Source organism: Crinia signifera, unplaced genomic scaffold (genome assembly GCF_055691185.1).
Source record: "Crinia signifera unplaced genomic scaffold, ASM5569118v1 HAP2_SCAFFOLD_406, whole genome shotgun sequence".
NCBI lineage: Eukaryota > Metazoa > Chordata > Amphibia > Anura > Myobatrachidae > Crinia > Crinia signifera.
In genome coordinates this window covers 22,733-94,821 of record NW_028142299.1, presented here as the reverse complement: position 1 = coordinate 94,821, position 72,089 = coordinate 22,733, and the positions used below count along the sequence as shown (strand labels likewise).

Here is a 72,089-nt window from a genome sequence, read left to right as displayed (position 1 = left end):
ATAATATACTCCTATCATAGTTGTCTTCGTGAAGTCAAGTGTGGATACTGCTGTTCTCAGCTTTCACTGGTTTCATGTCCTGATGCTGTCACTGAACAGTACAGAATTATTATGCAGGTAACAATCTAGTTATTGTGTTTCAAGTCAACCGTGTAATATTCATTGTATATAAATTGCAGATAATGCATCCATCTTTACAGCATAATGTACAGGGACTAATACACAGGGTAAATCTGTTCTCATATTGGGCAAAATAATGCTGCACTGCAAGTGGGGCAGATGTAATATGGGCATAGAGTTACCGTAGATTTGGGTGGGGTGTGTTCAACCTGAAATCTGAATTGCAGTGTAAAAATAAAGCAGCCAGTATTTACCCTTTACAGAAATAAAATAACTCCCCCAAATCTTACACTCTATGAACCACCTGCAGCGCAGCATGGTTTTGTCTATTTTGAGAACAAATTTGTCCTGCGAACAGGTCTAAATTAGGTCAATTGTATCTAGACATGGCCATCACCCAGTGCCATAGCTGCCTGCCCTCCTGCATTCTGCAGGAGACTCCCTGAAATAGTAGCAATCTCCCTCTCTCCCTCACTAGTCTAGCAATCTCCCACATGTCACCTAGCCCACATTACACTGTTACATTTTTGTCGAAAAAATGAGTGAGAGACGGATACATTTACATTGAATCATCAGCACCATTTCCCAGCACATTACCAAGTATAGTAGCTCTTACTAACTGCTCTGGGGCTCATCTACATTTGTATATCAATCATTTAAAAAGATTCAGTGCACACCCACGCTTCTAGGTGCCACGTTCACAATCTCTCCATTTATGAACTAGACACACCCTTTGGGTGGAGCATGACATGCCCTCTCAATGGGGAGCTGTGCAAAATTGTACTACCAACTATAATCTCCCTGAAACTAGTTTTCAAAAGTAGGCAAGTATGCCAAGTGCTCTGGTAAGACCCTTGAAAAGGGGTCATGATCTCGTGGGAAGGGGACATAGCCTCATGGGCCGAATTTATTTTCATCACTACAGGGGCTGCCCCCGCATGTGTCCTGCACCCCAGTAGTGATGCTACTGTCTCTAGAAAATTACTTAATATTGCAACATTGTTCATTAGTTGTTTTTATATGTGAATGTCGATACAGTCGACATGGACACGGTTTCCAGTGCACCGCATCCCCTCGCTTCGCTCACCACGCTTCGGGCACGGTGCCTCGCTGTGCTTGGCACGCTATTTTATTCTCCCACCACACCCTAGTGGATGGTAGGGCATGAAATATCGCCTGTCGGCTCAAAAAACAGTGAAAAACCCCATGTCGACCTTTTGACTGTTGACCTAAAGCTTGTGCCCACCTAATGACATGTTGACCTAAACCCATGTCGACCTAACGGTGTTGACAAACTTGCTGTAGACCCAATGACTGTATTATTGCCACACTTTGCAGTGTTAATATATGAGTATCAGGCCAATTGATCATTAAAGACATGTCAGGAGAATGCGTCGAATAAGCAGCTGTCCAAGTGCCAATATTTTTACAACTTTTCACAGAAATAAATCCATTTCTGATTGTGACAATTCTCGGCCGTTATCAACAAATTGGGCCCGACAGCTTTTAAAGTCGGGCCCGACAGCTTTAAAAGTCGGGCCCGTTCTGTTGATCTGCATCTTCAAGGCTTTCTACATTTTAGCCCCACATAGATGAATTGCACCATCTACTGCAATGGGGCGGGGCTTGATGACCAGCCCTGCTCCCCAAAGTGCAGCCGAGAGTCTCCTCTCTGGGCTTCTCCCGGATAGGAGGGAATAGAAGTAGGTAATTATGCGATAACTGCAGCACATAACAGTCACAATTACCAAAAGACCCTGTAACATTGCTTCTAATACCTCCCCCACTTCCTGGAAACTGATTGGTTCATACTTTATCACTATTCAAACTTTGAAAAATATTAATATTTAAAGAAAAAAAAAAAAAAATCTGTGATAGCAGGCTGTATAATAGCATACCTCCCAACTGTCCCGATTACAGCGGGACAGTCCCGATTTTCGGGTCCTGTCCCGCTGTCCCACCCGCAGGGGGTGGCAGTTGGGAGACCCCCCAATCTAATAGAATAGACGATGTGCGCAAGCGTCTATTCTCGTATTAAAATGAGGTTGCGGCTAATTAGCATAAGCCACACCCTCATTTGCATACACCCCGCCCCCTTTTCAGGCGCTCGTGCGGCCCTTTTTCCCCAACACAGAAGTTGGGCGGTATGTGATAGTGATAAGCAGGCTGTATAATAGTGATAAGCAGGCTGTATAATAGTGATGGCAGGCTGTATAATAGTGATAGCAGGCTGTATAATAGTGATAGCAGGCTGTATAATAGTGATAGCAGGCTGTATAATAATGATAGCAGGCTGTATAATAGTGATAGCAGGCTGTATAATAGTGATAGCAGGCTGTATAATAGTGATAGCAGGCTGTATAATAGTGATAGCAGGCTGTATAATAGTGATAGCAGGCTGTATAATAGTGATAGCAGGCTGTATAATAGTGATAGCAGGCTGCATAATAGTGATAGCAGGCTGCATAATTGTGATAGCAGGCTGTATAATAGTGATAGCAGGCTGCATAATTTTGATAGCAGGCTGTATAATTGTTTCAAATACTTCATCAATGTCCCTTTGAATCATCGCTGCCTCATTCAGTGGCCATACAAGTATTTGCTATGTGGCTTGCTGCATCTTCCCAGCACGGTACAAACAGCAGAGAGATTTGGAGACTCATTCAGTGGGAGGTAGATTGCAATGAGCAGACACAGCAGGGGACAGTGGTTAGTTAAGTGAGACATAAATAATCACAAAGCCTCTCCAGCTACATATCAGTTGAAAAGCTATTTCTTTTAATGGTTGTATTCCACTGTAGAGGAAAAAAATCTGATTCTGAGTAACAAGCAGATCCAAATGCACCTAGGGTTCCCACCCGTCCGGGATTACTCCGGAGAGTCCGGTAATTAAGCCGGGTGTCCGGAGTCCGGACGGGTGGCGTTCCCGGACTATTAAATGTCCGGGAACCGGGCAGGCCAGAGTGAGTGAGGATGCTGCAGGCGGCTTGGCTTGGGGACAGTCTGTGAGAGAGCCGAGCCGAGGGCAGCAACATCCGGTCTGGGAGTGCTGTACCTGTACGCGCCGCGTAATGTAACTGTATCCACAGCAGGAGCGACCTGGCTCTTTCCAGCACATGCAAACAAGCTCCTCAAAGATACTAGGGGCGGGCTGCATCCAGCAACATTTTAATTATAAGGTTGGTTGACATCAGGGTGGATGCTGCATGTCCAGCCATTCTAGTGTGCCTCCGCTGCCTACCATCAGTAACAGTAAGTGAAGTCCCTCCCCCCATGGCTCTTGCTGTGTGGCAACTGGCAATGGCTATCTGAGGAGCCCTAAGTTGCCCCCCTGCTGATTTACTGCTTGGCCTGTTGTCCAGACTGAGTGACACTGACACCACACCAGCTGTCCCAGAGACCCAAGTCCCAGTCAGTGTCTGTCTGACAGACTACTGAGTGTATAACAGGCCAGTGCTGTCTCCAGCCCTGTGTGGGCTGCCTGTTGCTGCCCCCTGCCCTAGCAGGCCCTAGGGCCCCCTCCTGCCCTCAACAGGGACCCTCTCTTCTGCTCCTGCTGCCCTGACTGATAGAGCATGCAACCCCTGGCATAGAGCATGAAACCCATGGCATAGTGCATGAAACCCGTAGCAGCAAGCATGTAGGTAAGCAGCACTTATGTGGCATAATATGTAATAGGCATTACAGCATGTGGTATTATATGTAATGGGCATTACAGTGTGTGAAATAATGTGTAATGCAAATTACAGTGTTGGGTATAACGTGTAATGGGCATTATAGCGTGTTGCATAATATGAATTGGGCATTATGGTGTGTCGCATAACATCTAATGGGTATAATAGCATCTGGTATGTAATGGGTGTGTGACGTGTAACAGGCATTACGGTGTAAATTTTTGGAGCACCCCTTTGGGGCGCACTGTTCCTGTTGTCCTTAGTTTAAAAAAATTGTTGAGCCCTGGCATAAGTCGTAATGGGCATTATGGCCTCTGGTGTGCACTGTGACTGTTGTCCTTCTTTTAATAATTTTTTTTGCGCCCTGGCTTAACATGTAATAGGCACTATGGCATGCGGTATAATATGGATGTGTGACGTGTAATAGGCATATGGTGTATATTTTTGTCCATTTTGTCCCTATTTTTTTTTATTGTCCACTCATGGCATAACGTGTAATGGGCATCATGGTATGTGCCATAATGTATAATGGGCATCAGTGTGTGGCATAACGTGTAATGGGCATTACAGTGTGTGACGTAAGGTGTATGTGGCATTTTTTCAACTTATTTTCTAACTATTATTGTATGCGCATCCAAACCTGAGGTCTATTTATCAAAGGTAGCAGAGTTCTTAATCGAGTGAAACTGGATGTTTTCTCCTTACTGAGGAAGCTAACTCTGCTTACTTAAATGATTCCATAATTCTTACCAGCCTGTCAATATGTTCACGCCCAAATGGAGCAACACTTCCGTCAGTTGCATCTACTTGCCGCCAGCATGTAAAACAATTGTTTTTCTCCTATGGAAGTGAGGAGCAGGGTTAACCTTTAATTATTTAATTTTAGTAGTATTATTAGATTTGATTTATAAGGCTACAAGTATAGACACCAATAGGTCGGCCGGGCCCAGGTTAAATAGAGGGGGGCATGGCCTCTGGGAGGGGCATCTCCCCTGTGAAAAAAAATGAAAGTGGAGAGATGACAGGCTTCTGCCTCTCTCCCCAGTTCAGCAAACGGCACTGAGCAGTATGTGATGAGCTGGGGAGAGAGACGGCAGCCTGTCATCTCTCTCCCCACTGCTTGGTGACCCTGCAACGGGGGATTGGTGAGCGAATCCCGGGCCCCCTCCAACAGAGTGGATAGGGTTTTTTGGGGGGGAATTCTGCACACAAAAGATATATATTGATGCCCTATATTTAGTGGGCAGGATTCCACTGTGCGTTTGTTCACAACAGTGGGGAATCTACCCCTGAAATTACAGATAATAACTACGTGTATGCTCAGACTGAACATTATAAACCTCAGAGGAATTTACCCTCAATTATTCGGATTACCTGCATATGAATGTTATAAACCTAGTGGGGAATTTACCCCTAACTAACTGTATTACCTGTATATGTAAATACACACTGAACTCCCTAGGTGACGGTGTCTGAGATAACTTTGTGGGGAATTTACCCCTAAATCTTACAGACTGCACCTATGGGAATCCTATAGGGAATTTACCCTTAAGCATAGCAATTCCATATCTCTGTGAATACATAACAGGTATCCCTATAGAAGACACTTAGGAGACCTCTGTGGGGAACCTATCCCTAATAAGTACAGACTGTCTCTAAGGGGACTCTTAGTGAGGAATTCATCCCCAATTACACACTGTGCCTATATATTTAAGGCACCCCTAAAAAACGGTATTCAGGAAACTCCTGTGGGGAATCTACCCCTAAGCGTTACAATCTGTGTCTGGGCCACCCTTTGGGGAATTCACCCCCAATCACCTATACTACCTATTTATGCCTATAGATATAAATACACATTAGGCATCCCTGTAGACCGTTCTATTGGGAGACTCATTGTGGGGAATCTACCCCCAATCTCCACAAACTACATCCAGGAGATAGAGGTGGGGAATTTACCCCCGATGACATGTATTAAAATTGTGTCTCGAAAATCTAGACAACATATTAATGCAGTGTATCAAGCCTAAGTGAGGCATAAATTGATAAATATTAGCGGTGGACAAATAAAGGTCTTCTGACTGGTACAGACTAAGCTTTGCATACAAGGACCCGAGCGGGGAATGTACCCCCATTAATACTATAGCACCAACACTGACAGTCGTATCTGCCTACACTTTTAAAAATTCTTTAAATCACCATTTTTTCTTCTCTTTACAACACACCATGTATGTTGATTAATGTGAAAAAATCCTTTTAACCTCTTATTTCGCTACTAGTGGTGGTCTCCTTATCCATTTAGTTCTAATAAAGATAAAAGGAGCCCCCACGTTTTTAAGAAAATTAAAAAGGAATACCCTCCACAATTTCTTAGATTGTCCACAAGGAGTGCATCCATACAAACCCTTCTCTTTCTCTTGTCGTTTTTTGTCCCCCTCCAACAGACCAGGGTAAAAAGTACCTGCTCCCCCCCCCCCCCTCTCAACGGCACTGGCCATAAGTACCCCCGCAGCACCATACATAGGGCATATATTAGAACAATACAGGTTGTACCGTACTAAACGTAACTGAAAAACTAAAGACTAGAGGTAACAATTCTCAGCTGAGTTGTAGGGAAGTGGTGGAGTTGTCAGCATGTAATAAGGGGCAAGTTTTTGTTGGTAAAGATGAATAAACACAACTGAGAATAGATACGGGTATAGATGATAGTAAGAGCTGTAATTGAAATGCAAGAAGAGGGCTGTGAGAACAGGAGGGACGAGGGCCCTGCTCCAAGGAGCTTACAGTCTAATCTAGGGAGTATATAAATCCAAAAGAAAATCAGTATCAATACACCAAATGAATACCACTAATATATATTCCAGTGTGACATATAAACCAGATTTCATCTTTACTTGTTAGGGAGCCAATGATGTTTGAAAAACACTTCTTTAGAAGAAAAGAGAAAAGGATTAAAATGTAGCGGAGACCATCAGGGCTATAAATAGCCTGGTTTGTGTAAAATAACTTATTCTTAAAAGCTCCATAATGCGTGGCGTTCCGCAACATTTATCCAGAAGGGATACTTCATTGAACCCCCATATGTTGTGTCATTAGTAACAAATTGTCTCCTATGGCACAGACCATCAGTCATGTCCTCAAACCCATGCTGTTTACCATCCCCATATATCAGCCATTGACGTAATTATGTTTATTAGATAAATGTGTGCTGTGCACACAAATATCAAACGCTTCATCTTGTGTTTGGGAATCCGATTCATTTAAGGGGCGAGCAACCAAAACGAAACAAATAAAGGACCTTTTGTATTAAACAGCCAAGTACAACGTGTTGAGGGGCAGCGAGGCTTGGCGGAACACCTACACATCACTCATGCAGACAAGCTTATCTTCCGCTGCACAAGTTGCTCAAACAACTTCCGAAATCTATGAAGAATAATGATCCACGCTTGTTTGCTCCTTACTGATCCAGGTTACCGGCTCGTCATTATCGAATCTTCTAACACGTAAACGGTTATTTACATTTTGTCTAAGGTATGAGCCCAACAATGAATTGGTCTCCTAAAAATACAATAAGTGCTAACCTTTGGTTCTCTGCTACATTGCATGATTCAGCTGTTTTACAGTACGATCAGATTATATAAATCACTAGAAGATTTTAAAATTTCTAGTTTTCAACATAAGAGTTGGAAAGAGTAAGGAAATTGCACAGATTGTATTTAAAAAAAAAAAAAAGAAAAAAAAAAAAAGAGCTCCGTTTATCAAACCGTATTACCGGCTATATATATTATATATTTTTTGGAATAAAAGTGACTAACAAATTTGCATCGGTTTGTAACATTATTTACCCTTCCGAGAGGTCTCATGGATTCCCTGGCCCCAGTAAGGTCCCTCTCTACTTTGCAGGCAGCCTCTGTCATTGGCAGGCTAATGAGTAAGGTTGGGTACACACTTACCGATAGGCCAATTGTTGTGTTGGTCAATACACCCAGCTGTGATGTTAGCCCCTGCAGAAAGTGTAGGGCCGCCTTTGAAAGCCTCCTCCAATCCCAGTCTAGCCCAAGGTATAACAGAGGCTTATGGTTGGATGCAATTACAGGGAGCCATTCTTCCAGCTGGGTATCTTTTCCTATTGCCATTTCACTGTCCAACATGTCTGCAGAAGATTATTCTCCATATCTTTTAAATTTAACAAATCTCAAATTGTTCTCATCTGAGAAATGGAAAATGGAACTGAAATTTTAACCTGAAATTAATCTCTAAATTCCTGTGGAAATGTGGGGTATAGGGGTGAAATGCTCTTGTACCAGTTACTGTTTTTCACTGGGAGAATTGGTTTTACAGCTGGTTGCGTGTTGCTGAAAGTGGTTCCTTTGATATTAGCATAAATTTTGTATTTGCAACTCTTGACTTGCAGGAATGTAAAGCCGGCCATACACTAGTGCAATTTTGGCCACTTTTCACCCGATCCCAACGGATCGGGCAGATAAATCAGATGAAAAGTGACCAAATTTCATGTGTTTGACATCAGATCCAATCCATTGCGCAATCCCGTGCGCATCAGATCAGAGTTGCAGATCGAATGTGCCAACCTCTGACCCGGACAACCTCCCAGCAGTGGGAGAGTGGAATGCATACGATATATCATATGTTAATCTGTTGCCTTGGAAGCTTCCAAGCGATTCAAGGGCATCGCATGCGACTTCTCCCTTAGGAGAAGTGCCATAGTGTATGGGGCGGGGCGGGGGGCTTTAGACTTTTTCAGCTGAGTCCAACAGATTTCCTGGTATTCTATGTAGGCTTTTTTTTGGCAACTAGATGCTTAATTGTTCAGCCAATGTCATTGAACCTATACAATTTCAGAATTGCAAAACCAGGATTTGTTCCAAAATTCTTGCCGTGAAAAGTGTAGGCGAAAATCGGAAAATCAGCCTTTACCCCCAAACAATGGTGAATTAATATAGGATAACAGTATAGATGTAAATAATAGGTCATATTAAATATATTTGGTGTACTTAAATTGATTAAATTGCTGTTCTATTTCCCCCCTTTTTTTTTAAAAAGGAAAAAATTTAGAAAAGCTATTTGTTTCCCCAGCAAAATAAGTGCTCTCCTTAAATTTGGGGTACAAATAAATGGGTAGAAGTATATATTTGGGTGATTTTAGGGGACTAAAAATAACCAAGTACTACCACCTGCAAGCCTAAAAACATTTGTTCCACTCATAAAGCACTCCAATAAACCAGTGTGCACTCATTCATGTCATTATTGTACAATCAATCAAAAACTGTAAAGTGCCAGATTAGTCATTGGGAGTTCTTAACCAAATGCAAGCATTTTTATCTTAAAATAGGGATTTTCCCCAACTTTGTACCTGCTCAGAGTAGGTAAAGTGAAATTTGCGGTAAAACGATAAACTATTGATTCTAATTGAAAAGTTTTTTTGTTTTTTTTTTCAATTTGTGGCAAAAATCTCAGTTTTGTGCATGTAAACAGTTATCACGGCTAATTGAATACCCCCATGTGTGTTAAAAGACACACTCAAAATATTAAGAGGCAAAATTGTACCTTATGGTAATTTTCATTTCAAGAGAGAATTATAATTTGACATTAAAAACTCATATAAGCAATTAAAATCCCATTATTCTTTTTTCATAGCCTTTTAAAGTATACTTTAGAGTTCAATACAGTACAGTATCTGCCTTTGGCTGTTAAAACTTATTGAACCCATTTTTTTTGCACCCAAAAAAATGAAGTATGACGTAAAGGAATGTACAGTATAATGACTCTCTGAGACAGGCAAGATTGATAATGAAAGTCTTTCTGCATGATTTGACATGGAATGACCTGACTGGCGGCTCTAGTTTTAATTAGACATCATTTACAAGCTTAGGTAATAATTAAAATCAACAATTTTGAGATCATTTTTGAAAATTATGTTAATCGGGTAAGTGGTTAGTTCTGGTTCTATGGTTCTTGAAGACCTACGAGCAATAAGTCCCTTACCAATGTCTAAAGCCCCATACACAGGGGCAGATTGGCCAGAGACCCTTCAGGAAAGATCACCGGTACGCCGTTGCACCTGTGATGCCACCTTCTGAGCCAGTGAAGAAACAAAGGGGTACACTGCGCTAGATAATTGAAAAGTTCAGTAGGACAATTAATCAATTAAAAAAGTGATGTGCCCATTGGGAATAAACTACAGTGACATGTATTAAAACATATATTACAATTCAATATGACATATCATAATTAAAAGAAATATGCACTATGGCAGAGGGAATAATAGATTGAGTCCAGTCAATACGGTACCGTATTTTTAGGGGGTCCACTGGTCACTGGGTACATTCCTATCTTGCCTCTTTATTGTGGAAAGGCCAAAATGACTCAGTTCAATCCAGCAGTTAATGTCAATTTTTATTTGTATCCAATGCGTCTAAGGAGCCCGCGGTGGGTTTCTTTTTGGGGAGTGGTATTCTCCAACTTGTATCGAACCTCCATCCGGGTTGGGGCGTACGGTTGCCCTGATGAATGGAACCAATAGGTGATTGCTTGCCAAAAAGTTCACTGGAAGAGGATGCTGATGAATGGAACCAATAGGTGATTGCTTGCCAAAAAATTCACTGGAAGAGGATGCTGATAAGGCCTTATCAGCATCCTCTTCCATTGAACTTTTTGGCAAGCAATCACCTATTGGTTCCATTCATCAGCATGAATTGTTATATATGTTTTAATAAATGTCACTGTATTTTATTCCCAATTGGCACCATCACTTTTTTAATTGATTAATTGTCCTACTGAACTTTTCAATTATCTAGCGCAGTGTACCCCTTTGTTTCTTCTCTGTACCCAAAAGGGGCTAACTACCCCTTACCCACACTGCAGCTTGGCAGAGCACCTCATATTTTCTGCGCCCCCTATACCTGTTGATAACTAGTTATCAACTACTCTCCATTTCTTACACCTGTCAGCCAGTAACTTTTTATAAATATGTGGCCCAATCCCCCTCCCGTCTCCCACAAAAACAAACTTTGCTGGTTCATAGAGCAGACTACCCGACATTGCAAATATTTATTTAAGGCGGGCGCACAACTCTTAATGGGTTTGGGATCTGTGCACGGTTTCAGGGGGGAGGGGGGCTATTATTTGCAATGTGTAGTTTTGTGGTTTGTCATAGTAGCTTAAAGGTTTGGGGGCCACTAGACTACCAACAGTGTCCGCCCAGATATAGTGATGTATTATTTCTGCCTATTTTGTGTTGGTTTCACCTTCATTTGATTTGGTGCCATCCACAAGAGGCCTAGAAATGTTTAGTTCCCATTCTGCCCCAGGCCATACAGTGGCAAATGCAGGATTGTTAGAGGGGGGGGGGGGGTCCAAATGTAATCCAAAATCTCCCACTCTGCAGGGCATTGGAGTAATTACTGGGGGAGCGGTAACAGCCCCAAAAATTGGTCTTTTTATACACTGGATACTGTATGGAATATAAAATTTAACAATACAGATGTTCTATAGTTTCAAACATTTAAATAATAGAAGTGGTCAGGAAAAGGTTAAACATATAATAAATAAACACACAAATGTAAAAGAAAAAGTACTGCACTAAGCTCACAATCTCCCACTTCATGGTAATGCTCCTGTCTCTTCCTCCTGGCAGCTACTCTCTGGTCCATTGTGATTTTGAGGGATCACATCCACACATACAGTAATGAGGTAGAAGAAGCTGGTACACTGGGCATGTGCAGCAGCTCTGCTCTGTCCCTTACACTGCATGATGTGGGGGCAGCTCTATTGATCATATTATATACCAGCTATTGGGGGAAATTTACTAAGATGTGTATTCTACTTCACATGTGATGTTGCTATGGGCAACCAATCAGATCCTGTCTACTTTCTTCTAGAGGGTGCTAAATAATTAAGAAGTAGATTCTGATTGGTTGCCCATAGCAATATCACATGTGTAGTAGAATACACATCTTAGTAAATTTCCCCCATTGTCACAATTTAAGGCACTTGCCTAGAGAAGGGGAGTTTCCGGGCAACCAGAACCCCCCCTGCGTTTGCCTATGTGCCCATACACGCTAGGCGATTTGTGCCTTGGCCAATATAGTTAATGATTTTGGACACAGTGGCCAATTTGGGTGTACACACTGAATGATATAGTAAACAATATCGTTAAGTGACTTTACGGGGGACCCGCTAAACATGCGTGTCTTTGGCTATAAACCCATATTATACAAGGTTGTTGTAAAATATATATTTAGATATAAGAGACATGAAGGGAAAAGTGATAGAATCTAAGTTTGAATTCAGTGGTTAAATATTATTTTACCTGCACTGAAACAATGAGCAAGGGCATATCCCTATAAAAGCAATTATTTAAAAATAATGAACTAGTTTTAACCTTTACCTAATATAGCCACCACCTCATCATCCTGGATGACCTCCAGTGATCCCGAAACCACGAAGCAAAGCGCATCCACACTCTCCCCGGCATGGTAGATGAGGTCACCCGGAGCACAATGAATAGTTTGAAACTCCACCGCCAGAGCTCGCAGACAGCCATCACTGGCTAGACGGAACGCAGGATGCTCATTAAAAACTTTCCTATTCAGATGCACACAGATGTCAGCTCTCATGTCCTTGGGACATATTGCAAGAACCTGCAAGATACAAAAATGAGATAATGTAACACTGTATGTACCAAAAACCCACCAAAATAAAACTGAGCAGTCATCATTTAGTAAATTGGCGCCATCAATTTAGCGCAGTGCTGTAGAGAATAAGTCATTAATACAGACCCTAAACCAGGCATTTCCAAACTATGGCCCTCCAGCTGTTGTGAAACTACAAGTCCCAGCATGCCTTGCCACAGTTTTGCTATTAGGGAATGCTAAAATTATGGCAAGGCATGCTGGGATGTGTAGTTTCAGCACGATGGCCACAGCTTGGACATGCCTGCCCTAAACCATTAGAGCTAACAATCTAAATTCCCTAACTTACCAGCAAATGCCCCGACACTATTATTCATATGGGTTTCAATCAATTTACCAACGGTCAAAATGCGGATGGTCAAAATAGCAACAACCATTGCAGACATTCAGAATACCGAAATGCTGAAAATGCCGACATGAGTCGCTCATAATGTCGACATTTAAAATGTTGAAATGAGATTTGCTTTCAAACCAACTTGTTCTCACTTCACAATCCAAGTGGGCATACAGATAGATTATAATTGTGTGCCGAACAAAGCCCCACGCGAGGGGATACAGCACATGTCCATGTTGAATTTTTGACATGTTGAAATATTAAATGATGGAATTTTGATTATGTCCAAGTTGGCGTAATGAATGTCGGCATTTTGAACATGTCGGTATTTTGACTGTCAGTATTTTGAATGTCAGGAAATCATACAGAACCTGTTAATTTTGGCAGAAGTCAATGCAAATACATATGTACTGGGGCACAGCGCCTTCTACAAACCAAAGAGGGGCTACATCTAAGGAATAATGGGGCAGATGTATTAAGCCTTAACAAGAGATAAATGCAAGGGTGATAAAGAGAGCTAAACGTCCAGCCAATCACCTGCTAACTGCCATGTTAAGGCCCCCATACATTAGGCCGACTTGTCCTAAGGACAAGTCGACCCGACTTCCCCCTGAGCTCCCCCAGCAGCTCCCCGGGGGAGCTTGATCAGATTTGGCACTTGATGTGCCATTATTACATGTGATAAATCCGATGCGATTTATCACATGCAAAAAAAAAAAAACCCTGGGAAGCGGCAGCAGAGGAGGGTCCAGGGCTGAGAGCTCAGCCAATCAGCGGCCATCCAGTCTTTTGAATAGGATGGTTTCTATTCTCCCGCTCGCCGTGGGGACCGGAATAGCGACGGGAGAATAGAAACCATCCTATTCAAAAGACTGGACGGCCAATCAGCGGCCGCCCCAGTCTTTTGAATAGGATTTCTTCCTATTCTCCAGCCGCGCCCCGGTCTCTGCTCTGCTTCTGCGGTCCCCCTCCCCTGCCGCTACATCTCTTGCCGCTCTCAGCCTGCCCCTGCCGCTCCCCCGGACTGGTCCCCGAGAAGGGGGGTCAGGCTAGCGCCTGCGTCCACACAAGGTATCCATAGATATATCGTATCTGAAACATCGTGGGTACCCACAATGTGCCCATGATGGGTCCGATTCCAATGTATCTTATGTTCAGCAGGTCCGATGCCCTGATCCGATCCGATGCGCATGGTAACAAACTTCAGATTTTAGGCCGATTTCACCAGATTTATCTGCCCAAAGACAAAATCAGCTCAAAATCGCATAGTGTATGGGGGCCTTTACAGGCTGTGTTTGAAAAAAGTCAGTAAGGAGCTGATTGGCTGGACTTTTATCTCTCTTTATCACCCTTGTATTTATCTCTTGTTAAGGTTTAATACATCTGCCCCAGTGATTGTTATAGACAGGAGTTGAGCAAAAAGCTTCCATTCTCCCCCTCTATGCAACAAGCTATTATATTATATTAAAGAATGACTAGCCCATGTTTAAACTATTTTAAAATGTTTTGGTATGAGTCATTTACTCTGGTCTGAATGACCCAGTGAAAAGAAACAGATGTGTCCATGTACATCTTGTCTCCTTTTGCGTTAAATAACCCAAATAACCCATTTACTGTAGTTGCGCCACTCTGTAGCGCTGGGCAAATATTTTTGCAACTTTTTCGTTAAATATCATCAGTTTTGCAAAATTGAGCAAATGCCATGCACAAGCAGCTTCTGCTGATTAAAACTGTATGCTGCATGTCTATATTCAGTGTGTGACTGCTGCTGTATCTGCATACGAATTGCAATACTACACTGTTTTCCAGTGTAATGTTTTCCAGGAAAAAAAGTGTAACTTGACATTTATTATGCAGATTCAGTGACAGCCACACACAGAATATATGCATATCACATATCATTTTAATCAGCAGAAGCTGCTTGTGCATCATATTCACTCTGTTTTGCAAATAAGATTATATTTAATGGAAAAGTCACAAAAAAAGATGTCTGTCGCTACAGAGTCACACAGAGCTCATGCATTATGTATAATGCAACTTGTTTCGCATGGAGGATACATCTGTAGTATGAGGTTTTGTGGGCAGATGAGACCAAAATGGACCCAAATTTCAAACACTGCACATACCTCCACATTTCTCTTGAAAAACTATCGATCCACCAAAAATCCCAAGTCATTATCTTATACAGTTCTCAGTATACTTTGTGAATTATAATTTTATTGGTTTGTCCTTTTGTACTTACTGTCTTTGCGTACTGACATTTATTGGCTGAAGATATTAGTTATAACCTGAAACGTGTGTATTATATTCAGGACAAAAGTTAAGTTTGTATCATTGTAACCATACTGTATTATTTATAGTAATCAAAGCCAAGCACTTGTTCTCCATCATTATTATTTACATAGCATTTTTAATCAATCAGAAAAAATAGCACTAACGAGACTGAATAATGACAGGTAGAGATAATGGAAGATAAATCTAAGTAACAGTACACAATTATACTCACAAGAATAAAAGACGTATTTTACAAATATAACCTCAAATACAAATTTATATCACTTTTCCTATAATGATGTGTTATATGTATATTTGTCAGCAAGATTTTTGCATACAATATTTTCTGTCATAAAACACAAAATAAAATGACTGATACAATGGCAGAAGACAGTAGCCAGGTAGACATTGTTGATCGTATATATTATTAAGATATACAATATAAGGTTGCGTACAAAGGGGGATAATTCAGACTTGATCACAAGGCTGCTAATTCGCATCGGCCAGCGTTCAGATAGTCGCCCCCTGGCAAGAGTAAAATCCCTCCTTGTGAATTAATATGATTGGGGTGCGTAAAGACGTGTTGCCTTTTTGAGCTCCCGCATCATCACCGGCCACCACCAGATGAGTGACAGGGTGGATGGCTGTCCACAGCGTCCTGCTATGGAAAGTCATCCACTCCCTGTGAAAATCGCCCAGTGTGTAAGGCAGTGGTTCCCAAACTGTGTGCCGCGGCTCCCTGGGGTGCCTCGGGACACATGCAGGGGTGCCGCGGGTTGGTGGTCAAGGACCAACTCAAATTATTAATGGTTAATTATTTATGAGCAAAACCAGTGCTGTTGGCTGCCAATCATAGAATGTGTACAAACAGAAGCAATTCCTGCCCTTTACCACATAACTGCCGCTAAGAATCGCATATAAACCCAATCTACTTAATTTTTTTGGGACCTAGGGGTGCCGTGAAAAAAATTCTGATTCTCTAGGGTGCCGTGAATCAAAAAAGATTGGGAACCCCTGGTGTAAGGACCTTTAGATACATTTACTCTGCTTTTCATTTGAAATTGCCATATTTAGATTGCTAAATATTTGTTAAACAGGCATGGACAGGCATGGCCAGTAGTAACTCTTTCTGTTATAGGGCAGACACCTGTTTTATCCCAGCAATAATGTTTTCTCCCATTAATAAATCTGCATAAAGGATATCTCAGTGTTGCCTACTGTTAAAGAGAACCCCAGAGAGGATAAAAAGGAAAAAAAGTAGCGCTTACCAATGAGGAATTTTCAATGTAAAAAACATTTAATATGCATACATGACCATAAAAATTAAGCTTTTTCAAAAAGCTGCCCCTAGAGGCAGTGAAACGCGTTGGAAGCTGCTACTCTCAAGGCCCCTCACTGTCATCGCTACACTGTGTACGTTTGGATCCAACCAGCCGTCTTCATCTCCTCATCTTTGGAGAATTGCACATTCGGGACAAATTTATATCGCTCTCCACAGACATCGTGATTCCTTAAGCGGAGAAAGTTCCACCTACCCCACCCAACGGAGATCGCAGCTTATTCAGCAATCCTAAATGGATACAAGACTCCAAGGGGACAATCAGTGGTAAATATGCCTATCTCCAATTACGTCTTTTGAATCCAGTGGAAAGCTAACTGTACCCCCGCCCTCTTAAGAACTGCAATGTTCCAATTGGGACTTTATTAAGGCGGCATAATAGGAGCGGATCCTACCAATACTATCTACACAGTGGCACATAGAGAGGACCATATATGAGAGTTTTTATATACCATTTTTTATTGTCTATTATGTTTATGTAATTTTTATGGTCATGTATGCATATTAAATGTTTTTTACATTGAAAATTCCGGTACTTGTGAGTTATCTGGGCGTCCGATTTTTTGATTGTATGCCTTAAGTTAAGGCATACAATCAGATGCGATGCGATGCGATATCGCATCGCATCGCATCGCATGCGACCATCGGATGCGATGACCCGATTTTTCCATAGGAATCAATGTTAAAATGATTCCTATGGAAAAAGGGGTCCTTTTCATACCCCTACTATCCAAGTGGGCATGGAGTTGGATATAAACCTGTGGCGAGCGTAGCGAGCCACCGAGCCCGAAGCGTGGCGAGCGAAGCGAGCCCCGCGAGGGGACGGTATTCCGTGTCCCCTCGCGGGGCTCGCTACGCTCGCCACGCTTCGGGCTCGGTGGCTCGCTACGCTCGCCACAGGTTTATATCCAACTCCATGCCCACTTGGATAGTAGGGGTATGAAAAGGACCCCTTTTTCCCATTGAATTCCATGTTAAAATGGACTCAGTCCATTTTAACATTGATTCCTATGGAAAAATCGGGTCATCGCATCGCATCGCATCCGATGGTCGCATGCAATGCAATGCGATGTCCCGATCCGACCCGATTTAAAAATCGGACGCCCGGATAACTCACAAGTACCAAAATTCCTCATTGGTAAGCGCTACTTTTTTTCCTTTTTATTCTTTTTACATATTTAGGGACCTACTCAGTCCCTCTAGCAGCTTCATTTGACTTACCTCCCACGGCAGCGCCCTCTGACCGCCCTAGGGTAGTCTTTTTTCTAACCCCAGAGAGGAGACTGTCAGCAGCACTTCTAGGGGCATGGCCTGATGTAGATGTCATCAAGCCCCACCCCCCGTAATGCAAATCCTGCAATTCCCAGGACTACAAGGAGGGGTGAGACTTAAAAGATGTTATTTGCATATTTAGCCCCACCCCTTCCCCCAAAAATCATGGTCATTTTAACACTGCCGTCTGGGGTGAGGTGGCGGGGTCTGGCAGGATCCGGGAGGGTTGCCCACCTTTCCGGGGGGCTGGGAGGAGGACCCGATTTTCGGGAGCCTCCAGGCCGTTCCGGGAGGGTAGGCAACTCTGGGTTATCTTGATGCTGTGTTTGTTTTATTAATTTCCCAACAATGTCTGACCAAACCTGTTTCTAATTTAAAACAGCTGTTAAAATGAATTATTCTGTTCTTGGAGGAAAAAAAACAGTTTATCAGCACATTTTATTTCCTTTCCAGTGGTGCAGAAATGCAGTTAGTGCCTTGCGTTCACCATGATCCAGGAAAAATGCACCAAATAAACACTTTGATACTGGTAATTGTGCTATCATAACTCATTCTACATCAAACAGGATAGCATTTAATTATGTACCTTTTATTGCTTTACTGTCACGATGAGAATCATGCATACAAATGAGTTCAGTATGATTTCCCAACATAATGCCGACGTTCAAATACCGGCATTCATTATGTAGACACGGTCAAAATGCTGACATTTAAAATGTCGACATGTCAAAAAGGCACTTTTATTTTCTTGTTTACGTTGACATAGGTAGTCATGGACACTGCATAAGTGTACTGCGTCTGCTCACCATGCATCGGGCGAGGTGCCATGGTACGCTTGGCACACTATAATAATCTAGCTCTTGGGTCGTGAAGAACAAGTTGATTTCAAATAAAACTCATGTTGACATTTTGAAAACTCAACATAAATGTCGGCATAATGAATGTTTTTTTTTACTTTTTGCCAATTATCTGTATTTTAACTGCATCCCATAAAAATAACTAAAATATAACCTTACAATATACAGTATAATAATATACAATATAATAATAACAAAAGAAAAACAGGTAACCCAACACACTGATCACACTTATCACAAATATGGATGAGCTTTTAAGCGCCTGGACACGTACAGTAACTTATGAAAAATGTAGTTTTCAGCACATGCTACGGTATGTACACATCTCTATATACAGTAATTGGGACTGAACTTTTCTATTTAGTGTCTGGCCAGACAATTACAGAATGGTATACACAGAGTATACAGAGACAGAGGGGGTGCAAATGCACTATGCGATCATTACATGACAATATAATATATCATAAGAGGTTGTTGGTATATAATTGGCCAGTGATATGGGCCTGCCCGCCAATCATCCAGGTCACCTCTTGTCGAGCAGGTCCCTAACACTATGGGGTCACCATCTGGGGTGCAGGGAACCCCGAAACATGATCCAGCCAAGGACCCCCCCAGGGCATTACAATAGAGAATAGTGATAGTAAACACAGGGTCACAGGGAGAAGCAATGGGTGGACACCATGATAGGAGAGGGGCCCTGGCATTTAAAGTACACAGGCCCACCTTGGCGTCAAAAGTGAAGGATGCGCTCCGGAAAAGGGGGTGTGGCCACTCAAACGGGGGCATGTCCTTGAGTGTTGGGTTACCACACCATATACCACTTCTACACATTATGCAACAAAATACTAGACCCCATTTTACTTGCACCTTACACATGATGATAAAATGGCTTGAGCCAAAATTTACATAATGCCACATGGATTGAGCGAAAATTCACATAACGTCACACAGATTAATCCAAAATTTACAATATGGCTCACAAACAGGGACAGGCGTGTCAAATATTTACACCGTAATGCCCATTACACTTTAAGCCACACACCACGATGTCCATTATGTATTATGCCAAACACCGTAATGCCTATTAAAAATTATGCTACATGTGCTGCACTAGTTAGGGTTCTCAAGTTGAATCCACCATTTTGTATGGATGTAAATTGATTTATTGTTCTTCTGTATTTATTATCCTTTGCTGCCATCTACTGGCCACTGTTATATTAACCTCTGTAATATATCTATGGATGTAATTACCATATGTATGTATCATGTTACTCCTCCTTTTCTGTGAGCTAACTTCCAGTTCCTGTGTCTCTAATGTGTATTGTGTAGCAGACATGTTCCCCTGAGCTGCAGAAAGGATTTTGCTTTGACCTCTGTGTCATCTCCCAAGGTATTTCTGTGCATCATCTCAAAGTACAGCAATAAACTACCTCAAGCATTACCATTGTATCTTTCTCACTGGATCTTTACATGCAACTGGTGTTGCTTAGGGAATGAACATAGCGAGTTCACTATCTTCCATTGTTTGCATAAGGGTTGCCACTCATAACTATCAGAGACTTCCTTCACGTGCATCTGTGGCAGAATACTACATAAGTGCTGCTTACCTACGTGCTCATTGCCAGGGGTTCCATGCTCATTGCCAGGGGTTCCATGTTCGTTGCCATGTGGGATTACACACTCATTGCCAAGGAGGAATACATGCTCGCCGTAACTGGGGGACAGCCGGGCAGAGAGCGGGGGGCTGCCCGGCTGTATTCAGAGCACTGCAGGTCCCGGCTACTTGAAATAATACCCCTTTCACACCAAATGCAGGGTCTTACCTGGGAATATGGTCCCTGGATTATGCAAGGACATTACCGGGTCCTCCTTTCCCACCAGCTTAGTCCCTGCATTTTCTGGTGTCAGGGGGGAGAGAACCCCACCCCCTTTAACTGGCTATATTGTTTAACCGGCTATATCTTCAGAACCAATTGATTAATTTTGAGTGGGCTTCGAATAATACTGGTCCTGTGAAACTGGGCCATTTGGTTCCAAAGAATTCTGCCCTCAGAGAACATGAACAGCCATAAAATTACATTTCAGAAAAAAACAATTGGTTTCCCTACAATAGCTCTGAAAACAATTGACACATATGGACCAGCCTGAAGATTGAAGGCCTGGCGATTTGGGTTCGAATGAGATCAACCACAAGCTTTTGTGATGCCGGGCGGGGAACCAGCAGCTGTCGGAACCGGGTGGGGGTCGGAATTAGTGGGTCCCGTGTTATCCTATTGGGAAAATGTTCAAGGTTTGCCCGACAATATCTCAGGTTACCATGGGGCTAGCCATGGGAAATGACAGGGGGGGGCATGTGTCCGGGTGCCCCCCCCCCCCCCCTGAATCCGCCACTGGTGCTTTGGACCTTAAGGGGGAAGGGGCAAGCTTCTCTTGCTAATGCTGGGTACACACTAGTACAGTGGTTCCCAAACTGTGCGCCTAGGCTCCCTGGGGTGCTTTGGAGCACTTGCAGGGGTGCCTCAGGTTGGTGGACCAGCACCAATCCAAATTATTTATGGCCAATGAAACAGGCAAAATCAGTGCTTGGGGCTTCGAATTATAAAATATGTGGGGAAACAGAAGTGAATCGTGTTCCACACCACATAACTGGACCTAAGGATGACATTTAAGCAGTTTGGTAACAAACTTTGGCCTAGTTGTGCCCTGAAAAATATCCTGATACTTTAGGGTGCCGTGATTAAAAAAAAGTTTGGGAACCTCTGCACTAGTAGATATAACGGATGCCAGACGGGGTCCCGACAGTCGGGATCCTGACAGTCGGGAACCCGACAGGCATTTCCCTGGCGTCGGGATACTGACTGTCAAAACACCAACAGCCGGGTTCCCGACAGCCACCTGCTATTTTCCCTCGTGGGGGTCCACGACCCCTATAGAGGGAGAATAGAATAGGTGGCTCGCTACGTGCCCACAGCGTGGCGAACGCAGTGAGCCCGCAAGTGGCTTAGTTGCGCTCACCATGCTGTCTGGGTCCGGCCAGTCGGGATCCCGACGTCGGGCTAATGACTGTCGGGATCCCAACTGTCAGACCCCTGTACCACACCCGATATAACAACAGACGAATCGGGCAGCATGTTCTCATACATGCTGCCCAATCTGTCGGGACTGACATCACTAATGGGTGGGCGCACACTCACTGAGCTGTCAATCACCGCAGCTTCCGGTGCGGATGTATAGGCGGTCCAGGGATCGCCCGCACACACACTGCGTGATGCGCTGATATATCTTTAGATATATATTGAGCTTTGGATGAGTTGCACAGCCCACACAATATATCCATGAACAACACCGTTTACAGATATATCTTGATGGTGCACACTGGCGGATGGTTCATCAATATATCTGCTGTTCAATCTATTGCCTTATATATTGGCCAGTGTGTACGCACCTTAAGAAAGCACTTTCTTAAATTATGGTTTTGTATTCTGCCAGGGTAGGGTCACTTGGTTGACACTATTTAGGTCGACATGCATTGGGTCTACCACTTAGGTCAACAGAGCTTAGGTCGACAGCTGAAATAGGTTGATGTGGCTAAGGTCGAAAGGGTGTGAAGGTTTTTCGTCCCGAATGTCGACATAGTGGACATGGACACCATACAAGTGTACTGCGTCCCATGCTTCAGGCACTATTTTATTCTCCCACCATGCCATAGTGGATGGTAGGGGATGAAATACCGGCTGTTGGCACATGTCTGCTCAAAAAAAAAAGTGAAAAACAGTTTGACTGTGGACCTTGCCATTGTCAACCTAATGCTTGTGTCGACCTTCCAACCCTGTCAACATTACCCATTTTTACCTATTTCAGGTGTCGACCTAAATTGGGTCCAGCCAATGACACATACCCATTCTTCCTGCCCTGATCTTTGCTTTGAACATGACAATGCTCTGGAAAGCCATCTGCTCTGACCCTTACTGTGGTACTGAATGATATCTGCCCTACATAAAAGGTAAGATTTTGCCCACTCCTGTGAGTCTCGCTGACTTCTCATGCAATGTTCTGGCCACAGCACAGTAATATACAAATGGCTTCTGATATATTGCTAAAGTCAGGATTTCTTCTAGAATAAGCCCCTACAAAGGGTCTATGTCATGGGTACAGACAGGGTGTGCTCTAAAGCACAGGTTCTCAAAGTCGGTCCTCAGGACCACACACAGTGCATGTTTTGCAGGTCTCCTCACAGAATCAAGAGAAATAATTAGCTCCACCTGTGGATCTTTTAAAATGTGTCAGTCCGTAATGAGTGCACCTGTCAGGTGACCTGGATAGCGCGACCTGTGCGGGGCCCCAAGGACCGAGTTTGAGAACCACTGCTCTAAATGAGCTACAAAAGTTAAAGACCAAAGTTAATTACATCGCTCTGTGTAGGGGCCATATCTATAGCGATGCGCGCCCCGTGCATCACTATCGCCCAGCGATTAATATCCAGCATGCTGGATAAATCTACTTGATCGCTGGTCAGGGCCAATGTTCTTACTGTAGCCCACTGGCCCTGACAGATCGCTCAGCGCACATTGCTGTGCAGTGCTGAGCGATTTAGGATCGCTCAGCAAAATCTCCCCACGTGTAGATTATCAGATGATATTTATCAGAACAAGTGTACAGGTAATGGTGCAAAAAAAAAAAAAAAACATTGTACAACTACATTAGAACAGGATATGGGTATTTATTTTATGGATATAGCAGGTGTGAGGCAAGGGAACTCAATTATATTCATGTGTGTTTTTAATTATATGTTGGAATACACACAGCTGTTTTCAATTTAAAAAAAAAAAACATTTTAATTAATCGCAATTAAGTAAAGCTAAAAGTAGACATATTACTGTGTAAAATAAAAAAAGTCTTCAAAACTGCTTATATCCATAGAAATAGTGGTCCACAGCAATTATCTACTGGTACCAATACACAACCACATTGCAGTTGGCACATACTGACAAATGTACTGTGTTTTTGTTTAGCTGAAACAGAAAGAGGAGCTTAATTATAATTAGTAGCTCTGATCCCAGCAATTAAAAATCAGTTGTCTCCGCAAATTATAAAATAGAAATCATTTTTTAAATATATATATATATATATATATAGCTTGGTGGGGCGGACCGGCACTCTGTCCCTCAGGTTTGCGTGCTGCAGTGCCTTCCTATACAATTGGTAGTTAGGGAAGAACAAGGGCGGCACTTGCAGGCTTGTAGTGAAAAACTCAATTTATATCACATGAAATAAAACGGTGCAAACAGTGTCCGACGTTTCGGGGCATAGCCCCGTTTTGAAGGTGCAGGAAGACAACGTTGTCTTCCTGCACCTTCAAAACGGGGCTATGCCCCGAAACGTCGGACACTGTTTGCACCGTTTTATTTCATGTGATATAAATTGAGTTTTTCACTACAAGCCTGCAAATGCCGCCTTTGTTCTTCCCTATATATATATATATATATATATATATATATATATATATATATAACCAAACGAGAGAACCGGCACAACAGGTCTTCAGTGTAGCCAAAAGAGGATATGGTGCCATTGACTGAATAAAACAGTCCACTCTTCACTGCTAACAAGACCCTGAGTGCCCTTTCTTCGCATTGCTATATATATATATATATACAGTGTTTATATATATATATATATATATATATATATATATATATATATATATATAGAGAGAGAGAGAGAGAGAGAGAGAGAGAGAGAGAGAGAGAGAGAGAGAGAGAGAGAGAGAGAGAGAGAGAGAGAGAGAGAGAGAGAGAGAGAGAGGTGGCACTCATAGGACTTAATGATGAATGAAAACTCTGACGAGGTCGTAAGGCAGCAACGTTTCGGTCTTTATTTTGACCGTTTTCAAAAATAGCCAAGGACCTGTAGCTTTGCAATTGCTCTGCTGGTCTGGGAAACTGGACAGGAGCGGTAAGGGTTAACTTACTGCTGCACTCTTCCAGGTTCTACAGAACGCATGGACCAGCGGTGGCCTTCCTTCCATACTGGTGGCATAAGAACTATTATACAATATTACTTGATGAATAAACTTCCCCACGCTAAGGGACAAGTTTATTTATTTTGCATCCAGCCTCCGAAAAGAAAGATTCCCTATAGCTGCAATAAGTAATCTTTATAAGCCTAAATTTATTATTACGGAGTTGCCGTGACAGGGAATGTGATAAAAGCTCATCCCTATGGTCCTTGAGATGTAAAGCGATTGCATGCTTTGTACCCATCTGCCTCGCTAAGGCGTATGCGCCAATGACTTGTGGATCCCTGGAAAAAAAATGGTAGCCAATAGGCTTCTATACCTGGCTGACGCCATGCATAGATAGTGCTAGCTCCCAACGCCATTGGGGCTGCTGTCAAAAATGGAAGTGGAGCATATCAGAGATCAATTTTGGTGCAGGAGTTTCTGGCCCAAACATAACATAGGGCGAGGCACTGAAGTGATGGGAGAAACCAATAATGTTGGGCTCAAAGGTGGCCTAGCTCCGAAATTTCAGGTGATGGCCTGCAAATAAATAGACCCATCTAAATATTGACGTAAGCCAGTGCTAGTTTTTACCCCATTGCCGTCCCGGCTTTTTGTACAAAGTACTCGCCACACGTATATAAAGTGGTGGCATTCAAATGCTTAAAGCACTCGTAAGCACTGCCACTAAAGCATTTGTAACTTACCACCAACAGGTACAGTAAGTTGCGGTAACACTTTTCTTACTTGTTATTTGGTCTAATGCAGCAGTTTTTAACCTCTGTGTACCATGAGCGTTTTAGTGTGCCACCAGATCTAGAGGTCCACACCAGATTACAGCCACCACTACCAGTTCAACTGTTATTCACTGGTTTTTATGTGAGGGCGAATGTATTTTATTTCTGTTACCTGTGGGGGATTTTTTTTTTCATATTGGGGCCAATAGATGTTTTATCCTGTGGGGGACCAATATATTTTCCCTGTGGGGATCTGATTTGCCTTGGCAATTTTAAAATCTTGTTTGGTGTGTCGTCTACTGTACCCCATTGATTGTATGTTGAATAGCTGTGTCTCTATTTACCATTGAGCTGCTACTTGGTCTTGAAACAAAGGAAAACAACATAACTCTAAAAAATACACAAAACTACTAAAACTTACAGCACACACACAATCCAGCCTCTCTGATAAATACAGCACACACACAATCCAGCCTCTCTGATAAATACAGCACACACACAATCCAGCCTCTCTGATAAATATTGCATGGCTGCAATCTGAAAATGCTCCTGAAATCTATGAATACGAAAACAACATAACAGAGGAGATCCATTAAAAAGTGGAGATGTTCTTTTCTTTTTTTCAATGCCACTGGCTGGTGTTGAAAGATAACATATTGACACATTAACATATTCCTATGCTTTGCTATAATCTCATCTGTGAACGCATTGAAAAAATACAATTATATTTCTGTGTTTTTATTTTTTGGGGGTTTATATTGACTGCAGCTTGCCATGTGCACACTGTAATTCCTAATGTTAAATAAAGATACATCCACAGACATGGATATGATGTGGCAGAGTGACATTTGTACAAGGAAAGAGGAACACAGACGGTAATACATTTTGGATCGCATATGTTACGGAAGAAGAACCTCGTTTTTGCTGTTGGAAAAAAAACAAAAAACATAAAAACAAATAGAAAAGTTCTAAGTTCCCTGCAGAAGTAAGTGAAGATTTTCATGTTCTGCAATCCGCCTTCATCACTCCCAAAGGAAAAACTAACTGGTTTACATTGGTATGCAAGTAAACCAGAACAAAGTTAATTGGGGCTCTCTAGCTTTACGGAGGGGGGTGCGGGCACCACTCATCTTGCTCCACGCTGCTGACCTGCTCCCAAGTGCCACCCTCCAGTGGCCGGCACCCCAGGCAGACCCCCTCTGATGGCTGCCCTGATGGAATGTGATGGAGTAAAGATGATGAGGGTTGTAGTTATTGGGTTGTTAGGACATCGGAGGTGCAGTTGGTGACAATGTTACCAAATGTTTAAGAAAAGACTGATGGAGGGTGAGCGGGAACATACAGAAAGAGAGGTGTAAAAGCAGAGTATATAAACTCCGCCCAGTTAGGACCATGCTGGGATTAGAACCCCTGACCACAGCTGTCAGGCAGTAATGCTTACTGTCTCACAGCTGTGGTCAGGGGTTCCAATCCCAGCATGGTCCTAACTGGGCGGAGTTTATATACTCTGCTTTTGTGGGTTTCCTCCGGGTACTCCTGTTTCCTCCCACAATCCAAAAATATACTGGTAGGTTAAATGACTCCCACAAATCTCGGGAATATAGATTGTAAGCTCCACTGGGGCAGGGACTGATTTCAATGTCTTAATAAACTCTGTAAAGCACTGCGGAATATGTGTGTTCTATATAAATAATTACTTATAAACAAATAAGGATATAGGGCCTGATTTTGGTTCACTTGCAAAAGCAAATTCTTTGCGTAATGGACAAAATCTTGTGCACTTGCAGGTGGGGCAGATGCAACATGTGCCGAGTTAGATTTGGGTGAGTTCTTTTGTTTCTGTGCAGGGTAAATACTGACTGCTTTATTTTTGCACTGCAATATAGATATCAGTTTGAAGTACAAACCCCACCAAATCTAACTCTCTCTGCACATGTTACATCTGCCACCCCTGCAGTGCAGCATGGTTTTGTCCATTAGAGAGAGAATTTGCTTTTGCAATTGAAGCAGAATTAGGCCCAAAGTGTACACCGCAGCTGTTCGTGACTGCTCCCATTCCTAGTTTCTAAATTCCCACTGACGTCATTCGCGGGCATAGTCAGATAGCATTACTCTGGTACCTCGGAAATGTAGGAAATATATAAAATCTGTTCCTAAAGCTTGTGCTTGGGATTCTGGAACAATGCCCAGAACAGCTAAAGTTTTCAGTACACGAGGTTAAGAAAGCATTTGACAGATTGTAAGAATGTACCTATTGTTACGTGCATCTAGGGGGCAAATGAACATGGAGATAATGTATGAGATGTTTTCTATGACCTACAATGCAAATAGAATGTAGATCATTATTGGGGCTATTTCACAGGCTCCGGCTCCTGCCGGACGGCAAAAATCCTGCACGGCCAAAAGCCGTGCCGTGAACAGTAGTTGTTAATGGACACTATTGTTTCAGCCAGATCCCACCACTGGAAGGGACGGCTGCCGGGCTGTGGCCATCCCCTCCATTGTAAACTACTGTGTGCGGCACGGCTTCCTGGCCGTGCGGGATTTCGCCGTCCGGCAGTAGCCGGACAGTGTGTGAAATGAGCCTTAATGGTAACAAATTGCAAAGTTATAGGTAAAAGTAATAAATATGTGTACAAAGGTACATTTACTCATAGTTACCCACTCTCACCAGACTTTGGACTTTATTCAGGCCCCTACACTCGCATTCGAATTCGCAAGCGAGCGCAATGTTTTTGCAATGCGCCAGGTGCATGCAGACATGGTAAACAGATTGTTCACCGAGTGCACGCACACAACATTGCAGCCGGTGGGCGGGGGTGTGTGTGGCGGTGCGCCAGGGGACCAACCCATGGGAAAGCCCAGCGTTTCATGGGCCTTCCCATGAAAACGCTGACCGTTCCCATGGAAATCGCCCGGTGACGTGGACGCCAGGGGAGGGTAGCTCACATCACCGGATATCAGCTGCCCCCCCCCCCCCACACACTTTCTTCAGAATGCCCAAGCTGTGAGCAACCTTAGATGTGCGTGTGCCTTCCACATCATTCAGCGACCATCGAATGATGTGGGTGTTCCCTGCAGGCTGCGAATGGATGTTTGTGTGAAACATGAAACACACACGTTGTGAATGGGTGGCGGCCAGGCCACCATTCTCAAGTCGGGGTTTGGTGGACTCGCACCCGTCCTGATGTACCGTGGGGGTTCTTAAGGTGGCTGGCAGATGGCTGTGGCAATGTATATTACTGATGGAACCATTACTTTATGTACATTATGCTACAGCGCCAGTTGAGCAGCCAAAGTCTCCTCACGCCACAAGCATTAGATCCTACATGCCAGTTGTATAACCTTCGTTACATGCACATGGGCGGTATGACTGGCGAGTCCCTGAGCGCCCATACACGTGTGTGTATAGCAGCATTATAAGGGAAGCTACATGTGTATTAGCCTATGGCACCTGGAACCTTTTATCTGGCCCTGGGATCCACTGGTTTACACAGTAGATGAGGACGGTCCGGTCCCCTCATCTACCAAGGGCAGCACGGAGCAGCAGTCCAGTATAGGACTACTATCAGCCCAGTAAATCAGTGGTGAATGTGGCCAAAAGCAATGGTTAACCCTTCTAGTGCCAACGTTGCTGTGAGAGATGAGCCAAATATCTGCTAAAAATGCCAGGGCCGTAGTCGAGGAATATGAATCACTTCAGTTATTGCCGGCAAATTATCTGAAGTCAATTAATTCGAAGTTTACTTAAATATTGCACTAAGAAAACAGTTGCTGTGAGCGATGCTGGCATTTTCAGCAGATATTTTGCACATCTCTTACAGCAACGGTGGCAATTAATCGACGCACGGAGAGAGAAAAAAACACTTACTAATCAGCTCTTGTTTCTAGCACAGCCTGTAAATGAGCCTAGACGCTGTTTGGTTAGTACTTTATATCTCCACAGATAAATACGCTCCTTAGAACTTTGCAATTACTGTATGCCAATGTTTTGTACCATTGCCCATTGCGATGAGGCATAGAAAACATGCACTCTCTTAAGACAGACCGCATCATAGTGCATATTTAACACCACATGTTTTCAATCCTGACTATAACATATGAATGGCCTACAAACCATCACTTATATGAAGCAGCATTTATGCCAAACTAATTATTAGCTGCTTTCTATTTAACAGGAAAAAAAGTTGTACTTACAGTATGAATCCGGAAACATTATTGGTCCATGGCATTAAACTGATTTCTAGGCCAATGCTGAGTATTAATGGGCCCTTTGTGGTACTACTGATGCATTAATAGATCCCATAACTGAATTAGAACTCAAACAAGTTATAAAAAATCTACCAAAAGGAAAATCCCCAGGCCCAGACGGTCTAAATTCAGAATATTACAAATTAATCCAGCCAGAATTGTTGCCATACATGCTTGCCCTATTCAACTCCATCATAAAGGGTAATACACCCCCGGTGGGGTTTAATGAGGCAAGAATAATTGTAATAATGAAACCAGGCAAAGACCCGAATCATGTGACATCATATAGACCGATTTCATTGTTAAATCAAGACCTTAAAGTTTTGACGACTATAATAGCTAATAGATTACAGCTGGCCTTACCGAAACTGATCCACCCCTCACAGACGGGCTTTTTAAGAGGCAGATCCTCAATCCACAATATTAGGCAAGTGATAGCGGCTCTGATACAATCGCACTCACTAGCTAAGGGTACGTCCTTGCTGGTGAGTTGCGATGCCGATAAGGCATTTGATCGAGTCTCATGGGCACACCTACTAAGGGTATTTCATATGCAGAGGCTAGGGGTGGGATTTATCACTCTTTTTAGTAACTTAATAACTCACCAACAGCATACCTGACAATAAACGGACTGAATACGCCCAGATTTAAGTTGGCCCGGGGGACCCGACAGGGGTGCCCGTTATCTCCCCTATTATTTAATCTGGCCATAGACCCACTTATCAGAATGTTTCACCTCCAAGCAGATTGGAAGGGGATACAATTCGGAGCCACAGAACTGAAAGTATCGGCATACGCCGATGACCTCCTGTTATACTTTACGAACCCACAAAAAGCTTTTCCCAGTCTTCTAACGCTGCTGAGGGAATTCGAAGGCATATCGGGATTTATGGTCAATAAGCTAAAAACGAAGGCGTTGGCATTGCACAGAGAGGCAAAAATGGGGTGGACATATAACTTTCCATTTTTGTGGGCAGATCACCATATTACATATCTTGGGTTGATCATAACGGTGAATCCAGCGGAATTGTATCAGGCAAATTACGCACCTGTAATTAAAAAAATATTAGCAGATTTTCGATCATGGCAGGCATTGCCTCTGTCTTATATTGGAAGGTGTCAACTGGTAAAGATGATCTCTTTCCCCCGCCTACTTTATGTAATTCAGACATTGCCCCTGCTGACTAAAGACTCAGATATACAGATATTAAACAAGGCGATTAGTGGATTTATATGGGAAGGTAAAAAGCCCCGAATTTCAATGTATAAGCTTACCCAACAAATCTCACTGGGTGGTATAAACTTACCATGTATAAAGAGCTACACTTTGGCAGCAAATTTTAGATATGCAACAGACTGGATACACGCAACCGAAAACTATGTGAACTTAGCCATAGAACAGGCATTCTGCCCAGACATACCGTTGACAAGTCTGTTACATATGAAACCGTCAAAATACCCAGCAGTAATCATAAATAACCTGCTGATAGTAGCAACCTGTACAGCATGGCGACTTGCTCATGCCAGACAGGGAATGTCTTCATACAATACTCTGTTTCAATCGGTATTGTATAATACAGTAACAGACTCGCCAACTCTCCAAGATAATAAACTGATTAAAAGTTATGATAAGGCAGGAATGAGATTGTTGTACCATGTCATGAATGAAAACTGTACAGCAATTTTATCGCACCAAATGTTATGCGAAAAATATGTCGATATATCGATACCTAGGTTCGTATACTTCCAACTGAGGAGCTATGTACAGAGCACCATGGATAAAATACCAGCAGTAGAAGCTGGGAAAAACTTAGATAGCCTGATAAAGAACACAGGCAATGGAATGGTTAAAACCTCATCGATATACCGACATGTTAAGAAACATATCTGTAGAAGGAGGGAATATGGGGTTCATAAAGTGGTCAAATGACCTCCCAGGTACAACACCGCAAATAATTTTAAAGGCCTTTGTACGACTGAATAAAACCTTAATATCCACAACATACGCAGAGATGCAGTATAGAGATGGGTATAACAGCAGACTCAACAAGCTTTAAATGTAAGATGGCCGATGCAGACATAATGCATTGCATGTGGCAATGCTCAGAAGTCAATACCTTCTGGCAGATAGTCAGTAGATATATATATAATATAAGAGAGAAATATGAGATTAACACAGCACTCACCCCAGAATGGGCCTTATGGGATATATACACCCAGCCAAGGGTAAAGAGCCTATCCCAGGGACAAAAAACATTCCTGGCAAAAATATTTGCCGCAGCTAGGAAGACAATCTTATCCCAGTGGGTGTCAAATAATACTCTAAATATAACCTTACTAGAACCCCGTATCTCATATCTGTTCCAGATGGATTGGCTTGAAATGTCGCTAAATAAGGAAAAGAAGGTAAAAAACTTTTTCTCCATTTGGCAGCCACACATTAAAACTCTTAATCCCGTAACAAAAGAATCCCTAAAACAAGCAATAAAATTAACAGAATGGTATAATTCGGAGACGGAAGGTCTAGGAAAACCTCCATTTTAAAGATTTTTTTTTTTTTTTTAATGGTTGAAATAGATAATAAATTATGGAGAATAAACAAAAACTATAGGAAACATGTAAATGTATGTGATATATTGATACTTGGCATCAAGGTACATTAGATATGTTTAAATATATTTTGTGGAACTGTGATTAAAAAATGTGATATGTTTTATACTTATATGAAAGAAAATTAATAAAGTATATATATATAAAAAAAAAACTGATTTCTAGGCCAATGCTGAGTATTAATGGGCCCTTTGTGGTACTACTGTATCTGTGATTGGCTGAATGTGCAAGAGATAGCTACTGATTGGCTACCAACTATTAACTAATTTTGCATAGCATGCTCCTCTGTATTAGTCTGTTAGCTCCAAGGAGATACTGATTATGAAGGCTGTTGGAAATGATGTGTGTGCAGGTGTTCATATTCCAGAAAGTGACTCAAATGACCAGTTCAGTTAGTTAACCAGTGGTGTTGGTTTACTGATACATAGCTGTACTCACTGTTACATGTAAACTAGTGATGGAGAGGAGCATGAGCAGAGTGGTGCTTCACACAGCTCACCAGCTGGCTGGTGTATACTGCAAATGGGTACAGTGCATGGATGCTGAATCAGCTTTATAGCATGTCATTCATAGGAGCTAAGCAAGATGCTGTCTTCCACCATGTCACTGTACACATTCTCACATAGCCAAGATGGCTCCACATATGTTTAGTAGAGATTTCGGTGGCCATCTTGGTTTGGGGCATGAATCCAGTCTCATACCTCCCAACAGTCCCGATTACCACAGAAATGTCCTGGTTTTCGGGGACTTTCTCCCGTCCCTCCCACGGCCGGCAGTGTCCAGCGGCAAGGGGGGGGGCTGTTGGGAGTCCCCCTGTCGGCTGCTGAGCAGCGGGGAATAAACGCTGTGCACACAGCGTCTATTCCCGCAGCCAGGGGGCTGGGGGCATGGCTAGAGGCTCACAGAGCCTCTGGGTCATGCCCCCATAGGGTCAAACTGGGGGGGGGGTGGCCTCTTGGGAGAGCCGTGAGTATAGGCCAAGCCCCTTTAATTAAGCCACAACCCCGAAATATCCAGCGCGCCTCCAGCGCACATCCATCTGTCCTTCCTGCGTCTCTTTGGAAGTTGGGAGGTATGCAGTCTGGAGGAATAGACTATAGTATGTGAAGTAACACGCACCCCCTCTTCAACAGAGGCAACAGGTATTAAGTAACTATGGGGGGGGGGGATATTTATTAGTGATTACTGTGTTATTTTATACCAGGAGACAGCAATATACCCCCCCCCCCCCAGGGGCAAATGCAGGATTTTCAGAAGGGGGTTTCCAGAGAGGGGTGGAGCAAAACACAGAGATGGACAATTAGGTGACCCAGTATATGCCGGGTCAGTTAAAGCACTGTAGATAGACCAAATGTATATAAATAATAATATACATACATATATATACACATACATACATACGTACATACATACATAACAGCAGTGTAGACCCCTGGGCATAGCAATGTATTGGGGCCCCAACCTATCCTCCAGCGGTGGGGATGGGGGGTGCTTTGACCGGAAGCTTTGATGTCCCGCGGGTGGTAGGGGTATTATACCAACCGCTCAGCATGTAGGGCCTGGATCAGTAATTTCTACTAATTACCCCTTTACTGCACAGATGGTGGGAGAAGGGGGCATTGGGCTGAATGAAGGTCCTGATATATTATTTCCAGGGTGGTAGAGGATGTTTAATACGCAGAGGAGGGGTGTATAGTGGAGTGGGTTTATTATTCATAATTTTCTGGTGGGAGGACAGCTTGCTTGACTGCAAATATCTCCAGTTCCCGGAACTAGATTTTCTTTAGCTTTTGGAATTAAAAACTAGAGAATCCCACCTACCAAATGGTATTGGGGACTAGGGGATCGGAGTTCAGGAGGCAGAGCAATCTGCCAACGAGTATATAAAACTACATACTGATAATTGCATAGGTGTGTACCTAGATTTAGCCACTCAATGCGGTCTTCATATAGTGATAAACTTTACTCATTGGTGAATTAATAGAAGTTCCTGATACTGCTTGTATTTTATAAAGTTTAAAGTACCTCAAAGCTGCACAGAACAATATAACTACGCTGCTGATTGTATATGCAAATTAAATGTCTTAAATTTACACTTGAATTAGACAGTCGGGTCTGTGGGAGTTACACATATTGTGAACGCATTGAATGGGGCATAAATTTCACTGTAAGGAATGAAAGTAAAACAGGATGCGAGGGGAAAGGATAGAATGCTAAACAAATAATGTCAACTGCTTATAAAGTGTCTGATTTAGGAAGGATCATAAACCACAGAGTTAAGCAAGGCAACTATGCTAAAACTAACAATTTCACCATAGATTCTAACCTGAATTGCCTTGTCTTTACTTGGTCCTCAAAACAGCTCTGACTTCTCATTTGTTGCTTACTGCTTCCTGCCATATATTCCAGAATTTCTGCCCAAAACAGCTTAATGTACATCAGTGACTGGGTGATTAAATATGCTGCTCCGTTAACTGCAATTAGGATAATTAGAATAGTTTATAATTTGCATTTCTTTCTTTTAGAAATATAAAACAAGTTATGGATTGTAAGCTTGCGAGCAGGGCCCTCCTACTTTTTGACTGTCTGTTATATCACTGTCTCCCTTTTGTAAAGAGCAACGGAACATGCTGCGCTATATAAGAAACTGTTAATAAATAATAAAGAAATATGGTGCAAACAGTAATAAAATTGATTAGTCAGAAATAGAGATTGTAGAATTACTATACTGTAGATTATTAGTATACTGCAGGGTTACCGACTCTCCTGGAAACCTGGGACAATTTATGGACTCCCGGAAGAGGACCCCTTTCTCCCGGAGCTGCCTCTTTGCTTCCGCGGTGCGTACTGCGCAGGTGTCCGTGATGTGTACTGCGCATGCGCGATGACGCTGTGCCGTCATCGCGCATGTGCAGTACACACCGCGGAAGCGCAGAGGAAGCACAGCGGCAGCTGCGCTAGAAAGGGGTCATCAGCCGGTAGTGAAGACGCTGCCACACTGCAGCGCTAGAAAGGGGTCATCTTCCGGGAGTGAAGATGCTGCCAGACTGCAGAGATAAGTGAACTGCGTGTAAGTATTCACTGGCTCTCATCACTGGGTCTCTTCTCTTTTCTACGTTCCGTGTAGACAGCCCATGCTTCCCTCACCCCTCTCCTCACTCTCACCCTCCTCTCCCTCCTTGTAGTAGTGTATCCTCTTCCCTCCTCCTCCCTCTGGCAAAAATGTTGATAATGTAAAGGTGCCCATACACTAGTAAGATTTATCTTCAGACCTGGCTGGTTTGAACAAAAACATGGTAATGGGTAAGTGACAGTTTGTCAGTTATCCAGCATTTCCAAGCAAATGGTCCACTATCATTTGCTCTCATCCATAACCATGTTTTTGTTCCAACCAGCCAGATCTGAAGATAAATCTGCGCAGGGGCGGAACTTGTTAGTGGTGGGCCCAGGTGCAAAAATTTAATTTGGGCCCCCCTCCTCCTCCTCCCCAACCCAAGATAACGATATACCGCATGGGGGCGGGGGGGCCTTAGTCTTTAAGGGCCCCAGGGCAATGCACCTGCTGCACCAATGGTAGTTCCGCCCCTGAATCTGCGTGTGTATGGCCACTTTAAGTTTTGGTGTAGGGGAGATACAACCTGTCAGATACAAATGATTTGAACCCTCACAGACCTGATGGGTTACAGGGGCCTGGCTTCTGCCTGCTTGCAGAGACCTTGCAGGTGCAAATCAGTTATTGCTCTCAAAATTGGGGTTTATTAATAAATAAATTATCTAACAATGGGAGTAGCAGTTACCTGCAGTTTGCAATGTTGCTATATGCTTCATAAAAATAATCCAAGGTTACATCAATAGAACTTTGTATAGAGGCCATCAGCTACTCTGTAATGGCTGTTTCAGGGGCAGAAGGATTTTCTATGACTGCAGCTTGCGTAGTAAGTAATCCTATCAGCACTATCCAATGACCTGACTCTCTGTTCCTCATTGCTAGGAATCCCATGATATGACGTCCATGTTTGATGCATTGCAAGGCCCGCCCCTGGCGTTGCAAGACCTGCGCCCTGGTGTTGCAAGGCCCGCCCCCTGGCATCGCAAGGCCCGTCCCCTGGCATCGCAAGGCCCGCCCCTGGTTTTGAAAGACCTGCCCCCTGGTGCTGCAAGGCTCGCCCCCTGGTATCGCAAGACCTGCACCCGGTGTTGCAAGGCCTGCCCCCTGGTGCTGCAAGGCTCACCCCCTGGTATCGCAAGACCTGCACCCGGTGTTGCAAGGCCCACCCCCTGGCTGTTACTTTTCTCCCTAAAATTATTTTTCAAGAGTAGGCAATCCTGGCATACTGTATGTGAATCGGTCATATTCAGAACCCTTTACTGCTATGCTCCAATCTGTAATGCAGCAGGAGGCGTCTGGTATAAGTACAGTAGATGCTACCTGCAAACATGTGTGATCAGACCAGCTGTGAGATCATGGTCATGCTGTGCCACCCATGGGGGTTATATAACCAACAACCGCAGGTCCGACCAAGAGGCCAGGAAATCTCCATTTCCCAACAGAGATCATGGCCCTGACCCTTCCCCAAACCAGAGGCAGCTCGACTCTGTTTTGGATAAAAGGGGCCAAATGTTTCTCATCTGCCATCAAATTCTATGTTTCTTAACTGAGCCCATCAACGCTGCCACAGTGCCCCTAAACAATGGCAGATTGTTAATCTGTTGACTGTGTCCAATGGTGCATGGCCTGTACCATACCTTCCAACTGTCCCGCTTTTCACTGGAACATCCCGTTTTTTGGGGGCTGGCAGTGTCCAGCGGTGGGGGGCATTTGGGAGTCCCTCCTGTCACCCGTGAATAGTAGCAGCATCTATTCCTGCAGCCTGAGGGACTGGGGACACAGCCAGCAGCTCAAAGAGCGGTGATGATGGGGCGTGGCCTTGCTGGAATAGGCCACGCCCCTTGTCACTAGGCCACACCCCCAAAAATCACAGTGTCCCTCTTCAAGAGATCCCAGTGTTGGTAGGCATGCTGTACTGCACAGTATAGTTCATTGGCTTCTGAAAAAAAAATAACCCTCATTTTTATTTGTACACATGTGATAAGCACTAAAGATGGGTTACAGTATAGTGCGTCAACAATGTCTAGGTCAATGGCTGATGGTCGACAGTGACTAGATCGACAACTGAAAATGGTCGACATTGCCAGAAGGTAGTCACAAGCTTAAGGTTGACATGGACATGGTGACACTCAAAAGGTCAACACAAACTGTTCATATTTTTTGGTGTGAATGTCAACATACGGACACCGTATAAGTGTACCGCTGCACGTGCCATGCTACGGCAACGATGCCTCACTGCACTCGGGACACTATTATATTATATGTATATATTATCTATGCCCACTTGGATAGTGACCAAGTCAGTCTACACAAAAAAACTTGTGTTGACCTTTTCAGTGTCGACTATGTCTATGTCGACGTAAGCTTGTGTCGAGCTGTCAATGCTAACCTATGGTATGTCGACCATTTCCAGGTGTTGACCTAGTCACTGTTGACCATTAGTAGTTGACCTGGTGACTGTCGACCTAGACATTGTCGACACAGGGACTGCAGACCATATAGAGTTAAGACTCCACTGGGATGTTAAGGACTGAAATATTCTCTCTGCAATATTTGCTATATAAAGAATTGTTAATAAAACAATACAGTAATTTTTCACTGAAAAAGGATTGTGTTGATCTGCAAGTAATTACTCATCTTGGGTGCAGTTCCACAAAGACCGTAAGATGTGGTCCCTATAAAACAGTGGGGGACCAAAAGACATGTCTTCTACTAGTAATTCTTTGGGCACAATGAAATAGCCAGTAGTGTTTAATTCCACACACCAAATGTGTGCACTAAAAAGTACTATTAGAAGAGTACAAAAATTGAGCAAAGAGGCTTCCTACCGTAGTCCACACCCCCAGCCTATCCCCTAGAGAACTCATTTTTAAAAGTAGTTCACAGTTGCAAATTCTCAGCTTGGCAGAGTTGATTCCTGAGCTGCAACCAAAAGCTGGATTGTACCCCTGTTTAACTGAACTATTAACCCTGTCAAAAAATATACACACACATGCTCAAAGCAAATGCTTCGAAAGCTAGGAAGGCAGCTATATATATATATAGGTAAGTTTAATTTTTTTAGTGATGATTGTATTGTTTGCAAGCAAATGTTTGTGCCTAATTAATTATTTAGTTATGTTTGGTGTAGTTGTATTCAGCAGGTTGCAGAGAAGATATTGCTGCATATAAATTCCAAGAATTGTTTACATGAAATGCAGGGACATGAATACATTCCCACTGTTATTTATCAAACAGCCTGCTAAGTGCTGCTACCCTGTGTTTGCCTCTGTGAGAGAGAGAAAGATGTAGTTTCACTTACTGCCAACAGATGGCAGTGTTTCGGTGTCACACCCTAGACCTATATATAGATAATATATATAGAGAGGGGCTATTATCAAACATTTGTAGCTCTGATAAAAACTGGTGTTTCTGCCAGTGGTAGGGGTTCACCCTATACATCTAGAAGGTATATGTGGGTACAGCAGAGATATTGGCAGTGGTAACCACTGTGGTGCAAAGTGTATGGGCACCTATTCAGCATTAATTGTGGCAGTGCTATTGTCCTGTTATCGCCACCTCAGGTTGCCAATAACTCGGAAAAAAAAACCACAATGAAAAAAATTCTTCACTATGTAAATGAAGCGCTTTTGCAATGGCAAAATCATTTTTTATTCTGTATTTTATTTTTGATTTACAGTTTTAATCAACATACCCCATAAGGTGAAAAACCCAAACCTGTGTCCATCTCCGGCTGCTCAGCCTCCTAACCGCTCAGTAGCTATTTTGCATCAAACAAAAAAACACACTGATGTCATTGGCAACTTGGCAGACACACCAGCTTATTGGCAGCCTAATTGGCACAGAACGATCTGTCATAATGTGATTTGTTCACCCAATAAATGTCAGGGGGACGGCTGACACAAGCCTTTTAAAAAGATTGGAGAGCTTACCAGTAGTATCCTTGGACGTGTGTGTGTGTGTGTGTGTGCTATACTACAGTATATGCATATTGTCAGAGGTATAGGCGATGTAATGCTTGGGTAAGGGTAATATACCGCCACCTCCAGGAGAGGCTTTTAAATAGCGTCAAGTCCACCAGAGCTGCAGAATTCATCAGACTGAAGCCACTCATTTATCTCCGTCATGGTTGATCTTTTATTCTGGCATTGAAATGATTATACGGAAGAAGAGTTATTGCCCTTAACAGACCATAATTTGCTTTGTCTCAGGGATCTATTTCAGCAGCATTGCAGGAACAGGCAGTTAAATACCATCACTTGTCACTAACCATTCGCAGCACAGGATACTGTACTTCATACCAATTTATTAATAAACACATGAAGGGGGAAAGTTACTAAGAATAGACTCTCTGAGGGAAATTTACTAAGATGTGTATTCTACTTCACATGCGATGTTGCTACGAGCAGCTTATCAGATCCTGTCTACTATTTCTAGAGGGTGTTAAATAAAAAAGAAGTAGATTATAATTGGTTGCCCATAGCAATATCACATGGGAAGTAGAATACACATCTTCGTAAATTTCCCCCAGAGTCTATTGTTATAGAGTGTTTCTATAGTATAGTAATATCCATCACTATGCAGCCGTTATGTAAAGCAAATACATAAAATAATCAGTGACAGATATAATATGGGGGGGGGGGAGAGTGTGTGTGTGTGTGTGGGGGGGGGGGTGCTGGAAGTCCTAGTCACTCAGCTTCTCAGCAAAGAGGGACTGAGGGCATTCCCGCAGATCATTGAGCACTTCACAGGTCCCCATAATGACAACAAAGGGGTGTGGCTCAGGGGTGTGCCATTCCTACCAAGACATACCCCCTTTACAAAAGTCCATGCCCCTTTTTCATGAGCATTCAGCGCTGCTGTGTGCAGGAAATTGGCTTAATCATTTAAGAATGTTGGGTGGTCTGTTAACTCTGGAAAAGAGGCAAAAAGCTAAGCTTTTTGGAGCTTGTAAAATGCTCCATCTCAGTCATTTCCAAACTGTGTGCCGTGGCACCCTGGGGTGCCTCGGGGAACTTGTAGAGGTGGCCTGGATTGATGGTCCATGACCAATTCAAATTATTTATGGTCAATGTACTAGGCTAATTGTGGACAAACAGAAGTGAATCCCATCCATTACCACACAACTAACACTAAGGGGTATTCAATGTTTAGGTCACGGCGGTCGAGCTTGACCGCCGTGACCCTGTACCATTCTCGTTCAGCTCGACCGAGAACATGCAGGCGGGATTCAATGTCCTGCCTGCTGGGGAGCGAGAAGGGGGCGTGGCCATGAGTCGCGGCCGGGAAGAGTCGAGCTGCAGCCGGCAGCTCGTCACTTTCCGGGCCGTTTTCACGAGCCCGACAGCTAGTGAAGTCGGGCTTGTTCTGTCGAGAAACCATGCTCAATGCTGTCGGGGAAGACAGCATTGAATAGGGCCCGGCGACCATATCCCCCGTGGTGAGATGGTCGCTGGCGATTGAATACCCCCCTAAGGATGAGAAATAAAAACAAAAATTCTGGGATTTCAATCCCGGGATTGGAGTATCCAATGTAAGTAAATGTGTGGGGATGTGTATGGGTCATGGATAGGGATGCCAATCCCGGGATCCCTGGAATCCCGGGATTGAGCATTTTTCAATCCTGGATCCTGGGATTGAAAAAATGCCCCGGGATTGGCATCCCTAGCTGTAGTTATTGAAACTTTATTAAATGCTAGATATACCATATCTAGGATATACAGTATCCTGCACTGCAGTAATGTTAATTATGTCTAATTTTTAATAGGCTAGTAATATCCCTTTTACACTGCTAAGCCGGGTCGCACCCAGGTTGCAACTCGAACCAGCTTGAGCCCCCTTTTACACTGGTGTCCCAACCCAATGCTGGGTGGGCGACGTCACCGGAGGAACGTTCCGAGCCAGCGCTTGGCCAATGTGAAGCCATGATCAAAATGGTCAAGTGGTGAGCAAGAAGGAAACTTATTATTGGTCTGGATAGTGATGGGCCTCTTAGTGCACCTGCTGGTAATTCCACCCCTGCCCAGGTGACTTCTGTGGGAGTTGGGTGAACCAGGTTAGTTTGGATCTGCCACCCTGTAAAACTTACTGCCTATTACTACTTTTTGTGGAGTCTGGGTAACTCCCCCCAAATTTAGGTGTCTCACGGACATTATGGGAGAGAAAGCAAGTAGGAAGTCGATTATAATTTTGTTATTTATTTTATTATTATTTGAGGTGGTTCTGGTTGATAAATCTACAATGTCTATATAGACAGTCAATAGGTCAATGCTAAGCGGTAGACACACAATAGGTCAACAAGGTCAAACAGTCAACAGGTTAAAAATGTCAACATGAAAACGTGAACATGCAATAGGCCAACATTACTGTACCATCCACGTGGACTACAAGTAAGAAGGTAATGTGTGCCAAGCAAAGCAAAGCGTGGCCCCAAGCCCGAAGCATGACACCAAAAAATTTAAAAAACTCATGTCAAAGTTTTCATTTGTCTACCTTTTCCATTTTGACCTTTTGACCCCATTGGCCTTTTGACCGTGTCGACCTTTTGGTGTGGACCTATTGACTGTCTATATAGACACTATCTAATAATCCACACCCATTTGAGGAATAGAAGTGAATTCACAGCGGGACAGTCCTAAAATTTGGAGAATGTCCCGCTGTCCCTCCCGCAGCTGGCAATGTCCCGCGGGCAGTTGGGGGGAGCCGGAGGTCACCTTCGCTCTGCTCTGCGCAATGGCACGGCATCTTTTCAATACAGGGTGGAGGGAGGGACGGTGGAGGGAGCTCTGTGCACACCCCCAAAAATGCTAAAATTGTGGTTTGTAAAGCTAGGCCATGCCCCTTTACCAGAGGCCATGCCCACCTGCACCATAGCTCCACCCCATTTTAGGCCGGAACTGTAGGATTTCAAAACGGGGATTAGTAATTCATATCTTTGCCAGCAGTTATAATTTGGACTCATCGACCCTTGACTAGCGCTACCCCCAAAAAAAAAAACAGTGAAGGCGATTCTTAAAAGTAACAGAAAAACTTTAAAGAGTCGACAGCTTATAGAGCTTCTGTCTTTTTATTTTTACATAAATTCAAAGCCCAGCAATCTCCTCTAAGTCAGCAGAGCCCTATTTCTCAAAGATTGGAGCTTTGTATATTTTCTCCCCTAATCTTGAACACAGCGTATGCGCCGTTTAGCTGTGAAAAACAGTTCTTGAAAACATTGCAAGTGTTCTTTTCCATTCCTGTTGATAAGTTAAATACTGCTCCTTATCAGTGTGGGCTTTCTGAGAGCTTTATGAAGGATTGGCCAAACCATTGCCAATACAATTTGTTCTCAAAAGGAAAAAAAAATCTAATAGTAAAGTCCAGCATTCAGTATGATTTCCCTGCACTTTAATAATTACCAAACTCTTATTACTGGAGCAGCATAGAAATATACACTATAGAGCTTGATTATCACACAGCCAGATAATATTCAGTGTATTAAAAATAGAATTGGTGAGAGAAGAAAACCTAGAAGATAATTTTTTTCCTATGTATTTCAGAATTGTTTATCTTGAAACAACATATTATAAAACACACAGGACCTCGTTTATAATGGTGCTCCTGAGCCAAAGAAAAGCTTTCAGATTGAGAATATTTTCTGATTTGCACAGGACAGCCTAGTACAGCGGCCACAAACCAAGGAAATTATTTATTTATTATTTATTTATTAACAGTTTCTTAGCACATACATATTCTGCAGCGCTGTACAGAGAATATTTGAACATTCGCATCAGTCCCTGCCCCAGTGGAGCTTACAATCCATATTCCCTACCACATGTACACGCACACACATACCAGTCAATTAACCAGCAGTATATTTTTGGATTGTGGGAGGAAACCGGAGTACCCAGAGTAAACCCACGCAAGCACAGGGAGAATATACAAAATCTGCACAGTTAGGGCCATGGTGGGAATAGAACCAATGACCTCATTTCAAAGTCCTCCATTGTAGATGGCATAATTCTTTGGTGCACAATACTATTTTTCCAGTTTTAAGATACGTTTACCTTGAAATGCAATGTAAAGTTCTAAAGAACAGAATCACAGAGACAACCTGTTGATGTACTCGGGCACAGTTATATCCCAAATGTGGTTTAATTTATACCACAAGTCCAAGAAATGACATCTGAATATAAGTCAATTGTAAATCACAGCAAATTCTGTGTGACTATTGTGGAGTCAAATATATGTTTAAGTTGCTGGGAAACCTGGTGTCATCAACACAGAGCTTGGGCAAATTTAATTACCTACAGGTTTTGTGGTGCAGACTCTTCTCAGGGGTAAAGTGTCCGAAACGGTTACATTAAAAATCCATAATAAACCCCGAGCAGCCCATGAAGCAGAAAAGTGTTAACTGCTAACTTGAAGTCAATCATGGGATAAACATAGGGCACTTATTAATTAGTTCTGGGCACAGAGATGTCCCTAGGCATAGGCTAACTAGGCAAATGCCTAGGGGAAAGCATTCCAAGCACAGAGCCTGCAAACCTCGACAGTGATGGACTGGGATGGGTGTAACATACTGTATATATAAGGTAAAAAAGGTACTACTGTGTGGTGTAACATAAATAAGAGACACTATGTCATGTAATATGAATAAGGGACACTACTGTGTGACATAACATAAATAAGGAACATTATCACTTGATGTAACGTGGCCAAGGTTGCACTACTGTGTGACATTACAGTATTTGATTTAGTACTATTGCGTGGTCACAACCCTTACAAACAAGACAACATCATAACATTTTATGTCCCCATTTAAAATAGTGGGGTCTTACTGAAACAGAGCTCCACAATGTCTAGTTATGGCTCTGTGGATTGTACTGGGTAAGAGTTGATGTGTGTTGTTGGCTGCTGTGATCTGTGCAGCTGGGTAATGGGTGCTGTGCTGGGAGAGGGGAGCTTGGTCATGGTCGGAATTGTCGGCTGTGCTGCGGGGCAACAGCTAAAATCTTGCCTATGGCAGCAAATTGGTATGGGCCCTCTCTGTCTGGGCACCTTGCTTCCAAGAAGATAGCGCGTGGAACAACCCATTAATAATTGAATCTGACCGATGGAGTCATTGACATATTCCCATTGGGAGCCCTTCTTACAAGGTAGTCTACATAGAAGATATTTTGTCGCACAACCTCATGGGATTAATCTGACTTTGTAACTAACTATTTGCTATGTGTTCTGTTGCCCAGAAAATTTTGAATAGTCCTGAGTGGCAATGATCACTTATAAGTGCATAGTGCTGCAACTGAATTGCCTTGTATGAACTCTGGGACAATTTATCTCCAATACAGAGTTTAAAAGGATGAGCATTTAATCTCTCATTTAGGAGATCTTAGCCGATTCTGGGCAGGAAATGCGCACTGAAAGAGAACATGAGATTAATAGCACAAATTCATGTAAAGTCACAATGTGTTTTCCTAAGCGATTCATGAAGCAATTAAAACGTGAAATTCTAACACAGGGAATTAAATTTATCAGTAAGGTTTAAGCTAAAAAAAAAATTAGGTGGGAACAATTTTTTTCAGCAAAATTAATTTTATTTACAAGCAATGCTGTCATCCTAACATTTATATTTGCCTAGAATTAGCGCAAGTGACTAATCATCCGATTAACACCTAATTAGACTCGGGCTTCATTTAACCCTAAATTGTCTAAAGTCAGGTTAGTAGACTGTAGTACCCCTTTCAGGGCGCCAAATAAATCCAGGTTATTGCTGTGGTAACACGGGTTGATCTGCGTTGGTGTAAAAGCGCCACAGACACATTTTCAGTGTTGAGCAACCCGGAATTTCAAGCCTCGTCACAACCAGTAAACGGGTTTACGGGTCTGTGCATTGTAAACGGGTAACCCGGGTTGAGCGACCAGGTCCCATTTACACTATGGAGGAGGTACTGCTTGAAGACCGCATAAGCTCCAAGTGCCACCTCCTCCATCCCAAATGACGAGTCGCTCCTGGTATGGACCCATGTCCAAATTCCGGTTGCAACCCAGCATTTGCGGTGTGAAAGCGGTATAACATACATATTCTAATGAGTATATACAGGGCCAGGTTAACAATGAGGCTCCACATAAAAATAGGCCCATCACCAGAACGACATGATGATCACCAGACAGATACCAGCTGACCACATGTTTGGCCATAAATCATGAGTCCAGGTTGAGAATCACTTATCTGAAATGCTCGGGACCACAAGCATTTTGATTAAGGGATTTTTTTTGGAATAAGTTTTTCCCCATACTTACATGGTCCCCTGGTGGTGCCCCAATGGTCCCCCGACATCCACGGGGGCCTTCCGGATCCTCTGCAGCAGCATCTCCGGTTGCACTCGCGCAATGCACCCCTGGGACTAGAGCTGCTGTTGAAGAGGATCCCGGAGGCCTCCGTAGACATCGGGGGATGAGGTAAGTATGAAAAAAAGGGATAGGGGAAAAACCACGGTTTTCAGAGTATTTCGGTTTTTTGGAATACACGGATAAAAGAGACCCGACCTGTATTAAAATTGCATTTCTATTTTACACATTTATCCAACGAGAGCGGCTCCATCTGTACAAGAATGTGCAGCAACATACTGAACTTTTTGAGCTGTGTGATGGGATGTGCACTTGTATGGGCGCCTTAAGAAAACATATTGCATCACTTTGCATACCTAGTAGCCAAGCAATGCGTATGTTCAGCGGGTCCCGGTGACATCACTAAACAATGTCTCTTACCGATAGCATTCAGTGTGTATGCACAATATCGGGCTTCGATATTATTAATTATATTAGCTGCAGCCTATATCGTTTAGTATGTATGAAGCTGCATGTTAAGATGCCCACACACCTGAACGATATCAGGCCCAATATACAACTTTGAGGGGTCGTGTGATGGATTGTGTGCACATCTTGAAAAATATCGTTACGATGCCCGGTCCTGAGGATGGAGAGGTCGATCCTCAGATCATACGTGCTGCATCGGCTTTGCTTGCGGTAGTAAGCAGATTGTGCTTTTAAAGCACATATGAATGATACCATAGCTCGTTCGACCGCTCTTAAGACCTGCCTACAATCAGGACGTATGCAGGCGGTTCATGTGTATGGCCAGCTTAAGACAAATCTACATAGTTTGTTAGTTTGCCTATATCTGCCGCCAGTATTTCTCGTACAATTCCTTCTTTATAACACAGAGAAAAGGAACATTTCTGGACCACTATGGAATTAACAAGACTACACTGTTGATCATATTAGTAAACCTTACAGAATGGCCCAGAGTCATTTCACTTGTTCTAAAAGTCACAGATCAGCCATATCCATGACAGTTCCTTACTGTATTATTTTTAGCTGTTGCTATAACAATCTTGGCATCTGTTCATTACCATAGGAACCCGTAGTGATCTTTTACAGTGTAGACTCTAATTTGAGCCAGTATGTGTTCCGAGCTTTTCTTTTATTTGACAGATTGCTATTAAAGAATACATTGGTTCTGTGCTTCAGCAGTAAAATATTAGGATACAGAAGGGATAACAATAAATGATAGATACTGTAGATAGACAGACAAATACGGTTTATCTACTCAGGCGCTAGGCAAATGCTAATTATTCTTATCAATACACAGAGTTCAGGTATGTACCCTTTGAATTCTACCTACTGTACACTGTATAAATAGACACCAACATTTTGGTTGTCTATATTAAACATTGGGGCAGATGTATTAAGCCTGGATAAGAGATAAACTGGAGATAAAGAAGAGATCAAGTGAAAGGAGAAAAAGCACCAGCCAATGAACTGTGTTTGAAAATGACAGTTGGGAGTTGATTGGCTGGTGCTTTATCTCCCTTTTGCCTTATCTCCACTTTATCTCCAGTTTATCTATTCTCCAGGCTTAATACATCTGCCCCATTATTTGTAAACAGGGTACGCAATGGCAGATATATTGGCAGCCACTTGTGTGAACGGCTAACATATCGCAAGTCTGTTGATTGGTGTATACTTGCGATATGTCTGTGAACTATGTTGTACACACACACACCCATACACCAGCTCTCCCTGTCTGCAACAGAGATGGACTGAATTGGGCCAACATAGGTGGGGTCCGTTTTACGAGTATCTTTGTGCATACTGTATATAATGTTTGTGCGACTAGCTTTACACAGAAATCTTTGCAAATAACAGGACCTACAATACTGTTAAGACGGTCCTGGACTCACATGCCATTTGTTGTTTATTTCATACGATTGCAGCGATCAGTTGCATGAAGAGTGCCCAAATTGCATGTGATTGACAGCAGGTGATATGTGATGCACAGTCGCATGTGCATTGCACCGGAGCCTGCGAGTCACACAGGCGTATTGGTTCTGAGCTGGGCAGGCTTGGCTGGGATCACATACAGTATATTGTATGCAAAAGGGCCGCCTGTTATTTACCACATGCTATTCTGACGCCCTGGAAGACCTGGGCAGGTTGAGAGGAGATCGCAGGTGACTACTTCAAGGAGAGAAGTCGCCCTAATGTATGCCCAGCTTTAGCCACACTGATGTAAAAAGTAAAAGCAAAACAAATTTTCTCCATGGGGGTAACACTTTAAATATAAAATATTAAATTATATTTACTGTTAAGATGAAAACCATTTTATTGAACAATGTTGCATTTGTCATACCATATTGTAACTGCTGTCCACACTCCCTTAGGGCTTAATTCAGACCTGAGACAATGCTGCGCTGCAAGTGGGGCAGATGTAACATGTACAGAGAGAGTTAGATTTGGGTGTGGTATGTTCAAACTGAAATCAGTGTAAGAATCAAGCAGTCAGTATTTACCCTGCACAGAAACAAAATAACTCCCCCAAAACTCACTCTCTCTGCACCTGCCCCACCTGCACTGCAGCATGTTTTTGCCCATTTTGAGAGCAAATTTGTCCTGCGACCAGGGCTGAATTAGGCCCATACTGTTCACCAGTAGTCACAGATTTGCTAAACTAGCAAATCATTTATTAAAGGTCGCAAAATACTGAGAATTAAGAATAAGAACACGTGTAAGTATTTATCATTTCATATTATCTGACTCCTTTACTGTAGATCTGAAATCACTATATGTATACTCTTATTTTCATTTTGAAGGATTATTTGCAGAGTATTCAGCAAAAGTACTGCCTACACAAAGCGGGGTCATAAGAGACGCCTCCAGTCAATAAGAAACGAGCCTGTAAAACGGTCGTAGAGTGCGTCAGAAGATATTACCATAGCAATTTAAAATTAGATATACAGTATTTTTCTGTAACATGGAATTGATCACTGTGCCCCTAACAAAAAGCAAACAAAAAGAAGTAACGGTTTCATTTACAAAGAAAACAATAAATATGCAAATTATATATACACTTCAATAATGCGCCTTAAAAATACATAATATATTAAAATCAAAACGTATTGGTCATAAGAAGCATATAAACCATTGCCATCGACGGTGATAGCGCAAACGACCGTTGATGGTAGCATACTATGTGATGAATGACCATCAATGGTTTTAACTATCAATGGCCATTCCTTTTATTTGTCTGACTGGTCTGTGGGCCAATCAGAACCTTGGGGTGGGGCTTTATGGATGTCAGGGGCGGAGCTATGCTGTGTCCCAGAGCCCTTGGCTAAAAAAAAAAAAAAACCATTTAGTTATGCTTCGAAATCGATGGAGGAAAAACATCTGGTTCTCCTTCATCGATGGCAAAACTATTCTACATTGGCCATAAACCATTAATGATTTCAAATAATCGATGGTTGATGGCCATCACTAATCCATACGCGTTCCAACAGTCCTTCATATTAAACTTGTCTCTGAATATTAACACATTGTAATCGTTAAAAAAAAGAGCTCATCGGTGATCTGGAAAGGCATTATGAGCCAATCACAGGGCAGGATGTTTTAAAATACATCGCCGCGCCACCGCAGCAATGCTAGCGCATATGTACTAACCTATGCAATAAAAAAACCTTTTTCATAATCCGGAATATGACACAGATTTAATCCATTAAGTGAGGTATGGGGTGGGAAAAGATAGTAAGCAGTTTGTACCTCCACTCCCGTATCTTCAAACACTGCCACGTGGTCATCCATATATTTTATCTACTTTTATTATATTGACCTATATTGGCCGCCGCATATGTACTAACATATGCGGCTGGCATCGCGGTGCGGTGACGGAGGCCCCCCGCGATACCTGGAATGTGGTGTGCGGGGGGTCTCCGTCACCTACCAGCCGGCTCCTGCATCCCTCACGCGGCGTCACGCCGGGGACAGCTAAGCAAGCTGTCCCCGGGGCCTCCTCCTCCCCCCAGCAGCCGGAAGGACGTCCGGCTGCGTCACTAGGGGGAGGAGAGGTTTACCTTCCAGGGTCCAGGAGGACCCTTCAGGAAGGTAAGCCAGAGGGGGGGTCGGCGTGGCGGCGGGTTTGCGTCGTCGGCGGGCGGCGAAAAGAAGCCCATAGGCTTCTATAGGGTATCGCCACCCAAAGGTGGCGATATCCTTCACTGCGGTATCATTTTTGATACATAGGAAAATGCAGTAAAACCGGGGTTTTACCGCATTTTCCATTTGATACATCTCGCCCTAAATCTTGACATGGATTATCCACTTACAGAGAACTGTCATTTACCTCACTGGAAGCCGGGACCACGGCTGCAGTGGGAGCGGATGTCTTACTGTGGGGAACTCACTGAACGCTGATTCCACTAAGTGAAGAGAGAGCCGCGATAACACTTGCAGCACAGCGGAGGACTCACTGATCGCTGACTGTAAAAGTGTTTGAAGATACGGGAGTGGAAGTACTAACTGCTTACTAACTTTTCCCACCCCATATCTCACTTAATGGATCTGTGTCATATTCCGGGTTATGAAAAAGGTTTTTTATCTCTAATGTTTTGCCGGATATCTTGCAGCTTTAAATAAATTAATATTTTTATTTCATCTATATGGAAAAAGAGCTCATATATTTTGCCCAAGTGCCTTTGATTTATTTCACCTAACCTGAAATCACATGTACTATCCCTACTGGCCGATTGAACCAATAGGTGAAAATAATTGGCTGCTGGGACGGGCGCATTTGAAAGAATTCACACACTTCACGTTTTTCTGTACTAACATATGCGACTAGCATTGCAATGCGGTGATGGAGGCCCCCATGATACCTGTGATTTGGTGTGTGGGGGTCTCCATCACATCCCTAGGCTTCAGCGGCTGTCTCCAACGCCACCTCCTCCCCCCTGCAGCTGGAAGGATCACCGTCTGGGACATACTTCTAAGGGGAGAAGGAGTTTGACAGAGGGCATTGAGGGGGGTAGGCGTCTGTGGCGGGCGGCAATATGAAGCCCATAGGCTTCTATAGGGTATCGCCACCCAAAGGTGGTGATACCCTGGCCGGCAAAGATGCGGCAGCTGGGTCTTAGTACATTTGAAAATGCGGTAAAACCCCCGAAACAGGAGTTTTACCGCATTTTTTCCTGCCCACAGACTGCACTACAGACACGCACACACACTATAGAAGAAGGGAAAAGTTGTAAAACAACACAGAAGAGACGCATATACAGAGCTACACCATGGCACATTAGCTTGTGTGGAGAAGCATGGTCACAATCATGATTGGAATCAGCCTTATATTATATTATAAGCAATGACAAGCACACATTTGTAAGTACTCTGCTGAAAAAGAAAACATGCAGCATAAATATATAATATTAGATCCATTTTTAGTAATGTACATGACAAACGCATTGGTTAGAATGAACAAGAGATAAATTGAAATGTATAATGCTTGAGTGTTTACCTCATGCACCCGTACCTTTTCTGTATCAATCCCCTTGGACATGGACCACGTGGATACAATGTAATCCATGACTCTCTCGCTAAGGCCTTTGGGGACCTGATAAAGTTTGAGGAAGTCACGAACATTGTTCAGCACCTCATGATAGCGGTTGGTGTTGGCATACATTTGCTGGAAAATGGTGGTTACGTTTCCAAAAATTGTTGCATAAAGGAGAGCTGAAAGAGAGACAGAGAGAGCCAAAGGAATTAGATTTTGCACAGATATAAACAAACAGTGCATTTCTGTATGGCAATGGCCTATAATTCATTATTACTGTGCAAATAATTCCATGGGCCTATTCCAGAAATGGTTCATTTTTATTCTTTTACATCTGTAACATTCTGCAAATTTGGTAACCACAATACATACGATTCCATACCTCCCAACAGTCCCGATTACCGCGGGAATGTCCTGATTTCGGGGACATTCCCGTGTCCCTCCTGCGGCCATCAGTGTCCCGCGGCGAGGGGGGGCTTTTGTGAGTCCCCCCGGTTGGCTGCTGAGCAGCGGGGAATAAACGCTGTGCGCACGCACAGCGTCTATTCCCGCAGCTAGGGGGCTAGAGTCATGCCCCACATAGCGGCAAAATGGGGGTGTGGCCTCGCGGGGGAGTCACAAGTATAGGCCACACCCCCTTTAATTAGGCCACATCCCCCAAAATTTTCGACGCTCATCCCTCTTTCATCGCTGCTCAAGTTGGGAGGTATGCAATTCAAAGGAAAAATCTTTTGACTGAAAAAGTTGTTTGGATTGGTTGGGGGTGGGGATCTACCTATGGCCCGAATCCTTTGTGCACTGATTTTTTTTTTGTGATTTTACTAATATTAATAATAGTTAAAAGCCTGTCAAAATGACGGGTTCTGCAATGTACTTTCACTTTGATATGATAGTTCTTACTTTCACTTTAAGCTTTGACTGTTTTTAGTTCACAAACTTTCCACCCCACCCTCAGTCCCTATCTGCTCCTACCTCCAATCTCTGTCTTTACAGCTCCCTATCTCCAGCGTTTTCCTGGGTGCCCCCAGCATTTTGGTGGGTATGCCAAGGAAACGCAGGGCATTTGTATGCCCTCTGCCCACCTCCTCCCCTGTGCAAATCTCTGAAGGCTCCCGCACAGAAGCCCTGCACATGCGAATATGCGCAGAGCCAAAACATGGGTCCCTGGTGTTATCACGCCAGGGACAGAATCAACCAGAATAATGGCATATTTTTCTTATTCTTATTTGACCACACTGAATTGCTCCTTATTCACATTATGAGGGTGGTTCAATAAGTAAAATATATCCCTATTGGCCCAATTTTCACAGGATCGTCCTTTTTTTGGGACAATAACACTGTCTCACCCCCAGAAAGCAGTGTCCCCTGGTGGGGGACAGATTCCCACAGGCACAGGGGGGTCCTGAGTATTGGAAATTATGAAGTCAGGTAACAAACTTCTCACTTGCATTGTGTAATGTTCCATTCTAATTTACTAGAAGGCCAGATAGACCACTGGTTTCCCTCACAGTCATCAAACTGCGCCTTATAACCGTCATACTGTCCCAACATCAGTTGTACAGGTGTAAGACGGCTGGGCTGGCAGAAACATGGTCAAACATTGATGTGCATAGTGTGAGTAGACTTCTTTGCCGAAAGGACACATCAGCTGCTGAACTTCACCACCAACTTGCCAATGTGTATGGTGAGAACTTCATGTCATTGAAACAGGTTTGGGTTTGGTGCATTGCCTTTGATAATGGCAGCTACGCTTAATAGGCAGCGCATTTCAAAGCCACTTTGGCAGTGTCAACCTTTTAAATCCAACTGGAGAAATCTCCCAAAAAAGTGGATACTTACAATTGGGTAGAATTTATTTGAAACCATTTGACACTGATAACTCCTACTGCCTCATTAAGGGCTTTCAGGGAAGTAGGAAGGGGTGTGTGCAGGGCTGGCTCTACCATAAGCAGCTTTAGGCAGCTGCCTAGGGCTCCAGGATCTGGGTGGGGGGGGGGGGGGCAAACAAGTCTGCCTATCAAAAAATTAAGAATGTCTATGAGGATCCTTGTTGTACTTAATGTAGGTGGCGGCTTTAGAACTTCTAAGACCTCACCCTCATACCTTGCCTTGAGGCATACTTTCCTACTTTGCTGCCCCCTCCTCCTTGTACTTTGTTGTGGGTGGCAAAGGGGAGGGTGCGGGGGGCCTCCAGGGAATGCAGGGGACTTGCCCACCTCACCAGGGGGCTGGGAGGACCTCACAAGGTCACAAGGTATGCCTTAAGGGGTTAGAAAGTGGGTATTGGTGGCAGTATGGTGGTGGTGGGGGGGGGGGGGCAGTTGGCTGAAGTTTTTCCTAGGGTGCCGAGAAGCCTTACACCAGCCCTGGGTGTGGTAATGTTACGATCCCAAACTAATGTTACCCACTGGCATATTATGGCGTAGTGCAGGCATGTCCAACGTTGGCCCTCCAGATGTTGTGAAACTACACATCCCAGCATGCTTTGCCACAATTTTGCTATTAGAGAATGCTAAAACTAGTGCAAAGCATGCTGGGGTGTGTAGTTTCAAAACATCTGGAGGGCCAACGTTGGACATGCCTGGCGTAGTGTGCTATGTTCAATTGTAAACCATAGCAACTAATCAGAAATTTGCTTCCATTAGCCTTCCCACAAACGCTTATACTTGATTCGCTGTGAACATTCTGCTTTGAACCAGGTGATAAAATTCCAGCTAAATATTACAAACCTTCCTGAAGAAGAGACCCAGATCTAGAAACATGTTTATCTGATTTAGTGTACCACCACAGGAACCATCTCCAGTTCTGGGTAAGTGCATGTGCGGAACCTCCATTGGGGCCAGATCCGGATCTTTGGTCACCTTAGAGAAACCACACCGACTAGCTTGCCCAGACTGGAGTTTTATCCTGTTTTCATCCTGTTTAAGCCCTATTTTACATCATATTTATGTCAATAGATTACGTTTGGAAAAATAAACCATTGTGGACGTCTGATTACATCTCATTCCGGGAGTACCGGTATGCCATCTATTATCGCTGAAAGAAACCATTATACATTTGAGCATTCCATTACTCATGTGAGTTTGGTACACATCTAGTTGCAGTTTCTGATAACACTTTTGGAATTACCATCATATGAAACCAGATTCACCCATTGTGTGTATATATATATATATATATATATATATATATATATATATATATATATATATCTTTTTCATTTTTTCATTTTTTATGTATACTGTCTTCCCCAATTGTTTTGTACACTTGACCCATGAGGGGTGCCTCTGGTCTTTGGTCTATACCGTAACCATGGTTTGCCATAGTATCACTATACCTTCAAATAAATTTTATACACACCTCAATAATTTTCTTAAGTCAGAGCCTTGTTATTGCCTACCTTTGGGTACACATGCCCCGATGAGACCTGACACCGGCACTGCTGCGCGAGCACCAGTGGTCTGGTGTTACAGGGTACCAGGGCAGTATCCATTCTGGCTGGCTACCAATGTGACTATCACTCCCTAGATCTGGTGATTAAGTGCCACAGGTCTATAGCCCTGATGGGACCCGGCTCTGTGCCCAGTGTTGGTATATGCTGTGACACTGTTGTAACGGGTTACCAGGGCGACCGTACACGTCACTGGGAGGAGTCATTAAACTTACTGAGGCTCATTATGCCTCGACCCCCGCACTCTGTTGTGGTGTGTTACAACCTGACTTGGCCCATTACTAACAGACTTGTGCGCATGTGCACTGCTGTCTTCAGCGCACTTAGCAGTCTGTACGGGCTCCGAGGAATTAGACGCGAGTGTGTACTGTTGCCTAGCAACGCAGGACGCAGTGTCGGGAGACGCTGAGATCTCTGCTGCCAGGTGACACGTTACGCACGCATGCGTCATGACGCTGGGCGGCCCCCGTCATCTGTGTCCATTCATTCCTACTGAGGTGTGTAACAAGACAACTTTGTCTGATTGGCTTTCAGCCGGAAACTCCATATATGGAGTTCCGACTGGCATTCCGTGCAAAACGGATAGACCTATGACTATTTAGCACTCCAGGTCTACACATGTGTTTGTGATTGATTCAATTATGTAGAAGCCTTATATACTGGGCTGGTGCACTCATTTAGTGTGGGTCAGTCCAGGATGAAGGCTGTATAAGCCGAAACGGCTCCGTTGACTGCTACCAGACTGTTCTATGATGCTGTACCCGGGTGACTATGTTATTTAAAGTCTCCATGCCTCTCTACCTCTGTCATCAGTTGCATTTCAGTCCACTTGTGGCTAGGACCTTGGCCACATAATAAATCCTCTTTTTTGCATTTACCAAGGAGTGCTGCCTCATATGTCTCCATGACATTAAGTTTTTCTATATATATATATCCATATGTGTTCTCATTTCACATATTCTTTGTGTCAAACGGTGATCGGTTGAACATCTACTATTGAGCATCGTGATCAATAAGAACCATCATCCAGAGGGGAGTATTGGTACGTTCTGTATAATAGATACCCTGTTGTCCAAAAAAAAGGGAGCGCCCACATCTTGTGTATAAAAACCTATCTATCTGTAAATATTACAAACCATTACACAGCAAATTGACAGTTTAAACTGTAACAATAGTAATTTGAGGCATATCCTTGTTTGAAACAAGTCTCAGGTCTATGGATTTCTAGGGTGCATTCTGGGCAAGAATTCCGCTAGGTCAAACGTCCATAAATAATACAGCAGTCTATTTCAGGATATTTAAATATAGGCACCTACAAGAATAACTCCTGTCGGAACATTGATTTCCCTAAGAAAGAGAAGAGCTTTTCCTTACACACATATTGGCACCTGTAATAAAAGCTACATTAATTCAGACTGAAAGCTATAACTCATAGTCCGATGTTTTTACTTAAATATGCGATATGACATACGGGTAGGGTGAGAGGCTGCATAAAATGTGTGACGAGAGGCGGCTACTGTAGCAGAGGACATGATGTATGGGTCTGTTCATAAGGTTCAATTTGTGGATATCTTTGGAGATTAATGTGCTCTGCTCTCCGCACCTAGAATGAGGAATTGCAGACACGATCCACTATTCCTAATTGACCCTTACTGTAGATCTGTGCAGCATACAGAAAATACACGTTCAGCTATCTTCCTCCGCGCTCAGCACAAAGTCATTTATACTCTTCATAAATATATCTTGCTGTTCTTCCTCTAAAAGTTTGCAAGTGAGCAGTATTGATACATACAATATATATATATATATATATATACATATATATATATATATATATATATACATACACACACACACACACACACACACATTACACACACGACAATTATCAAATACATAATTTAAAAAAAGGATAAAAAATGATGTTATTGAAGTCCATAAATTATACAGTGTGTAAGATTATAAGGGGAATACATAGTAATAAATGTACACATCTATACTGTATATATAAAAAGCTAACTACTCGAACTACCACCAGTGGCCACTAGAGACCTCTCGATGGACCAAATTATTCCTTAACAGAAAGTGAGGTACTTGTGTATTTTGGCGGCACCCGATTTGTGCATCGTACGATGATCGTATCGCATCGCATGCCATGTACCCGATGGCATGCGATGCGACGTGATTTTGACCCCCAATACGATGAAAAATCGTATAAGCACCCTACTGGGTGCTTACAGTGTTAAATGCACCCCCACGCCACCCCCCCACTATAAACGTGAACCCGAAGCGTGGTGAGCGCAGCGAGCCCGCGAGGGGCGGCGGTACGCGTCCTACGACCTTTTCATACCCCCACTATCCACGTCGGCGTGGAGTTGAGAATAGATTAGTGTGGCGAGCGCAGCGAGCCCGAAGCGTGGCGAGGGGACGCGGATACCTTCACAGGTTAACGCGTCCCTTCGCGGGCTTCACAGGTATCCGCGTCCCCTCGCCACGCTTCGGGCTCGCCACACTAATCTATTCTCTACTCCACGCTGACGTGGATAGTGGGGGTATGAAAAGGTCGTAGGACGCGTACCGCCGCCCCTCGCGGGGCTGTGTCCAGGGGGATGGGCTATGTCCAGTGTCCAGGGGCTGTGTCCAGGGGCAGTGTCCAGTGTCCAAGGGGCTGTGTCCAGTGTGACAGGCTGTGTCCAGTGTAAAGTAAGAAAAATAAATAAAAGTAATAAATAAAATAAAAACACATTTTTGGAGGATGATGGAGGAGGAAATAGTGGGAGATCAGCAACCTGATAGAAGTGCTGAAGCTGCTACCGCCAGTCATGACAAGGCCGATACCTCTTTGTATTTTTTGCTCTTTGGAGCATTTCTCTTTTTTTGGGATAGTTTATTAAACTGCCACCCTGTCTGCCCCTGCAGTGCCGCTCTGCTTCAAAGATGTGCCAGGTTGGAAGTGTAAGGTCCACATGTATGTGATGCCCACTGCCAGGGCCGGGGCTAGGGTGTTCAGCGCCCCCCTGCAAACTGTAAATTTGCGCCTCCCATACTTTACAGAAAGACAGCAGGTGCAGAAGGCGCATGCTTCAAAAAAAGGTGTATAATGTCCATAGTAGTAGTGCCTCATACACTCATAATATGCCAAGTAGCAGCAGTACCATGACTAGACAATTTGATGGACCTGTGGCAGAAAAGGGATTGTGCCCCAGCCCCCCCCCCCCCCACACACACACACACACACACACACACGAAAACACTGTGAGAGGGCTCGCCAAAGTGACTTTGTGCGGGAGGGGCAGGGCCACATAATAGTACCAATTCAAATCACGCTGCACAGTGGTGTGTTATTCACATTACACCACACAGTACCACTTGTACACATTACGCCAGGTAAAGCCCCTTTGACACACTGCACCAAGAAGAGCCCCTTAGAAACACTATGCCAGGAAAAGTCACCTAGCCACTTGGATACACTGCACCAGGATTATGCACACCATATTGCCAATTACATATCGTCACACACTGTAATGCCCATTACACATTATGCCACACACAATAATACCTATTACACATTATGTCATACATCTTAATGCCTATTACAAATTATACCATGTAAGGTCCGCTTACCTACATGCTCATTGCCAGGAGTTACATTCTCCTTGCCTGGGGCTGCAGACGCACAGTGCCCCAGCGCTCCTGGAATCTGCACTTCCAGATAGCGCTGGGTGCCCTGACAGATGCTCCAGTCTCCTCTAACATGATGTCCATTTTTGGAGGGGTACAGGGTCTCTGTGTGTTCGCGGACAGAGGCACAGAGCCCCCTGCTCCCTTATCCTGGCTCCTGTTTTTCTCCAGTCGCCGGGGATCCAACAGGTGCTAGCTAGTGGAGTGAGCACCTCTCTGGCTTGGTGCACCCCCGTCACGTTTAACACGCTTACCAGGTTCTGCCGCCCAGGGGCGTAACTATTTAGCGCCCCCCCCCCCACCCCGCCGCACGTTTATTCGGCGCCCCCCCCCCCCCCCACCCCCGCACACACCTAACCTGCCCCCCCCCCCTTCTTACCTGCGGTCTGCGTCTCGCCCGGCTCTCTGTCCGGACCTGCCTGATCGTCACAGTCCCGGCCGGCTCCTGCTGCTACAATGAAAACTGACTCTTAGAAAATGGCTGCCCCCATACTGCAGACAGAAAACTTTCTGCAGTATGGGGGCAGCCATTTTCTAATTGTAAGTTTTCATTGCAGCAGGAGCCGGCCGGGACCGTGACGGTCAGGCAGGTCCCAGCAGAGAGCCGGGCGAGACGCAGACCGTGGGTAACTATAGCCCCGCAGCCCCCCGGCAGCGCCCCCAATTTCTCTGCGCCCCCCCACCACTGCAGGGGCTGCGGAGCTATAGTTACGCCACTGCTGCCACCTCTGCTTATACCTACCACCCCCTCCTTTCCATTTATCCATATGCCATCACCCCCGCCCCACCCCTTATATCTTTATGTCTATTATATCTTTATGTCTATTATTCCACACCACCACAGAAAACATAAGCCCCAAATACCTTTAACTTTAATTTGTTTGATGGTGGCTTTTTGGCTGCATGCACTACTGGAGCTGGCTTAGGTGAGCCATGGACAGCATTGAGGCACCTTCTCCCTGCTTACTGCACTGCACTTCTCCCTGCTTACTGCAGTGCTGACAAGAGACCAGGGCCCCAGTAAAACATGGAGGCGTGGCCTTATTGGTGGGAGGCGTGGCCACGCCCCCTTCGTGGATTTTTTTTTTTTTTTTATATAGAGGGATACTTTCACTTTGATCATCCTCGGACCTCCCCCCCGAGTCCTCCTCAGCAGCACAGCCACAGCACACTGCAGCATGTGCTGTGCTGACAGTTACAGCATGAGCTTCTCATATGCCATCACATATGAGAGCTCATACTGCTGCAGCTGCTACCCTGATATGAGTTGCGGCGGAGCCCATCACCATCCAGCCGGTATGTGACGGGAGGAGCCCTAGCTGCCCGGATATTTAGAAAGATTGATGCTGCTGCTCACTCTGCTCAGTGCAGATTCCCCCATCATTCCCCAGGGAGTCCTGCTTTACGCTGCCAGTCCCGCATCCTGTCATAGGCACAGCGGCGGCCAGCAGCAACACCACAAGCAAGGTGCAGAGCAGGGAGCGAGCGCCTATCCAGCCTGGCGCCTCCCTGCTTTGCATACCTTGCTGAGCGGCTAGCGCCGGCCCTGCCCACTGCTGTCGCTTAGCTTATTCATCCAGCTACCTCGGTATACCCTTTTGGCCCAACTACAGTAAATGAAAACAATTGTGTAAGCTGTGAAGTGATCAAAATTGACTAGAAATGAGTGTAAACTAATGTTATTGAGGTTAATAATACTTTAGGGGCAAAAAACAGGCCCAATTTCTGTTATTTTAGCCATTTTTAGCATTTTTTCATAAAAATCCAGATCCAAAACCCACAACCAACCATTGCCAAAACCAATCCAGATCCAAAACACGAAGGGAGATCCAGATCCAAAATCAAAACCCGAAAAAGTGGCCGCCGCACATCTCTAATATATATATGCACATACATACATACACACATATCACAGAATGTTGTAGAAAGTTGAGAATCATTTATCTAGTAGTAAGTGACCCATAGCAACCAATTAGATTTCATTCATCTAGTCAATAATGGCAAATATTCAATATTCTGTTATGGGTTCTGCAGTGTAATTAGTTAATTCTGTCCAAAGTGACATAGTTAATTAGGAAATGAAGTGTAAAACCAAATCCAGGAAACAAAAAGAGATAGCCGTTCAATCAAGGTTAATCATTGGTAAGACTTTATGCTGAACATTGACTTGGAAACAAAAACTATGAATTAGGAACTGCAAATGGTCCAGGTAAGGGCATTTTGAGAGAGCCATGTGCACTTTTTCTTTGGGCCCCCTGCTTTCTGCAGCATTTGACACTGTGAACATGCGCAGGTCTCTGGAAACATGGCATCCCCCATATTCCCAGAGACAGACCTCTACTGCTGGGGTTGCCACCTCTCTAGGATTTCCTGGATTCTCCCTGAATTGGTGGCAACCCTCCAGGACGTTTTTGCAGTCTCCCAGATTCTGGGATTTTCCCGGAATCCGGGTGACTTTGAAAGCCTCCACAGCCTCCCAACTGAGTGTGCACACTGTCAGGGGCATAGGGAGGGTGGTTCCAGCGGAGTGCGAGCTCCGGGTGCCAGAAAGGCCACAGGGCATGCACAGTGTGTCTCCAGCACTTGCGAGTTTCTGCCCGCCCCACAGCTCCCTCTACCTCCAGAAATATTTAAACTGGGCCGCGGGAGAGGAGAGGACAGAGGAGCACTGTGCAGCTAACAGCTTAGGATGCCGCAGCAGCGCTTCCTCCCAAACTGTGCCTCAGAGGAGAGATAAGACATAGATACACTTGTGGGCCTAGAGCAGGCATTTCCAACCAGCCCACCAGCTGTTGTGAAACTACACATCCCAGCATGCCTTGCCATAGGTTTAGCATTCCCTAATAGCAAAACTGTGGCAAGGCATGATGGGACTTGTAGTTTCACAACAGTTGGAGGGCAGCAGACTGGATATGCCTGGGCTAGAGTAAAGAAAGGTAACTACAAAGGGGTTGATTCTTAGTCTTTGCATAGACACAATTAGAGTGTTAACATGCAACGTACGCACAAGTGCCAATTTACATAGTTTGCGTTCTGTATCTCCATCCTGTTCTGTGACTTGTCTTTCCATCAAATGGGCATTTCAGGGTGGAAAATGGGCAGCCACAATAACCAAACCTGTCTGTAATAATCAAGGACTAATACAAAACAGCAGGACAGTTATTTATTTATTTATTTGCATAATGAGACCGGTTGAGCCATTCAGGTGTAACAGGAGCGGAATTGTGCAGTAACAACGGCAGGAAGACGTTTTTCTTGAACTTTGCCATAGATTTATGCTGATACAGCCCCGTTACAGCTTACCATTGTTATCACAGAATGATTCCGTTGTAAGGATTTATTTTTAGGGTTAGGTATTTCTGTTGGAGTGAGCACATACATCCTGAAGGCTTTCTTCCGCCCGCTTTCCTTCCCTCATTTAAGGCAAATCTGCTTGTTTTAATCTGGATAAGCAAAGCCCTAGCATGGAGTAATCACTGACACGTCGCCTTTATAACAGAGAAGATGAAGTCAATGCAGCTGGTACGCGAAATCATCACCGCACAATGATCTTTACACTCGCTGCATAGCTGACAGATCAACATACAGAATAAAGCATTGAAAGTCTTTACAGCAAAATTGGGAAAAGCGATGCAGACACCAAGGGACAGATCCATAAGGTGATGAATGTGACCTTGTTGCATATACCGGGGGAACAGATTTGAGGTTCATCTAGGTAATAAGTGATATTTTATCATTAAGGTACGTGTCATGCATGCATTGCACAAATACATGTCAGGGTTGCCTACTTTTAAAGTCTCCACGGGAGAAGCCCAGAGAGGAGACTGTCTGCAGCACTTTGGGGGTTGTGATGAGGAGGGGCGGGGCCGAATGACGCAATTTGCATATTAAGCACTGTCCCCGAAAAAAACGTGAATTGCGTAATTTTCTATGCGGCCAGGGACATACGGGGGTCACGTCAGTATCCGGGAGGGTTGCCCACCTTTCTGGGGGACCCGATTTTCGGGGAGCCTCCAGGCCATTCCGGGAGGGTAGGCAACCCTGATACAAGTCCATAAACTAGATTGCATAACAGATATGCACCATGATATAGCTCTCAGATGCACGCCACGATTACATGAAGGGTCAAAGGGATACGATCGCTAGGTCGATCACTAAAGGTTGACAGGGCTTAGGTCGACCGAGTCAGAAGGTCATCACAAACATTAGGTCGGCAGTCAAAAGGCCGACATGAGTTTTTCAAAAATTTTTGAACCAACTTGTGCCGACAGGCGGAATTTCACACCCTACCATCCACTATGGTGTGGAGGGAGAATATAATAGTGTCCTGAAGCCTGGCAAGTGCAGAGAGCCATGCAAGGGGACTCGGTACACTGATATGGTGTCCAGATTGACTTACTACGAAATTTGGGACAAAAAAAATGTGAAAAACTCATGTCAACCTTTTCATTGTTGACCTTCCTATTGTTGCCCTAATGCTTGTGTCGACCTTCCGACCCTGTCAACCTTAGCCATGTGAACCTAAGCCCTGTCGACCTTTAGTGGTCGACCTAATGTATGTAGACCTTCATAGTGTCAACCCTACGACCCATACCCATGGTCTAATACCCCTTTCAGATAGAAAAAATTAACCCGGGTAATTGCCCAGTTGCTGCCGGGTCCACACGGGCGGAGGTGCGCTGTGAAAGCACCACACTTAATAACCCGGGTCTACCAACCGGGAAATTCAACCTGGGTTATAAGAAGGGTTAAACCCGGTTGCCCTCTGTATAATAATAGGTGACCTGGGTTTAGTGTGAAAGGTCCGGGCCCGGTTTCGACACGGCATTGTGATCTGGAAACGGTATACAAAGGCTGAATAGGGAAAATAGTGTCTGTCATTACAGTCCAGATGTTAAGGATATTGTAAGGTACTGTAATAATTAAGTCCCTTGTGTTCATTAATGGATATCCCTAAAACCTGGACTGTAATAGCGGAGTTTCTGAGATATGGGCTGATGCAGAGATGGCTGCAGATGGGAAGTCATTTAGCGTTTTACAGCCCATATGTTGAGCATCAGACACATTGAGGTGTGTATAACTCCTCATCGGCAACACATGGGCAGTTTACAGTGAATACGTCAGAAACATAAGGCCATGCATTTGCAAAATACACATGCCTTATAACATACTTCCTAACTGTCCCACTTTTAACATCCCGCCTGGGGCCGGCAATGTCCCGCGGCAGTGGGGGCACTTGGGAGTCTACCCTGTCACTATCTCCCCAGCCCCTCAGGCTGCAGAATAGAGGCTGTGCACATGCGCACAGCCTCTATTCTGCAGCCTGAGGGGCTGGGGACATAGCCAGCAGCTCAGAGAGCCGCTAGCCATGCCCTCAAAAGCGTTGAAAATGGGGCATGGCCTCACGGGAATAGGCCACACCCCTGTATCGCTAGGCCATGCCCCCCCAAAATTCGTCAAGGCTGGACAATGTTGGGAGGTATGTTATAAGCATCATGAAAACATTCTCTGATAGAGCATAAATAACTCTCAAAACAAGCACATAACATGTTCAAACAACATAGAAAACCTCTATATGTGTCCCTGGTTATTCTGTATTTCACTACTCTTACCAATAAAAAGGAGGACACTAATAAAAAATATTGTAAATAAAAGAAGCCGAGGTACTTGTTTCCTAGCACGGCCACACCGATTTACATCGGGGTGGTCGTGTCGGAAAAATCGGGTCGATCGCGTCGCATGCGATGCGATCGACGCGACCGACCGATTTTGGACCCGATTTTTTTTTTTTGAATGAAATGTAAATCGGGTCCCTGGGACCCGATTTTACATTGAATTCAATGTAAAATATTCCCAACCCCCCCAAATGTCCCGGCGTACACCCCACCCCATGATAGACGCCAACCCGAAGGGTGGCGAGCGCAGCGAGCCCGCGAGGGGCGGCGGTGCGCGTCCTCCGACCTTTTCATTCCCCTACTATCCACGTCGGCGTGGAGTTGAGAATAGAATAGTGTGGCGAGCGCAGCGAGCCACCGAGCCCGAAGCGTGGCGAGCGCAGCGAGCCCGGCGAGGGGACGCGTATAACTTCACAGGTATACGCGTCCCCACGCGGGGCTCGCTGCGCTCGCCACGCTTCGGGCTCGCCACACTTTTCTATTCTCACTCCACGCCGACGTGGATAGTAGGGGAATGAAAAGGTCGGAGGACGCGCACCGCCGCCCCTCGCGGGCTCGCTGCACTCGCCACGCTTCGGGATGGCGTCTATCGTGGGGTGACGACGGGGACATCTATAATGTGAAATGGGCCCATTTCACATTTTTCACATTTTTTCAAGATTTCAATGTTAAAAAATATTTTAACATTGAAGCCTATGGAAAAATCGGGGGCATCGCGTCGGGACCATTGTTAATGGTCCCGACCGACGCGATGCCCCCGATATTTTACCTTTTCCGACACGATTTCAATGTTAAAATATTTTTTAACATTGAAGCCTATGGGGAAATCGGGGGCATCGCGTCGGGACCATTGTTAATGGTCCCGACCGACGCGATGCCCCCGATATTTTACCTTTCCTTCAATGTTAAAATATTTTTTAACATTGAATCCTATGGGGAAATCGGGGGCATCGCGTCGGTCGCGTCGGGACCATTGTAAATGGTCCCGACCGACGCGATGCCCCTGATATTGTGCCTAGCCGGCTAAATGGACCTGATTTCAAAGGAAATCGGGTCCATCGGGGGTAATCGTGTACCTTAAGTTAAGGTACACGATTACCCCCGATTGTGGCCGTGCTAGGAAACAAGTACCGAAACATTTTATTCATTGCAACAATAATACACTATAATATGATAAATGCATAATATAAACATTTGTAACAGTGGCTGTCAGCACTTTATTTGGGGGATAGCTCCATCCATCCACCAATCAGCATGCTGAGAGCCTAGCACCAGACCCCTCCCTGCCTACGGTGCATGCACTCACCTTAACCGCTCAGCTCCGACCAATGTGGAACCCCCAGCATATCATATCACCATTAGACTTTTACAGACTAGCGGGACTGTTGCCCCTTTTGCCCTCACATACTGGACTGCAACTTGGATATATTTACATCATGTCATTTACACTGCTCTACTTGCCCGGCTGGGCATCTGATAGTGCTACACTTTTATTGTATTATTGAACATTCACTCTGGGTAGACCGCGTATTATAGTACATTCCAGATAAGGATGTACAAAAAAGGGAAGCACCAGCAGCCGGGAACACACTTGTGGACGACAGATACAGTAGCAGTATAATTTCTTTGGCATATAATCACCTTTGAATGGAGTTCTACTAATAGACTAAGGGCTGTATTCAATCTGGGATTCTGACTGACCATTTTTGCTCGGAATTCAATGTTCCACCAGTGGAGTGGGGAAAGTGGGCGGGTTGGGGAAAACGGACGTTGATTGTCGAAAAAACTAAAGTGAATTTTACAATCCGCAGCCATTTCTGACAAAACAGATCCGACTTGTTTTAAAGTTGGAACTATTTTGTCTGAATCCGCCTTCAATGCTGTCGGAAAGGGCAACATTAAATAGGCATGGGGGTAATTTGCCCTGTCGGGAAAAGCGGCCAAGATTTAATACCCCAAGTATTAATATCAAAAGTTATAACTAACAAGCAACTAACTGTTGTACCAACCACTGAGCAATTGAGCATTCTTCTCTCTGAGAGGGAATTGTATTTTACTGAGCGTTCACAAGAGGTTATAGATCGGAATACAAATCCTGGACGTTTTTTCTGCCATCCCTAGGAAAACCCAGATAATACAAAATGATATTATGCCACTCGAGATAGTAACACAACGGGCTGCAGTAAAACGAGGGGAAGAGTAGGGGTTATAGAGCAGTCAAACAGTAAGTTGAACATTCCCATTGTGCTGGTACAAAAGGGGAAATAAGGTTTTCCAATAATTTAACCACTTCTTACTTGACAAAAAGGTTCTGGCAGATACCCTTAAGTGATACTGCCAAAGCAAAAATAGCCTTCTCTACCCCAGAGGGATTGTTCCAATATAAAGTAAGTGTTAGCCTTTGGTTTACAAGGAGCCCATGCACCATTCCGGAGGGTCGTGAACAAATTTATTTTTCTCATTGGAAGTATGCAGTGGCTTACCTCAATGACATTGTCATCTTCAGCTCAGACTGGACGACTCACCTTCTGGGGTGCAGAGGAAGTTTTGCAGTCTCTACAAGAGCACAGGTTTAAGGCTAATCCGGAAAAGTGTGTTACAAGAATGCTAGCGGCAAAGTACTGTAGGAAGAGGACAGAACAAACCCCAGCCCAAAAAAGTTGAAGCAGTGGTAACTTGGCTCAAGTCAGAACAAAAGTCTCAGTTTAGAACATTTCTCAGTCTAGTGGGTTATTACCAGCAGCTCATAACTGTCTTTGAAACTAGAGCGGCACCACTAATCGAGTATATTTAGAGCCTAGTGAGTAGGTTAAGGCCGCCCCTGGCGATTACCCCCTCTCGCTGCCCAAATCCCCTCGCTACACTGCGAGCGGATGTGTGCGCTTAGACATCTGCTCGAATGCGCCCGCGCAGAGGAAAAATTATTCGATGGTTACGCACCATCAAATGATCAGCTGAAAGTAACTCAGGACTTACTTTTCAGCTTGACTGTCTTCTGCGAATTGTGACATCATCTGCCCACCCCAAGCAGGAACAGGCACGCCTGCATTCGCTGGGGTCCACCCACCATTTCTATTGGCTTCGCCTGCCGTTTTTGTGGGCACACCCATGAAATGCTAGGGGTCCACCCAGGCATGCCCCCTGCCTGTCACTCAGAAATTTAAGCGCCTCAGAGAAGAGTAACTTAGCCAAACGCGTTGCCCAGCCGGGGCCTGCACATGCGCATCGGAGACAGGGCCAAATTTAGACCTGTGCAAACAGATCTGAATCAGCCTCAAAGAGCACAAGTACTCAACAAAAGCAAATGGTCTAGACAATTTAATGGGCCATAGAGTCCCTAAGGTACTATAGGTCATCTAAGAAGTGAAAGGTCATGTAACCCACTGATTTTTCGGCCATACAAATTTGAGGTACACGTTGGGAAGCATCACCTCAATGCTGATGCTCTCTCAAGGAAATGTATGAGTAATGAGAAGGGACTCTGGAAGAAGGTGGAGAAGAGTTGTCTTACCAGACAGGTAAATAAAGGTAGACGAGATGTTGCCTTCACCTGAGGGCCAGGTTGGTTAAGGCTAAGGTTAACATCAGGTTGGTTAAGGCTAAGTCTGACAGGACAGGGATATAGAACAGGAGGATGTGGTTGCATTGAATCTAGGCCAGGTATTAAGTTTGGTCAAGTCTAAACTAAGTCTGAGTACAGACACCTGTCAGGTGGTTGTACGATGTTTTAAGAGACAAAAACAGTGCTTCTGATGCTGGACACGCTGGACAACTGCCCCCTAGTATAGCAGCTTGCTTAATACCAGAACAATGCTAATACATCATAATACCCAGATAGTAATGTTAGCTGTAGCTCAGAGGTAACAGTGAGAAAATGCCTTACAGTAACCTTGAAGAATCATAATTTGCACTCTGTTTGGACATGATACACATTCTATTACCCTATTCTAGCCTGTCCAACAGAAGTTGGTATTATTTAAAAGCAAAATAAAAATCTTTCACACAAGCTCTATTTGTTGTCATGTATTAATTTGGGGCATTAAATAGACACAGAATAATAATTATTCTTAATGAGGTATGAAGCACGCCACATCGATAAAAGAGCTAGTTCTGAGTGCATTAGTTGGTTGAATAACCATTTGCTGACTTTTTTAATATTGGCTCAAGATGATCCCATGGGTGACATCACAGAGAGAGGTTTGTAGGCCATGATCAGGTGATTCACATCTTCATGGTCCCATCCAGTGCTGCAATTTGCAGAATTGTGCACAATGCATCCCCAAAATTTGTGATGCACCTGAAAATACTAGGAGACAAGGGCAAGAATGCCTTCTTTCACTTTGAGATATACTTAAAGAATGTATAATTCTGTCTACACATCAAACACATCTGTCCAATCAGCACAGCAATAGAAGCTTTGTGGAGAGAGTGCAATATGCATAGCAAAGAAGAAAAGTTACACTCACTTATCTATTTCCTATGGGTACAACTGGGGTCAAGTGCTTCCTATTACTACACCTGCATAAATTCCACATCATAGCTCATGAAAGTGCCGTTTATGCCTCACGCTGTCTCAATTTTCTTAATGGAGTTGTTGGAGATGAAACCAATGACCTTGTGACCCTAAAGAATATTAATTTTATTCCAGACCAGTTAAGTGATAATAAGATGGAAAGCTCTGTGCCGAAAGACTCTCATTAATAATTTTAGTGGCTATGGAAAGAAACATCATTAAACATATGATTCAGTTTGTGATTAAGATTCCGAAGATGGGTTAGAAAGCCCTATTTGTGGGATTTTCTACTCTCTTTTAAACTTCTTTAATTATATCCTCTGAAACTCATAAGAGGTTGTTTATAAAAGGGAAAAAGTGTTCAATCAAGTTAACACCAAAGTTATAATTGGTTACCATTCATAAGGGAAAGAAACAAACACAAACCAGCTTCTGAACCTGCATCTTGGAAAATGAATTCACCTCTACATTTGGTTGGAGAAGATGATATTCTGGTGCGGTCTCTTATCTCCTGTAGTGAAGCCAGCCAGGTACCTTTACCAAGATGACCACAAGGCAGAGTAGGACAGGGTAGAGAGCCCTACGGACAGTATTTGAAGGCTAATGTCTCATGAAGATAACACAGATTAGGTCTAATACAATACCAAAATGAGTGACTGCAGAAAAAAGAACAGTATACGAACAAGATGCTGTCTGTATATCAGAAATTGTCTGTAGGAAGTCACTTTAGATGTGATGGATCCTATTGCCTGAATTGAATTTCTTAGTAGTAGCTATTAACAGCGATCAACTGGACAAAATGGTTGCAGTTACAGGAATATATATAACAGTTAAAACAAGTGCTGAGTGTGTGAGTAGTGAAATAAGCACAAGGATTACAAACCCCAACTATAGGAGTTTTGTAATTCACAAATTGGGCACAAGGTCTCTGAATGCAAACTTAATGATACAAATGCCACACAGATAAAGAACTGTGACAAGAAAAATGAGCCTTAAGTGTCACATAGTAAAAGAGATTGCTGGTACATTGACTCGGGAGACAAAAGGCACTTTAGTCCTTACAATCATAAAAGTTGAGACAATCATGGTGAAAACATAGGGGGTTATTCTAGTTCATTCTTTCTGACAAAATCCTTCTTAGATGGACAAAACCATGTGCACTGCGGGTGGGGCAGATGTAACTTGTGCAGAGAGAATTAGATTTGGGTGGGGTTTTTCTTCAAAGTGAGATCTATATTGCAGTGTAAAATCATGCAGTCAGTATTTTCCCTGCACAGAAACAAAAAAACTTACCCATATCTAATTCTCTCTGCACATGTTACATCTGCCCCCCTGCAGTGCACATGGTTTTGTCCATCTAAGAAGGATTTTGTCAGAAAGAATGAACTAGAATAACCCCCATAGTGACAGACATTCAAGATGTGTTATTATTATTAGATATGTGACAAACCTCTTTCCAGTTTTATCGTAGGGCAGAAAGGATTCAAGGTCAACTTCACAGAGGGAAAATGTGTTCTGAAGAATTACAGAGGGACTGGAACAGCAATCCAATACCAGCAATGTATACTCTATACACAGCAATATGTTGTGCGATGACAGCCTCTGATTCAAGCCAATCTATGGAAACTGGCCCAGGCAGCTCAGCCATCTAGAGTACAATATAGTCCAGAAACTCCTTGATGGAATGGTCATGGGAATAGACACAGATATGTGAAAGTTTGTAGTAAGGGTATAAACAGCCCACTTTTCCTTCCTAATGTCAACAACCAAGTGTTTGTGGTCCAATAGAAGTGAATTTAATAAGTGGATACTGATATTTCTATATTTATTGATGACTAGACAAGAAAGATACAAGTTGAAGCAAAGTTGAATGCATATGGAACCATTGGGCATTATAAAGCCTGTTTTGTTCTAAAATTATAGAAACAGGAATCAACTACAGTGAAATCTTCTCGCCTGTGGCAAGGTACGGTACATTACATTTCGTCTTTCCCTGCCATGCATGTCTTGTTGCTACACCAATTAGACTTTCGTACATGGAGAATTGATAGAAGAGATTAGTCACAGTCTCTACTAAAAGCAAATATACAGTAGCAACAGTTATTCATCATTGCTGAGTGTTTTGATGATCTGTCAAGAATAGCACATAGCAAGTGTCAAGCAGCTGTTTAAACTCAAATTCAAGATGAAAAAACCAAGGGCCTTAACATCACCCGATAGGCTGGAGGATATTCTAAAATTTAAATCCATGAATTGTCACGATTGATCAGCAGACATACAAGCTATTCTTCCAAAATATAAAATATCAGATGCAAAGCCAATGAATACAACTATTGACACAGGCACTACACTTACTAAAGCCATGTCAGCAATCAGTAAAAGCAGAGGTAGAGGACATAAAAAAGGATCCTTGAACATGGGTAGTCTGCTGAGCATGCATCTACAAGTGAAAAGTACGGTGCAGTCCAAAGTGTGATACATGCCAGTGGCAAATCCAGGATTTTTAGAGGGGGGTTTAAAGATGTAATCCAAAATCTCCCGCTCTGCATTGGAGTAAGAACAGGAATCTGGGGGGGCGGGGAGGGGGGGGGGGGGTAAAAGCCCTAAAAATTGGTCTTTATATACACTGGATGCTGCATGGAATACAGTATTAATATTTAATAGTACATATGGTTTATAGTATAGGCTGTTTCAAACATTTAAATAAAATAAGTGGTCAGGAAAAGGTTAAACATACAGATGCCGAGACGCTCATTTAGCCTACCTATGGCTGTTGCACCGCCAGCCAGCCATGGCGGCCCATTTTAAAAGCTTGACAAATCGCAGTTGCGTTTCCGGATAAGTGCAATACCAGTAATCATCCACCAGATGTCACTTTTTGAAATCTTCACTGCGCATACGGGAAATGTGTGCTGCAGTGTGTGTGCTTGAAGCGATGTTCACGGGCGTCTCATAGCGCACAAGCGTCTCATACTACAGTACAGTATACTGTATTGTAAGCACGCTCTGCTCGGCGAATGGCGGGGTTCCATCGGTACAGTATATCACTCTGATGCTAGATTGATGGAGCATTAGCCACCCGCAATATCATACTAGGTATACATCGGCTATTATGTGCCCAACTAGAAAAGTAATATTCACTGCTGTACTGTACATAAGATATTGCTAACCTATTTCCTTTTCTGTGACCAGAAATAACACATTTAATAAAGCGGCTTTGTTTTTGATCTTGCACAATTATAATTAATATTCTGCTGTAATTATTTTTTTGTCAATTATGTACTTGAAAAGCATTTGAGGATCAGACTTGCGATCTACATTTTAGCTTCAGTTTTACTAACTTGATTTCCTTTTTTTATATTTTGCTAGTCTTTGTATTTTAATAATTACTTTTTAAAACCATTTTACTGTTAACCATGTAAATGCTCTAATGCACTATTTCCCTTATCGCCTTTGTTTCTTTTCATCCATTGAAATGTTGTTGCCATATAATAAGTTCTTAAAACATTATTTATTTAAAACATTAAATAAAACCGCTCCATTTGGTCTTAATGCTTTGGTTTAACCCTTTGAGTTACCAAGTGAATTTGTCAAAATTGGGGGGGGGGTAAAATTGGCAAG

General features: G+C 43.6%; 1 protein-coding gene across 1 annotated transcript; it reads right to left on the bottom strand.

The window, feature by feature from the left end:
- Nucleotides 1-12,187: 12,187 nt before the first annotated feature.
- Nucleotides 12,188-54,824, bottom strand: LOC146055239 (voltage-gated delayed rectifier potassium channel KCNH5-like). Its single transcript, XM_083168227.1, has 5 exons — nt 54,815-54,824; nt 53,878-54,077; nt 52,657-52,726; nt 51,113-51,327; nt 12,188-12,451 (listed from the first exon to the last, which is right to left on the bottom strand). Exons 1-5 carry the CDS (start codon nt 54,822-54,824, stop codon nt 12,188-12,190), a joined length of 759 nt encoding a protein of 252 aa, XP_083024353.1.
- Nucleotides 54,825-72,089: the final 17,265 nt, after the last annotated feature.

Excerpts from the sequence above, each read along its gene's own strand:
- LOC146055239 (XM_083168227.1), bottom strand. Across the intron at positions 51,328-52,656 it reads TAAGGCGCAGTTTGATGACT|CTCTCCTTTATGCAACAATT; the intron begins GTGAGGGAAACC and ends TCTCTCTTTCAG. Across the intron at positions 12,452-51,112 it reads AAAAGGTACGGGTGCATGAG|GTTCTTGCAATATGTCCCAA; the intron begins GTAAACACTCAA and ends TGTATCTTGCAG.